The sequence below is a fragment of the Azolla caroliniana genome, unplaced genomic scaffold, assembly GCF_043228905.1.
Source record: "Azolla caroliniana isolate FFs.n. ecotype wild unplaced genomic scaffold, voAzoCaro1.0.p SCAF_1, whole genome shotgun sequence".
NCBI lineage: Eukaryota > Viridiplantae > Streptophyta > Polypodiopsida > Salviniales > Salviniaceae > Azolla > Azolla caroliniana.
Window position 1 is genome coordinate 24,666,213 of NW_028230436.1, and position 72,089 is coordinate 24,738,301.

Consider the following 72,089-nt stretch of genomic DNA (forward strand, 5'->3'; position numbering starts at 1 on the left):
AATTTCCTCCCTCTAGTCTTCTTTTCGGTTTCCCTCATCCTCTTACCCCTTTTTCCAATACTATGGCTACTGTTAGCGTCGAAGAATATCAATCTGTTTTTTCCGAGCTTTAGTGTCTAAAAGAAAAATTTGTTGCATTGGAACAAGAAAACCAATGATTGTTAGGGGATCTTCAACAAATCTCTTTAGAAAAACATCAAACGCAACAACAACATGGGGAGTTAGCGTTACATGTGCAACAACTTGAAGCAACCATCGTAGCGTTGCAACAACAGGGATCAAGTCCCCAATGATTTCATAAAGAGCCCAAGATTGGACTTCCTGTGAAATTCGATGGAACACGATCACAATTCAGAGGATTCCTTAATCAGGTACGTTTAGTCATTCAGATGCATCCTTCCCGATACCCCAATGATGTATCCCAAGTAGGCTTAATAGGCATGTTGCTCAGTGGCTCAACCTTGGCATGGTTCGCTCCGCTTTTAGAAAAACAATCTCCCTTGCTTAATAACTTTGAAGACTTTATTAGCGAGTTTAAAGCTTGCTTTGGAGATATCGACAACATCAGGATGGCGATCAACAAGGTCCGACGATTGCATCAAGGCGATCGTCCAGCCTTTGCCTATGCGGCAAATTTCCATCTACTCGCCTCAGATATCCCCTGGGATGATCAAGCACTAATGGAGCAGTTTCGCTACGGCTTGCGAAACGACGCCAAAGATTTACTTTTAACCTTCCCTGAAGAACCAAAATCTCTCATAGAGGGAACCGCCTTTTTGAATGATGTTCGGAACGACAATTACAAATACCACGGACTAGGCCAGAGCCCACATACACCTCAGTCGCAACTAAACCGTTTGCACGAGATGTATCTTAGGCAAATACTCTGACACCGATGGAAATCGACACCATGCGTCGACGTGGCCCGTTATCGGAAGAAGAAAAGGAACGACGACGTGCAAATCGATTATGTCTTTATTGCGGTGGACCAGGGCATATCGCAATCAACTGTCCCCATAGGCCAAGAAGACAGGTAAATCAAATCGTAGCTTGTACTAAACGTGAGTCAATTCCCTTAGGAGTGTCTGATAGTATTAATAGTACTGATAGCCCAAGTATCCCAAACAAATTTGAAATCCTTAGTCAATTAGAGGAAGAGTTAAACGACTAAGTCCAGCCAAAATAGGAGCCATTTGGTTGGACAACCCTAGATCTGTGCAACCCATTAGTGGTTCCATTCCCTCTAAGAAAGTTAGCAATTTGTTCTTAGCCCAAGTCATGGTTAGTACTAAAAGTACCCCTCCAGTACATGTCTTAGCACTTTTAGATTCCGGAGCCAATTACTGTTTCATGGATTGGAATTTTGCCCAAGCTTCTCAAATATCCTTAAGAAAACTTCCTTGCCCCGCATCTGTAGTAGTGTAATAGACACGATGAAATGTAGAATTTTGCCCAAGCTTCTCAAATATCCTTAAGAAAACTTCCTTGCCCCGCATTTGTAGTAGTGTAATAGACACGATGGAATGTAGGGGGTTGAACCCATGACCTCTTGGTCTTATTGGGCAACCTTACCAATTGAGCTACATTCCATCTATGCATTATTATATTGTATAAGTTTCAACTTATTACATTGTAAGTTAATCACTAGAACTTTCAAGAAACTTCTAGAGAATGCATAGACATGCACTCTCTAGAAGTTTCCATGCATTCTCTAGACCTTTCCTAGCTTACATGCATACCACCACATTCTTGTATAAATACTTCGATGCACCTTGATTACAATCAAGGTGAACAACACTAGTTACGGAAGCATAATTTAGTTCTCGCTCTTTTGTCTACCATCTTTCTCTCTCTCTCTCTCTTGTTCTCTTGTCTATGCTCCTCTCTATCTATATATCTATCTTTCTCTCTTTCTTAATATTGAGCTCGTCTACTTGCCCTTGCCCTCGTCTACGTTCGTGACAAGTAGTCATTGATGGTCGTCCCATTGCTTCTGGGAATATCGTAGAAGAGTTAGAACCCATTCAAGTTGTCCTAGATAGCTTTGTGTGTGTGGTATCATTTAATATAATTAGTAGTCTAGAGCATCCCATTGTCCTGGGATTACCTTGGTTTGAATTGTATAATCCAGACATAGATTGGAGAACAAGAGAAGTCCGGTATCGACAACCCCGAGAATCTACTCATCCAGTTTCAACCATTTCGCTCCATCAATTATGCGAAGAAGGACGCAAAGAGTCAATGTTTCTATTTGCAATATCAGTACATCCTTCCAGCACTATTAAGGAACCCTTAGTTCAACTTCCCGCGAAATATCATCCTTATCCCGATGTATTTGACAAGGTAAAAGCCGGTACTCTTCCTCATCATCGACCCTATGATTGTCCCATCGATTTACAGCCAAGAAAAGAGCCACCATGGGAACCGATTTACAACTTGTCACCAACCGAGTTGGAAGTCCTTCGAGCCTACACAGACGGGAATTTGGCAAGCGGTTTTATTCGTCATTCGAAATCTCCGGCCGGTGCACCCATTTTCTTTGTCAAGAAGATAGATGGATCCCTTCATCTTGTCATTGATTACTGCGGCTTGAATAAGGTCACCATCAGGAATAGGTATGGACTTCCCCTTATATCAAGTCTTTTAGAATGTGTAAATGGTGCCAAGTTTTTTACAAAAATCGACTTACGAGGAACATATAACCTCTTGCGGATCCGATCGAGAGACGAATGGAAGATTTCTTTTCGCACCCGATATGGGCACTTCGAGTATACCGTTATGTCGTTTGGTCTAACCAATGCGCCCGCAGTGTTCCAGCACATGGCAAATGATATATTCAAAGACCTCTTGGTTATCTTTTTGATCATCTATCTAGATGATCTATCGATTTATTCGAAGACCTAGGAAGAGCATGATTCTCATGTACTATTAGTACTAAAACGACTCTGAGAGCATGGTCTTTATGCCAAACTAGAAAAATGTAGCTTTGACTGCAAGCAAGTGGAATTTCTAGGCTACGTCATCTCCTCAAAAGGCATCTCCATGGATCCAGCTAAAGTCAAAATTGTGCTAGAGTGGCAAACTCCACGTTCGTTACGAGATGTGCAATGTTTCCTAGGCTTCGCTAACTTCTTCTACAAGTTTATACAAGATTACTGAAAGATTATTTTGCCTCTCACACAGCTTACCAAGAAGGGACAATCATTTCTTTGGTCCAATGAAGCGAACATGACTTTTATGCATCTTAAGAAAGCCTTTACATTAGCTCCTATTCTAGCTCATGTGAATACAAGCAAACCATTCATCATGGAGGCTGACGCATCGGATTTCGCCCTCGGTAGCAACCTTTCACAACAAGGAGATAAAGAAGAGTTACATCCTATGGCTTTCCACTCACACAAATTTGATGCCGCGGAAATCAACTATGAGATACATGACAAGGAGTTATTAGCCATCGTGGATTCGTTTGTGCAATGGTGGCACTTCTTAGAGGGCTCTCCTCATCAGGTCATCGTCTTCAGTGATCACAAAAATCTTCCTTATTTCTAAAACATGACAGGAACTCAACGCTCCTTATGCACAACGCTCGGCCACAACCGAGCTTAGAATGATACACAAAGAATGGGAAATAAACACGACAAGAAGAAGAAGAGAATACACAGGAGGTTTACGTGGAAAACCCCAAACTAGGGGAAAAACCACGGTAGCCCACAGGCTGCAAACTGTCACTATGTAGGAATATACAACAGTGAGTTCATTGAGGCACCGACCTCGTGCTCACGTATCTTCGCCACAGGCGGCGGTTACAACAGAGGCAACGACCTCTTTCTCTCTCTCTCTCTCTCTCTCTCTCTCTCTGTATAGTTACGCACACTAATCTCGTGCAAAACAGAAAAATGACAACAGCAGCTAAAAGTTTGCCCTAGGTCATATTTATACTAATATGACTTTTCGGCTATTTACAAATATAGCCTTGATGGGCTCTCAGAAACATATTTACGAATATGTCTCTTCATCCGGTTCATACCGGGTCTGCACCATCCGGCTCTCCGTAGCCGGGTACTCCTCATCTGGTTCACACCGGGTCTGCACCATCCGACTCTGTTCTTCTCCCTTCCCATCCGGAGGGACCTGTCTCCTAACAAAACGCTCGCGTACTAAATCGACAGCAAGCTCGGTGGACCCAATTCCTCAAGCGTTTTGACTTCAGAATCACATATCGGTCGGGGAAGCAACAAGGAAAAGCAAATGCACTATCGCGACGCTTATCTTGCACCTCGTCCTGGTGATCCAACATTTGATGATCAAAAGTAGGTAATCTTGGGACCAACACGTTTGCACACAACGCAGATTTTTCACACTCCACTGGATTCCCGGATTATCGATGCCATACGTGCCAATTTGAAGACGGACAGTTTTGCTCAAGCCATTCTAGTGCAAATTGATGCCTCTCAGGCATCCTGTTCCTAGTCTCAACAACCAAGTATGGACTACTGACAATTCAAATATCATGATGGTTTATTATTCTTCATAAAGCTCGTGTATGTTCCCGATTGCTCCTGTCACCTTCAAATCGTCCAAAATTGTCACGACACCCATACAGCTGGACATTTCGGTAGTACTAAGATGTTGGATCTAGTCCGACGATCTTTTTGGTGGCCCCATATGCGACATTTTGTCAACGACTACGTTCAGACTTGTGATGCTTGTTGCTGAGCAAAGATGCCACGACATCATCCATATGACTTCGATGCTATCTTAACCGTTGTTGACCGATATACTAAGCTGGCACATTTTGTGCCTTGTACTAAGGCCATCACTAGTGAGGAAACCGCCGCCCTTGTCATGCGTGAGGTTTTTCGGCATCGTGGCCTCCTAGACAGTATCATCAGTGACCGAGGACCCCAATTTGTCTCCAAATTTTGGAAGCATCTCTTCAAGATGCTCAAGGTCTCTTGCAACCTCTCCTCCGGCTATCATCCCCAAACTGATGGGCAAGCGGAACGAACAAACAAAACGTTGGAACAATATCTTCGGTGTTTTCTGAGTTATCAACAGGATGATTGGGCCAATATTCTCCACTTTGCTGAGATTGCTTATAATAATGTATTCACTCCTCCACTCGGGTCTCCCCATTTTACGCTTATACCGGTTCTCACCCTTGCTGGTTTGTGATCGACACTCCGGAGCTACCTACCAATCCTCGTGCCGAGGATCATTTGGAGAGGCTACACAAGATTCAGATGGATGTATCTACTCATCTTCATCATGCTCAACACACACAAAAAACTTATGCAGATCGTCATCGGCTTCCCTCCTCTTTTGCCATCGGAGATCGAGTATGGTTCTTACATCGTCACATCAAGACTACTCGACCATGCGACAAATTGGATTAATGTGACTCAGTCCTTTCCGTATTACCGGCAAGATTAATGATGTCACGTTCCGCCTTGATCTTCCTCCGCACCTTCAAATACATCCGCTCTTCCATAGTTCTCTTCTCGAACCTTATCAGGCCAACACGATTCCCAATCGTGTTACACCATCGTCGTCCCCGCTTGAGTTGGACGTCGACCCGGAGTATGAAGTTGTTGCAGTCCTCAACTCCAAGTTTGTTCGCAACAAACTCTATTATTTGGTCGATTGGCTCGGCTATAGTCCGAGCGAATGTACTTGGGAACCTGTCAAGTATGTCGCCAATGCTCAAGATCTTCTTGCTAATTTCCACCGACAGTATCCGGACAAACCTAGTCCCCAATCAGCGTCGACTCGTAACACTCATTGGTTTATGGGGGGATAGTGTCATAACATGGCAAAACTCGAACCCATGACCTTATGTTATATGGGTCGAGCTCTTGACCATTACACTATCTATTGTAATACGTAAAATATTATTTTCATTTAAGTTTTACTATAAAAAATTATTCTGGATTTCTCTGGAACATTCTAGAAGCTTCAGGACTACACCTGAGAACACTATAAAAGGAGGCACAAGGCATTATTTTGAACCAAATTGGTTCAATGCCAGTCTTAAGCCTCATAGCTATTTTGTATTTACTCTTCACGTAATATACCATCTGTTATCATCATCATCCTCTCTCTCTCTCTCGCCGTCGTTATCCCTCTCTCTCGTTCCTTTTCTCTCTTCCTCTCTCGTGAGTCTTACGCAGTCAGTCCTCTTAGTACTAATAGTACCTCCCTTCTCTAGTATTGATTCTCTCTCTATTTTAGTACTATTCCTAACACACGTATTCCCGCGGTTGTCACGTAATTGCTTTTCGCCGCTATCTCCTCCTCTAGGACCTTCTTCATGCCACCTTTTCGGAAGTTCGGTCGGAGTGGCTTCCGAGAGTCCATCGAATGAATTCGATTTCCCTCTTAGTAGATAAGATCCCGTCGTAGCGCCTCCTTGTGCTCATCGCAATCCTTCCTATCATGTTCAGTGCTATTGCACCATATGCACCGACGGTCCATATACTTGGAACTTGTGGGACGGTCTTCCGACTTCTTCACCACTGCGATTTTCAGATTCTCCATCTCCTTCAGCAACTGCTCCGTTGTGGTTGCACCGTAGCATCTCCGGCTTGTAGTCCTGTAAATAACGTGACAAATCCTTCCCGTTGAATTGCCCATTCTGTTGCACAAGCTGCTCTACTGCCACCGCAATCTCCGACATCACGTGTTGTTCTTGTAGCATCCGCTCAAACATTGTCATCATATTGTTAGTCTCTTGTTGATTTTCCATCTCCTTGCCACCCGTTTTCACGTCGGGTTCACCAAATGTGTCGTACCTTTCAGCTCTAGATCGTTGCGCGAGTCGGGTGGGAACCGCTGGGGTTTTGGACTAGGAGGTTGGATAATTCAAGGCAAATAAGAATGTGAATAGGTTGTACGTAAAAGATATAAAAACCTCGTGAATCCCACGGGTATAGTGTATTAATGAACACTTAGATAAGAATATGAATTTAGATATAAAGAACGAGATAAAAAAACTTGTGAATCCCACAAGTATAGTTTATTAATTCGTGCCCTTCTAAAAAATATTCAAACCCCATATTTATCTCTCTCTCTTCCTTATATAGTGATGGAAGAGTCTAAGTTTATCACATGCAAGCATCATGCCTTTTCTAACTTTAGTTTTCATGCACACTACATGTGCATGATTAGCTTTCTATCATATCTTTTCATTTAACTCGAGTGTGTATGCATGAATAACTTTTTCTATCATGCTTATCTATGGGATAAAGTTTAGTATAATTTTAAAACTCATAATATGCTAGTACAATGGTAAGACTTAAAATCGTTAACATGGAGGTATAGGGTTCAAATCCTGCCCTATGCATGTAGCATAATTATTGTAGTATTTTCTCTTATTTCTTTATGCTTAGTCAATGCTTATTGTAATATATTGGGCTGAGGCGATGTACATAGTTGTTTATCTAATCAACAGGTCCCCTTAGTACCATTGAAAGGTGATGTCCCACAAAGGGTGTGGACAGGAAAGGATGTCTCCTACTGACATCGGAGGGTGTTCGGATGCCTAGGGTATATGCATGTAGCTAAGGATCAGAGGTCGAAACCAGGCATATTCATGGGATACTCGGAAGATGAGTTTGGCTATAGGCTATGGGACCTAGTCGCCAAGAAGGTAGTGAGGAGTCGGGACGTAGTCTTCTTGGAAGACAATACCATAGAGGACTGGAGGACTTGAAGTCGGAGAGGACGTAAGCTACTCAAATGAGCAAAAGGGGTATAAGTTTTATAACCTCTAAACAAAACAAGTTCGAGTGAGCCAATATGTCGACTTTGAGGAGCCAGCATTATGGTACTCTCTACCGACTCCTACCCGATTCCGGAAGATGAGGCCAGTGAGCCTTAAACAAACTGGACAGAAGCAGAAGAAGACTTCGGTAGTCTAAAAGAGAGTTTGATCTCATTCCGGCTGAGCGGGCCGAATGAGCGATTGAGTCAGAATGACCAATCAGACGATGAGTCGACGAGTAGTGGAGACTACGCGCAAAGAGAAGGGGAAGAAAAAGATGTTGGAATACGACACCGGCAGAGACGAGTCAGATCGGAGCGAATCCAACTACGGAAAGAATGAAGATGGACCTTTGGGAATGAAGTCTGAGTCGGCCAAGAGGGCCTTGAAATCGGATAATGAGAAATTACGCCGATCGACCCACCAAAAGAACCTTGTAAAGAGGTACGGATATAATGAGTACATGGCGCATCACTATGCATACATGAAAAAAGTGGCAGAAGTGCATGAGCCAGAGAACTACGTAGAAGCAGCAAAGCAGCAAAGTGGCGCAATGGAGGAAGAAATACGGGCACTCGATGCCAACGACACATGGGACTTGGTTGACCCTCCCCGATAGTGTATATTGATCAACTGCAAGTGGGTATTCAAGGTCAAGTACAATGCCAATGGTTCGGTCAATCAGTACAAGGCCCATTTAGTGGCCAAAGGATAAGTGCAGACCCATGGAATCGACTACGACGAGACCTTCGCTCTAGTAGCGAAGATGACGACGGGTCGTGTGGTACTAGTGGTTGTTGCAGCAAGGGGGTGGCATCTTCACCAAATGGACGTGAAGAATGTGTTTCTTAAGGCGATCTTGAAGAACAAGTCTACATGATCCAGCCCCCTGGTTTTCAGTTGGAGATGAAGAAGTCGGCGGTGTGTCGACTCAAGAAGTCACTTTATGGCTTGAAGCAAGCCCCCCGAGCTTGGAATTCGAAGATCACACACCGGTTGCATCAGATGGGGTTTGAGGTTTCCAAGTATGACTCATCGTTGATCATCCAGAAAGGTCTGGAAGGTCTGGTATGTATCTTGCTATATGTGGATGATCTAGTCATCACCAGACCCAAACTCATTAAAATTGACAGCGTGAAGTCCCAACTGTCGGATGCTTTCGAAATGAAGGACATGGGGGACCTTCATTACTTCTTCGGGATCAAAGTGATCCATACCCCCGATGGGGATATTTCTATCTCAACAACACTATGTATTGAATATGTTGTACAAGTTTAGCATGACCAATTACCAACCAGTCTCAACACCCCTCGACCGGAACCTGAAGCTTTGTCCCGACTCTGGACCGACCTGCAAATTGTGGGAAGCCTCATCTATCTAACTGTCACCCGACCTGACATCAGCTATCCGGTCAAGGTGATCTATCAGTTTATGTAGAAGCCCACCATGGAGCACCTTCCTTGCACGCACCAAATACTGAGCTATGTTAACGGCACTAAGAATCGGGGGCTGTTATACTGACACGGTATAACCGGAAAGCTAGTCGGATATACAGATGTCGATCGGGTCGGTGATGTGTTTGATCGTCGGTCAACTTCCGAATTTATGTTCGCTCTTGGTAGTGTGGTTGTTTCGTGGAGCGGCAAAAAGCGGCCACTAGTGGCTCTTTCGAGTACTGAGGCTCAGTATCAGGGCGCATCCGTCACCACATGTGAAGCCATTTGGCTTTTGCAATGTCGTGAAGATTTTTGGCAACGGTGTGAAAATCATGAGGAATGGACAAAATCGAGAAGGTGCAATATGCACATGTGAAAGGGGTGATGGTCACACACGTGCACTAGCATTTTGTAAATAGGAACGAAATGAGATTTGGGAAAGAAAGGGAAAATGTAAGGTTAAACATGTGCACGTGGCTCAAACATTTGTAAATATAAGACTAAATCCTAGCAATATTTGAGTGCATACAAAGGGGTACAAACAAGGTTTGAACCTTGCACCCCCAAGATAAGAGACGAATTGACTTACCACTAAACTTACTACTAAGTGATTTTGTATATTTTCTTTTCATATTCAATATTCCATAGGAAACAAATACATAGAAAACCGTGTGCACAAAACCATGGTTTAGCCCATGGTTTTAGCTCGTGGTTTTAGCCCATGGTTTTGCATGGAGAGACCAATAAAAACCTCCAGTTGGGCTTGTGTAAGGGGGGAAGCTATGTATTGAAGGAAGAAACTTCTAATAAAGATATAGTCATCTTATTGGTGATGTATTTTGTCTCTAAAAATTGAAGTCAAGGGTTCAATCTCTCTATCTATCTTAAATACTTTCTCTCTTATGCTAGTACAAACTTCAAATCCTTTTGGTCTAGGACCCTGGTGGTTCCGCTTCATTTCATGAACACACAAGGATTTCCTCGACATCTTTCTTGGTGAATCCAACATGAAGAAGCGGTAGGAAGGATCAAGATGAGGACTGACCGATACTTGGAGAGTTCGAAAGAATGATGGTAATCCTTGAACAAATGATGAGATCTCGAGACAATGATGCGAGCATGGAGAAGGTTGTCGACCGTGTCATGGAGGTCAAGGGTCAATTTGATGGAAGGAACATTACGAAGTTCCTTGATGCATACAAAAGGGAGATGAATCAGAGGGACGTGTCTGAAACACGTCAAATCTCAAGTTTCAAGAGAGTTGTCGCCAACAATGTCCAAAGGCGGGTCATCGAGCTTCAAGAAGGGAAGACAACATGGTCCGAGTTTGAGAAAGCAATATTAGCGAAGTTTGCGACGGAAGATTTGTCGAGGATGACTCGACATGTCTTGATGAAGTGGATAGAGAAGAAAAATAAGACGATGAGCGCCTCGAGGGTATACGACGAGTTCAGCCAGATGTTTAGTCATCTCCCCGCCACAGACCAAGTGGAAGGAACATTACGAAGTTCCTTGATGCATACAAAAGGGAGATGAATTAGAGGGACATTGTCGTGAAGTTATTGCTTCACGATGTCAAAACAATGTCAAAAATCTATAGAAAGAAATTTCCTATATGGAGCTTGTGACGAGAAGCATGTGCAAATTTTCGGTTTGTGAATTGGAGTTTAGGAGCCCAAGATACAAGCCTCGGAAGGATTAATGTTACTCGGGACACAAATATAATTATGTCAAAAGGGGGAGTCAAAATTAAATGAGGTCTATTTCTATAATTTCTCAAATGTACAACTACAAAATCGAATTTGTAGAATCAATAAATAAAATAATATTAAATATAAATAAATAAATAAAAATAAAGATAAAGATAAAAAAATATCAACCGCCTCAAGAGGGTGGTAGGGCGGTTGACCACCCTATATAAGCCACGCCCATGGTGGCTAAAGGGGGAAGAAGGGGGAGAAGGGTAATAAGAAGAGAAAGGAAAAGCGAGTGAAGAAGCTCGCGTGGGTGTGGGATGCAGAGCTCGCCAAGTTAAAGTGGTGTATCTTAGATCCCTCTTTGTAAACAAAAGGTCAAGAGTTTGAATCCTCTTAGAACAACTTCTTTTGGTAATCAAATTTTGTAATATAAATTTAGTATATATAGAGTGAAAGAGAAAGAAAAATAAATAGAAACCAATTGAAGTGCTTTATCTCAAACACTTCTTCTCAAATAGAGTTCATGAGTTCAAGTCTTGCCAAGTAACTTTTGGCAAATAAATATTGTAAGTGGTTGTTTTACAAATAAAATGCTTTTCGCGACAACGTCACATCTATCTTGCCTTCTCGGCTTCTTGTCATCGCACCATCTGCGATTACGCCTTGTCACCCCAATCATCCCCGAGTCACAGAACCCCGGCAGTTGCGACACACAACCACAATCTTCTCGACAACGTGTCTAAAGCACGTAAAATCTCAAGTTTCAAGAGAGTTGCCGCCAACAATGTCCAAAGGCAGGTCATCGAGCTTCAAGAAGGGAAGACAACATGGTCCGAGTTCAAGAAAGCAATATTAGCAGAGTTTGCGACAGAAAATTTGTTGAGGATGACTGGACATGTCTTGATGAAGTGGATAGAGAAGAAAAATAAGACGATGAGCGCCTAGATGTTTAGTCGTCTCCCCGCCACGGACCAAGTGTTGCTTGAGGCGGACAAGACTTTGGACTTCCTGAAAGTTGTGGATATGAAGGATAGACGAGAATTGGGGCTCTCCTCGAAGATGATACCCAAGCGAACGGGCTTGTGGCAGACTCGATTGCGTTGGAGCGAGCGTGCAATAGGCTCGACAAGCGTCATCAATGGGTTGATTACACTGACTTGGCAAGATTGAGCCGGGAGAAAACAAAATAAACAAAAGTGGTTGAGCCACCCAAACAAAGCAACCCGGACGAAAAGAAGATTGATGATGACATCATTGAAGAACTAGCGACGAAGTTCAAGACGGTCACACTAGCGAACATGAATTGTTGGGGACCAAAAGGAAAAGAACCCCTTAGATGTGTGTGGGGCGACAACATGAACCACATGAGAAGGGATTGTGTGAGCCTCCGAGAGGCTATCCGACAAAATATCGTATACATGGATGGCAACATTATCTGCTCAAATGAAACCAGAAGACCCCTACGAGTGAATTTCGGAAGAGGGGGGATGAAGAAATCTATGGAAGATGTCCATGCAACTCATGTGGATGCGATGCACTATGCTGCATCGGCCGGAATAAGAGTCGGGAAAGGTAAAAATGAAGTTGATAGAATGGGAACAAAGTTTTGGTCTTCCATTCTCAAGTGTAAGAAGAAGGGGAAAGTTACTTCGGACGAGGTAAAGCTTGTGGACCAAAATGTGCAAAGTATAACTGGATGGTCGGATCCGGTAGATGACAACACCATACTCGCAGAAGTGATGTGTGACAACCACGAGGTGCTCGTGGATGAAAAGAGAAAAAGAATGGAAGAGCAAGACAACCCATCAAAAAGACATGAAACAAGGAGCACGAAAAAGAAAGAAGATGTGGAAGCAAGTCGAGCTTTACGAATGGAGGATGGAGACTCAAGCCGGAAAGGAGAGTCGAGCAAACGAGTCGAAGAAACGGTTCGGCCCATGAGGATTGATGTTGAAGACCCCACTCGAAAGACAAGAACTATGCCTACCTATAAATAAGCTAAGGTCGGGCATAGAACAAACGACAAAGCTGAAGAAGACTCTCGAGGAACGTGTTCTTGATAGCCATATGACGTTGTCCTTGAGAGAATTGCTCGGCATTACAAAGGAGTTCCATGATACAATCGTGGACCTTGTAAAGAGAGAAAGGCAATAGTCAGACGAGGAAGAAGAGAAGCCACAAAAAGCAAAATCAAATGCCATAATGATGGCACAGGATGAAGTCAATGAAGATATGGTGGGCAGCCATTATACTCGGCCTCATTGGGCACGACCGACGACGGAGACGCCAGTAAAGTTGGGAGAGAGAAAAGACACATTCGTAGCTTTAGTAGACCATGGGTCTTAGATCAACCTTATGTCGACTGAGGTCTACAAAAAGGGAAGATAGACCAAAAATATGAATCATGGGTGGAAGATCCGTGTGGCAACGAAAGCTACTGAAGACTTGTATGGTGCATGTCCTAATATCCCCATCACGATTGGTGATGTCGAGATAGATCAACATTTTTTTGTTCAAGATTCAACATCCCATCCTATCATTCTTGGGCAACCGTACATAACATCATCCCGGTGCGGCATTTGCTCGAGTAAAGAGTCTTGAAGGGAAGAAGGTCGTACAGTTCTTCCTTTCGTGATTAGTTTGCCCTCCATCCCCCAGAGATGCAAGCAAACTCGACCTTTTTCCCCATCCCATGACTGTTACGGGCATGACCATCTAATATCCTATGGAGAGAATTTACCGTAGTTTTCTATACACGTGGATAAGTGTGAGGGTTAAACGAGAGTGTAAAGAAGGGGAGGATTACTTTTAATCCTCGAGATTGAGACAACCCATTAGGTCAAGTGTGAACTTGCCTGGGGGCCTTGGGTATCGCTATAAATAAGAGGCCTAGCTACCCTCATTTGATGATCCTTTGACTACATCGAGACTTTGCTCTTGTGGTGGGTCAACTCTTGTAGCGAGCGCGCCAGCACCAGGTACGACTCGATGCCACGGCGGTGGTATGGGACGCCAATCGAGGCTCGAGTCCGTCTCGATCCCTTCGCTCGGGGGTGGTCGGGTGGATCGGCACCCTTCTTTCTCTTTCTCATTTCTATCTATCATTAGTTTATCCTTATCTTAAGCTTACTTTAGTACCTAGATCTCTAATATTTGGTATCAAAGCTATGTACTAATGTTTCTTTGTTTGTCTTTTGTCTTTTGATTGATGGTGATCGATCGATGTGTGGTCGGCCTTGATCCAGACAACAATCAACAAAGAACTTCGGTAACTCTTTCCGTAATTTTTTTTTCTATTCTCTCTTCTCCCATCTAATCATGTGTTTAGTTTATATGTCATTTTTTTTCATTAAGTCAATGATGTTGTAGTGGTCTTTAATTGATTATCTGAAACGTTTACATATGTGCACGAGGTCAATACCTCGTTTGACATATAAATAATATGTGATGAGTGTCGTATGCGTACGAGTTTAATACCTCAATTACATATTACATTCACGAACATATTGTGAAATGCACATAAAATGAAACCAAACCAGCCTAGCTAGCTTCATACTTATCATTCAATATATAGAAGATACAAAGAACCCATTTTGGGACAGCCTAGCTACACGTGTCCCAAAATGGTGTGCTAAAATGGTGGGCTATAATGGGTGATGTGCTAAACGGGAGTGGCTAAAAGAGTGGTGTGTTCAAATGCATGCTCTTGCATGAAAGGGACACCACATTTCCCCCCTTAGAAAAACAAGGAGTGTTACGCTATGAGAGAAGGAGGGGTGCTAGAAGATAGGCTTGGGGTAGCATATGGCTTGATACGGGCAACATGGGCTGAGGTGAATCGACCGTTGGAATCGCGTCGGAGTAAGTAAGTCGTGGACTTGATGGCACGAATTACGGTGAATGGGCTGATCCACCGGTGCATGAGGGATTCACTGAGACCACGCCGCCGGATCGGGAAGTAAACAAGGACTTTGGTTCCATCAGCATACGTCGGGGTGATTCGACCCACATCGTAGTGTCGCCTTTGACGTTGTTGTGCGACTTGTAGATTTCGGGAGCTAGCTTGTCGAAGGAGGGGGAGCATTTGTTGGAGATAAAGCCCCCAAGTAGCATTATCCATGTTGGCAGGTTTAGAACAGATGTCAATGGACGTTTCTGGTGGGAGCCACGGGTCGCGTCCATAGAGTGCTCGAAAAGGGCTGATCCGTGTCGACGCTTGTACGGATGTATTGTAGGCATGGGTGACAAAAGGCAAGATTTGATCCCAGGTTTTGTGGCATGGATCGATGTAAGCGGCAATTTCTTGCTTGAGGGTCTTGTTGAGGCGTTCAGTGAGGCCATTTGTTTGAGGATGGTAAGGGGATGTAAACACTTGTTGGACACCTAGTTGAGTTGCCACAGCATTGAGGACATCCCCATGGAACTGGCGGCCCTGATCAGATAAGATTTGGATAGGGCAACCATGTTGAAATATTACCTTTTGCAAGAGTTGGGAGGCAATTGTTGGCGCAGTGACGTCGGGGATGGCAACAATTTCAGCCCATCGTGTGAGGTATTCTGTTATGACAAGGATATACTTGTTGCCCCTAGAGGTTTCGGGAAAAGGTCCCATGAAATCCCATCCGACCAACTCGAAAGGTGACGTGACGGTGATGGGTTGGAGTGTTCCAGCTGGCTTGCCCCCAGGTTTGATGTGTTGACACAAAGCGCATGTTTTGATATAGGTAGAGACTGAGTGTCTCATGTTGGGCCAGTAATACTTGAGACATAATTTTTCAAGAACCTTGTGGAAACCCAAGTGGCCCGACAATGGGTGGTCGTGATAAAATTGGAGATACGTTTGTTGTAGGGCATGAGGGATGTAGAGACGAGGCTCGTGATGCGCTTGAATGAAGAATACCAAGTTATCGCGGAGCATGAACCGTCATTGTGAGGGAAACGGTTGGAGGGAGCACAACTGATGGATTATCTGTTGGATGGCGGGGTCGTGTTGTTGAAGCGTAACGAGTTGTGGCAATGGTATCGGAAGATCGGATGTCTCAAGGAATTGGACAGCCTCGTAGTCGGCGCGAGAGAGACTATCAGCGACCAAATTGGTTGCACCTTTCCGATAGGAGAGGGTAAACTGATACTCTTGAAGTGCCAGCGTCCATCGCAACAAGTGGCCTGGGGGGTGAGGTCGATGGATAAGAGAAAGCAAGGGTTGGTGGTCGATCTCAACCGTAACCTGTCCACCATGAAGGTATGGATGAAAACACTGGACAGACTAGACAATCGCAAGTAGCTCCTTCTCAGTGGTTGAGTAGTTGCGTTCAGCCGACGTGAGAGTCCGACTAATGAAGGCGACCGCCTTCTCTTGCCCACAACAATCGGCTTGCAAGAGGACGGCTCCTAACCCCTGGTTTGATGCGTCTGTCTGCAACGTGAACGGTCGATCAAAGTTAGGATGGGCGAGCAACCCCGATTCCTTGACCATGGTTTTAAGGCGACGAAAGCTATCTTCACAAGCAGGATCCCAACTGAATGACACGCCTTTCTTCAAGAGTTGGCGAAGGGGAAAAGTGACTAAGGCAAAGTTTGGGATGAAGCGAAAGGAAAAGGTGATCATGCCCAAAAAATGTTGCAAGGATTTGACTGAAGTGGGGCGAGGGTAGTCGTTGATGGCTGCTACCTTTGCAGGGTCCATACGGATTCCGTCACCAGAGATGATGAAGCCGAGAAAACGGAGCCTGGTGCTTCCCCATCGACACTTCTTCCATTGGAGCTGCAAGTTATGCTTAGTTATGCAAGCGAGGACTTCGGCGAGAGCTTGTAGATGGTCCTCCCAAGTGGCCGTGTGGATAAGGATGTCATCGAGATAAACGAGGAGGACACCTTTGTTGATAAGGGCGGAAAAAATGGAGTTGGCCATGCGTTGGAATGTGCTGCCAGCATCAAACAAGCCGAACAGCATGCGGGTGAATTGGAATAGCCCGCGGCGTGTGCGGAATGCGGTCTTGTGGGCATCAGAAGGTTTTAGGGGAATTTGCCAATATCCCGAGGCTAAGTCCAAGGAGGTAAAATAACGGGAGCCACCGATTTGATCCAAGAGGTCGTCCACGCGAGGGAGCGGGTAGAGGTCATGGATAGTCACTTTGTTAAGAGGCCTGAAGTCGATGCAAAAGCGGAAGGTGCCATCATCCTTCTTGATGAGGTGGGGTTCCGAAACCCAATCGCTGGTGGAAGGAACGATAATACCTTTGGTGAGCATGTCGGTGACGGCCGCATCAATGCGATCGTGGTCGAGAGGGGAACGTCGGCGGGTAGCCATGCGGATCGGAGTGGCCTCCCCAGTACGAATGGCATGTTGTACCGGGAAAGAGACAGTAGGAGCATGTGTGGGTTGGAGGGTTAGTGATGGAAAACGGGCTAATAATTGGCGGATGGAGACCAATCGCTCTTGTGGACTAAGTGCTACCTGAACTTGGCTAAGGTGGGGGCTAGGGGAGCTATCTTGTAGAAGAGGGATAGGGGAAGCATGTGGGACAAGAAGTTTGTGGGCATCAAAATCAATCACAGCACGGCGCTTGAGGAACCAATCACAACCTAGGGTGAGGGGGAAGAGTTGGTGGGGCAAGACATAAAAGTGATGTGAGAAGGTGATAGTGCCTAAGGTGAAGGTGCAATGGGCTTGTGTGTGAGAGTGGTAAAGATGTTGGTGATCGCCAAAAAGGACTTGGATGGAAGGAGCAGTGGATGTGGGGAGACCTAACCGGTGTACTAAGGCGGTGCTAATAGAAGATATACTACTACCAGTGTCTAATAAGATGGTGTGGGTGCAGTGATTAATGGTGGCGAGGGCGGTGCATACCCTCGAACTAGAAGAGGCGGACGCTTGGATGTGGAGGGTTGGCTCTTCCATCAGCACCCCAGACGTCAGTTTCCTGGAAGCTCAGCCAACGATGCCGCGTCAGCCATAGTTATCTAGACTTGTTGCTTGTGAGATTGTTGTTGCAATTTCCGGCACTGACGTCGGACATGTCCATAATTGTGGCAGTAGAAACACCTCGGGCGCCCTTGGCTATCGTGATCGGGACAGTTGCGGCGAGCTTGCAATTGCATGTTTTAGACATCAATGTCCATGGGGGCCGCGCCTTGGTATTGGGCGCGTGAGTCGGTGGCTAATGGATGGGACCAACGAGGTTGGGTGCCAGATAATGTACAAACTTCGATTCATTGGGTGATGAGGATGGCGTCTTTGAATGTCTGCGAACCTTGGTCCCGAGCGCGGCGAGTGATGTCGTGGCGCAGACGAGGCCATAAGAAGAAAAGCTTCATATGCTCGGGCATGGTAGGGTCAGCGCGAATGAGAAGTTGATTGAGGCGAACACCAAATTGGCCCACGGGTTCGTGTGCTTGTTGTTGCAATGTTTCGAGTTGTTGTAATGCCGTTTGGGCTGAATTTTGATGGGCGAAGTTTTGTACGAGGAGATCCCGAAGGATCACCCAATTCTCGGTCACGTCGCTTGATTGTTGGACGTACCAGGTGGCGGCGACGTTTTCGAGCAGGGTACGAACTTCCAAAGTTTTGCGCTCGTTGGACCATCGATGGTAACTAGAGATCATCTCAAAATGATCCAACCAAGCTAAGACATCCTCGGAAGGCAATCCGGAGAAGGACTTCGGGCGCACCTTGGAATCTGGAGAGGAAGGAGAGCATAGCTTGATTCGTATGGCTGATTTGAAGCATGACGTTGGAGACGAGTTCCAAGAGCTGCTCCATTTGGAAAGGGGGAGGTCGTGCGTGAGGTTGCGAGAACTCAGGCTCCATCAGGGTATCGACGTTGGAGGCAGCGGAAGGGAATTGGGATGCCATGAACAATGTAGTAGTGGCTAAAATTTGAGCCCGCTTCTCCACCAATTATGTGAAATGCACATAAAAGGAAACCAAACCAGCCTAGCTAGCTTCATACTTATCATTCAATATATAAAAGATAGAAAGAACCCATTTTGGGACGGCCTAGCTACACGTGTCCCAAAATGGTGTGCTAAAAGGGTGGGCTAAAATGGGTGATGTGCTAAACGGGAGTGGCTAAAAGAGTGGTGTGTTCAAATGCATGCTCTTGCATGAAAGGGACACCACAATATGTTACGTTTGCGTATGAGTTTAATACCTTGATTTGTTGTAAAGGATATGTGTTTGGTCTCGTATGCGTAAGAGGTCAATACCTCAATTGCGTATTACGATGATCTCTTATTTGTGGATGTTTTGTGTGCGTAGAGGTATATACCTCGATTATGTATCTCAATCACATCATTTGTGTCTATTTAATATAATGATATGTTTAATATAGGCATATGTGGTCAGGTATATACGTATTTGATCGTATATATGTGATAAGTAAACATATGTGTATATTCGTTATTACGTGATTATATCGAAAGTTGTCCTTGTCGGGAAAAGGATGTTGGTAGCCGTCCTCACATTTTTGTGAGAATGGCGTTGTCACCATCCCTTTTTCAACAATTTTTTATTGTTGATGACCTCGATTTCGTTACATAAAGAAACGATTATAGCCATAATGATGTTGAGTACGTAGGGCTTGACCCACTTCAAGTGAGGTCGCTCCAATGACACACGTATCCAACATCCCTCCCTCGTTACATGGATACGATGCCACCATGAGCTCGTTCTTACGAGAGGCATTCGTAATGACGTGACCATGTGATGGGCCACGTGGGCCTACTACGAAACGAGGGCTCATTTGGCTTGACCATTAGGTTGCCCTTTGGCATATGCCATCGTAATTACGAGACTTGAGGTTAGGTAACGTACCAACATAGTTTTGGTAAATGAGGGTGAAATAAGGACCCTTGACATATATGTTCTTTTAAAAAAAACATATATGATCAAATGCCTCGCATATCTCTTATACGCATCAAACATTAAGAATTTGAGAAGACCTACTTACTTGGTTGGCTCAAGTGTCTAATGTATTTGTTCTCGAGGTCTCGAGTTCAAATATGACCAAGACCATACAATATCCTTGATACATATGACTATTAACACATGTTTAGACTTAAGGTCTAAGTGCACCTCGGGGTCCTCATAATAGGACTTAAAGAGCCGAAACCACATATGTGGGCAAAGAAACATAGTTTATTCTTAACATTTTTTTCGTGTATAAACTACTCATGACGCGAACATACATGGTTGAGCCTCGGGGAGCCGCCATGAAAAAATCGATATAGAGATCAAGGAAAGACATTAAATTGTCACCCCCATGGTTTTTAAAACACCTTTGTGTTACCATAGTAACCTGATCTTGAACCTCATCTCATACGTCTAGAGGGGTATAGACGTGAGATCATGATATCGATTAATGTTTGCCCATGATATGTTTACATCACGACATGATGTTATGACTATCTCTCTAACCTTATCCTATTTCTTTTCCAGAAATAATCTTTAATGGCTAAAATTAACGACCCGATGTCATCCGCTCAAGCGGAAGGAACTCAAGGGAATCCTCCTAGACAAATATCCACTGAGATGTATTTGGCACAAATAAGCCAATACCTTAGTTTCACCGCTCAACAAATGACCGAACTTCGGCAATCTCAGAGTGCTCTTGAGGCACGTGTCATTAGTCTACAACGTGAGACTAATAGACCTTATGAGCGACAAGGTGAACCATCATTTGTCGTTAAGCCATTTACGGGAGACAAAAAGGAAAGAACCGAAGAAGCAATCTGCACATGGCTGGGACGATGTGAGTCTCATTTTGAGCTCTATCCCACGCCAGATAGTACGAAGATTGCATATGTCGACCGAGAACTCGGGGGTAAGGCCGCCGCCTGGTGGCGTGGGCTCCGTACTATGGGGAAATTGCCCGATACCTGGACAGATTTTGTCACGGTGTCGCGAAAATACGACGAGGATACGCGAACTTGAGGCAGGACCCCGGGGCCTCCGACCGAAGGATAATCACATGTGTGCGTTTATATTTTTAACAATTAACAGAAAGAAGAAATTTAATCATTTTCATTAACAAAGGAAAAAGAAATTACAATATGTCCCAAGATTGGGATTTAGAAGTTTTAGGTTTACTAAGATTAATAGAAAAGAAAAAAATTAGGGGTTTTGAGAGATATCGCTTCCGTAGGGAAGATTAGGATTAGGTTATATGAGTATTATGGCTTCCGTAGGGAATGTTTTTTCTTTTCTATTAATCTTAGTAAACCTAAAACTTCTAAATCCCAATCTTGGGACATATTGTAATTTCTTTTTCCTTTGTTAATGAAAATTATTAAATTTCTTCTTTCTGTTAATTGTTAAAAATATAAACGCACACATGTGATTATCCTTCGGTCGGAGGCCCCGGGGTCCTGCCTCAAGTTCGCGTATCCTCGTCGTATTTTCGCGACAACGGTTTTTAAGGGCCAATTTTTGCAACCTCCCTCTCGAACCGAGGCAGCACAAGCTTTAATGAACCTCTCTAGCAAGAAATTTTCCTCGCTAGAAGACTATGTTCACCATGCTAGAACCCAAATCCAAAAATCAGGTCTAGAAGGGGACAATTGGTTGATAGCTTGTTTTGTCAATGGCATCCCCAATTCGGACTATCACTGGATATTGCATGATAAGGATCCAAAATCCTTCGAAGAGGCCATTAAAATAGTTCTTCACTATCAACGCACTTCAAAGAAGGACCACAACAAACCCAACGAAGCGCCCGGGACTAAGCAGTCGCAATTTGTTGGGAAACGCAAGACACCCAACGAATTCCTAGATCACGATTGTAAGCGACAACATCCTTTTTGCGTATTCTGGAAAAAGAAGGGTCACACAAAAGAGCAATGTTGAAAGCTCCAACGAAAAGAGCACGATAGCAAACCTAAAGCTTCAGACCATAAAGGTCAGATTCCTAATGTCCTTCTGGTCTATACACATCATTTAAGTAATTGTCAATGTTCTTTCCCTCACTATGTATTGGGTCCCAATGATTTACTACATGCAAACGAGTATATCAATGGATCTCCTGTACAATTTTTATTTGATTCGGGAAGCTCACACAATTTTGTGAATGATCGTTTGGTTCAGATATGGGGAATCCAACCCACCGTAAGTGATCACACCTACACGGTGCACTTGGCTGATGGAAGAGTACAATACATCAACAGGGCGATTCATTCATTAGGAATTTCTATTGATACTTATATAGAGGAAGTAGACTTCCATGTAATGAATCTTTGTACCACCGATGTAATACTGGGTTATCCTTGGTTTTATAATAAAAACTCTTCTTTATTTATTTATTGGGTTCGCCATTCCATTTCTTTTGTACTGAACGATTGTACACATTTTATTCAATGTATCAAAAAACAATCCCTCTCGATTGTTTCCTTGTGTTCATCAAAATCCGAGTTGTCTTGTTCTACGTTATTTTATTGTGTACTTGATCCGGACATTCACGTTTACAATATCAATAACGTCCCGGTTCAATTAACATATTTTGAACAACAACTTGATGAAATCTTAAATTATTTTCATGATGTTTTTCCAAGTGAACTACCTAATGGGTTACCTCCTAAACGTAATATAGACCATCGTATAGATATTGTACCTGGTGTTGCACCAATAAGTATACCTCCATATCGCTTAAGTCGATCCGAAGAAGATAAGGTATCTAAGCAACTCAAGGACTATTTACGAATGGGTTATATACGTTATAGTAAATCTCCATGGGGTGCACCAGTTCTCTTGGTAAAAAAGAAAGAGGGCACATGGTGTATGTGTATTAATTACCGACGCTTGAATAAAGTGACAATCAAGAATTCGTACCCATTGCCCCGGGCTGACGATCTAATTGACCGTCTCCAGGGAGCTCGGTATTTTACGAAACTTGAATTCCGTATTGGCTACCATCAAATACGAATAAGTGAGGACGATGTTCCTAAAACGGCATTTCGTACGCGTTATGGCCATTACGAGTTTTTGGTTATGCCTTTTGGTTTGACCAATGCTCCAGCTACTTTTCAACAAGAAATGAATGACATTTTCCGAGAACAACTTGGAAAATTTGTCGTTATTTTCTTGGATGATATTTTAGTTTATAGCCATACATTAAAAGAACATGCTAGACATGTCCGCTTCATTTTACAAACATTGCGTGACAAACAGTTTTATGCGAAGATCTCAAAATGTGAGTTCTTCAAGAAATCAATTACTTATCTAGGACATCTCATAACCAAACGAGGAGTTGAAATTGATCCTTCTCGCATTGAGAAAATCAAGTTTTGGCCCACTCTTCGGAATATTCGAGAAGTTCGATCATTCCTTGGTTTTGTCGGGTTTTTGCAAAAGTCTCTTCGTAATTACTCCCAATTGACGACGCCATTTACTGATCTTTTAAAAGGTCAAACGTGTAAGTCTACAAAACCTATTGTGTGGAATGCTACACTAGACCTCGCCTTTAAGGAACTCAAGGACCTGGTTTGCAAGGCTCCTTCACTTCTTTTACCTGATCCTTCAAAACCTTTTGAGGTTGAAACCGATGCAAGCAATTATGCTATAGGTGTTGTCTTGTATCAAGATGGTAAACCAATAGCATTCGAGAGTAAGAAACTTGATTCTGCTCAATGTCGGTATACCGTTCAAGAAAAGGAATTATTTTCAGTTATACATGCGCTCAAAACATGGCACCATTATCTTTATGGAAATCTCTTTGTGGTAACTACGGACCACGAGTCCTTGAAATATTTTTGTGACCAACAAGACCTGAAAGGTCGTAAGGCACGATGGGTTGATCTCATCAAGGACTTTGATTTTTCCATACGATATCGTAAAGATTCCATGAACACTGTCGTTGATGCACTAAGTCGCATCCGTGAAGTTAACATGCTTAGCTTCACAGAAATAACATCAGATCTTTATGATCACCTTCGAGGAAAGTATCATGATGACAGTTATTTTGCAAAATACTGGGCAAGAGTTGAGTCTGGAACAGACACCACCACATCCTCGAAGGAATACTTCCACATTGCTAACGGTTTGCTCTACCGTAATGGGAGGGTTTGTGTTCCAGATTTACCCGAGGTCAAAAAGAGGATTCTTTTTTAATGACATGATGCACCCTCAACCGGGCACCCTAGAATACATCGTACACTCGTTCTCATCTCCACTCAATTTTATTGGCCTAAGATGCGTCTTGACATACATAGCTATGTGATTAAATGTCACCAGTGTCAAGTTAACAAAGCCGAGCGACTTAAAGCCGTAGGACTTTTACATCCCTTGGACATTCCCAATAATAAGTGGGAAAGTATATCCATGGATTTTATTGTTAGCCTTCCTCGCACCCAAAAAGGTCATGATGCCATCTGGGTTGTCGTTGATCGACTAACTAAAATGGCCAGATTTATTGCTACTAAAACCACAGTTACATCTCCTGAATTGGCTTACCAATTCGTTGACAAATTATTTCATTTTTATGGGTTACCGATGGATATCGTGAGTGATCGAGATCCAAAGTTTACTAGTGACTTCTAGATGCAAGTCTTTAAGAAGTTAGAAACTACGTTGAGCATGAGCTCCACGGATCATCCTCAATCCGATGGACAGACAGAACGAGTAAATCAAATTATTGAGGACATGCTTCGAGCATACGTTGGTGCAAAATCAACAAAATGGGAACGTTATCTCCCAATTTTGGAGTTTGCTTATAACAGCTCCAAGCATACGTCGACGGGATATAGTCCTTTTATGTTGATGTATGGTTTTCAGCCACGAGCTCCGATTGATGTTAATATACATCATGATGAGTTACGAAGTGCGCAAAACTTTCTTCGGGATATGCAAGATATGTTGCATATTGCACGAGATAATATAAAAACAGCTCAAGATAGAACGCGTTTTATGTCGATCATCATAGGCAACCTCGTGTATTCAACCCTGGACAGAAGGTATTTTTACGTGTACCTCACAATTCTAAGACATTGTCTACGGGGTAAGTGCGCTAAGTTAGCCCCACGGTTTTGTGAACCTTTTACAGTCCTCAAATGCATTGGGTCATCAGCCTATTGTCTCGCTCTTCCCGATGGTTTTGGAATTCATCCAGTCTTCCATGTGAGTCATCTAAAAGAACTTCTAGGTTTTGGTGACAACATAGTTACAACTGAAACTCTGGTTACTTCTGAAGATTTATCTTCGAAACCACATGTACCAGAAAGAATTCTCGATGTTAAAACAAAAAAGTTACGTACTAAAGAAATCCGAGAATTTAAAATTAAATGGATGGACAAATCTATCAAAGATGCCACATGGGAACGCGAGAATACTCTAAGAACAAACTTCCCTAACTTTCCATTGCAAGAGTGCAATGTTTTAAAGAAGGGGAGTATGTTACGGGCATGACCATCTAATATCCCGTGGTGAGAATTTACCGTAGTTTTCTATACACGTGGATAAGTGTGAGGGTTAAACGAGAGTGTAAAGAAGGGGAGGATTACTTTTAATCCTCGGGATTGAGACAACCCATTAGGTCAAGTGTGAACTTGCCTGGGGGCTTGGGTATCGCTATAAATAAGAGGCCTACCTACCCTCATTTGATGATCTTTTGACTACATCGAGACTCTGCTCTTGTGGTGGGTCAACTCTTGTAGTGAGCGCGCCAGCACCAGGTACGACTCGACGCCACGGCGGTAGTATGGGACGCCGATCGAGGCTCGAGTCCATCTCGATCCCTTCGCTCGAGGGTGGTCGGGTGGATCGGCACCCTTCTTTCTCTTTCTCCTTTCTATTTATCATTAGTTTATCCTTATCTTAAGCTTACTTTAGTACCTAGATCTCTAATAATGACATTGGTCGTGGCACAAATTTCGGCAGCTCAAACACAATTACCCAACCTCCAATTGAACTGGCGTCTGTTTCCACGGCCTTTAACAACCTCCCCAACAAAAGTTGGGATGATCCGCGTCATGCGATGTTTCCTACATACATACTTAGACATCCCTTACCCAGACATCCAAGCCAACATTCGTTTTGAGCAACTCCTATTGGTGCTCCTTGACTCCCCCCTTACAAGTCCCCAACATTCAAACAGTGTCGCCACCTGTCGTAGGGTCTCACATTTGATTTGAATAAAGACCCAACGTGCCATCAGGTGGTCAGCCTTTAGACCTGTGTCAACATACTCCCTGCCCATCCCAGTTTACATTAGTTCTGGTAGGACCCCCCCTCTTCCTTCGTCGGCTAAAACACATCCACATGGCTCATTGGTCCCAATAAGGACTTCTTCAAAACAACCGATCAAATGCAAGAAATTCGCGTACTTCCCCTCAACATCTGACGTCTTCGCCACCACCTTCACCATCGACCACCCCCCGATGAACCCGCAACTTTGGCCGCCGACAAACCCGCTGACGCCCCGAGCTCACCACCCACGGTGCACCCAAGAGTGTGTACTCATTAGGTTGGGGGGGATCTTAAGCTCTTGGATTTTACCACGATCAGTCATGAAGAATGGTGTATCAACAAGGACATAGTACGGCTAAATGAACTATGAAGAGCAAATGGCAAGAGGAAAAGGAGCTAATTGTCATCCAAGTGTGAAAGAGTCAAACCCTAAATGTAAATACTATATAAACCACATTGTGGTGTCTTTGTAAGGGTTCTTCCATTTGTAAAGTTCTTTGTAGTGATTAAGAGTTTAAGCTTCAGGACTCTCTTCTCTCCTTGTAAACCTTTGAGCTTAAGAGAGATTGGTGATAGTGTTTAATAGAGAAAACATTAAGCTCTCTTCCTTGTTGGTGCTAGACTTCTTAGCAAGAGGGTAATAAAGAATATCTTTACTTCCATTATCTATGAGAGTGAACGAGAGAGAGAGTGTGAGAGAGATATAATATATTCTTAATCATTGTTTAATCGTTAACTGTGACTTGTGAGGTTCAAATGTGAGTGACGATCATCTTCGCCCGATTCGCCATCGAAAGGGTATACACCAGTCCGAGTTCCGCACGACATCAAGGAGGGTTTAACTCCATCAATACATAGATCTTACACAGTACCGTTGTCGTGTCGTTCGGCTCCGAATCGTTGCGTGAGTCGGGCGGGAACCACTAAGGTTTTGGACTAGGACTCAGGAGAAAAGAAATTTCTAAGGCAATGAAGAGTATGAAATATGTTGTAAGAAAGAAAGATATGAAAAACTCGTGAATCCCACGAGTATAGTGTTTTAGTGAGTACTCAGATTAAGAGAGAAAAATAGTTAGCAAATTCGTGAATCCCACGATTATATTATATTAATCCACCCTTGTAAAATAAGCAACAACCCCCCCATACATCTTTCTCTCCTCCTTATATAAGGATGGAAGAGGCTAAGCATAGCTTCATGCTTTTTCTAAAGTGTTCATGCACACTAAATGTGCATGAGTTGCCTTTTTACACTATGCTTTTATTTCCTAAATATAGTGCTCATGCTTGCTAGATGTGCACGAGTCATTTTTTATTGGTGTACATTTTTCTTATAAATAAAGTATTCACGCATTCAAAAAAATGCATGACTTACCTTTTAATAAAGGTAGGCGTAAATAAAGGTCTTATATATATTAAATCTATATTTAGAACACCTAGGATAAGTTAGTATAATGGTAAGGTTGGGGTTTGTTTATGTGAATGTATAAGGTTTGAATCTTGCCCTATGCATGTAATAAAAAAATTTAATATTTTATTTTATTTATTATACTGTACTTTAAATCGGATATAGTATTTTACATATTTCACATAGTGTGTGATTCACACTACGACACCATGGAAACCAATTGTTGTTTCAAGGACACATCCCAAATTTGATAGATATATTGAAGGAGAAAGTAAAGATAGGAATTTTAGAACTATCCAACGCACCTTGATTCAAAATTTCGAAGAAGAATGAGACCACAAGGGAAGGGAGTAGCAATGTCGCATAAATGTGTGTCTATGTCCTGGGGGACCACAAGGGACTTGAACCAAGGAGGGCATGATGTTGTGAGAAGACTTCTAAACCCCTTAGTGGGTTTCGTTGTGTAATTTCCCCTTTTGGTGAATTGCATTCTAGACTCGAGGAAACAATAGAATTGATGAAAACCTAGACCCAAGTTGAGTAAACTCTAGATTTGAGGAAACCTCAAAGTCAAGGAAAACCAAGACTCAATTCAAGGAAAGTTGAAACTCATGGAACCCTTAGAGTCAAGGAAACTTTAGATTCAAGGAAAGCTTAGACTCGATTCAAGAAAATCTTTCGACTTGAGGAAACCTCAAAGTTGAGGAATTCCCTCACCTTTTATCAATGTCGCAATTCAAACACGTTGCCTCTTTCACATTCTCTCCCTTTTACCACGATAGCGCTCAAGTGGCTAAGCACATGATTAGGGCTTAGTACACTTTTTTAGTACAATGAAAGTATATTAAGGTAACGTCCACTAATTTGTTCACAAATTATATTCCCCTTTCCGAAAGCAGGGTTTACAATGAGCAATTACAAATGAGGAATACAAAGAGATACTTTCAAGGAAAATAGCTACAAAGAAATAGAATAAACTAGGAGAAAGGATTCTTAACTTTTGGTGGCCCAAGCTCACAAGCATCAGTTGTTGCACCCTTTGTTATAGCTTTCATGCCCTCTTGAATATCCTCCTTCATTAGTCACTTTCATCTTCATCCATCGCTTGAATATCCCAAGAAAGATTTTTTTCTCAAAGAGTCACTTGTGCATTGTGGGTTTTGTTGCATAGTTGAAGTAAATGTTCTCTACAAAATGCATCAAGATGGTTCATCTTGCCTACTCTAGAAACTCCCTAGCTTTTTTTGCCATGGTTGGTAGTTTTGTGGTCTTTCCAAACATTTTGATCAGTTTTCAAATGCTCCTTCCATAGGGCAAAGTTTTTTATCTCAAATTGTGTGTATATTGCTGGAAAATGTCCTTACAAATCCCAATTATCAATTTAATTGAAATTGGTTTCATCATAAGAATAGCTCCCTCAAACTAACTAGTTCTAATACCATTTTATTAGAGTAACGACTTGTAGGAGGGAAAGGAAGAAATGTGCACTGAGAGTAGTCAAGAGAACTAGCTTTGCATCAACCCTTTATATAGCCAATATACAATGTAATTTGGGACTTTTTAGTGTATAATGGACATTTTGGGTGTAGAGTTTTTATGTCTGGCAACACTCTATATTTAACGCGATAGAAAATGGAAATTTTGTACTCAATTGTTTCTAAATCCGTGTCTATGGTTTTTCTTGTTGAAGTGACATTTATTGAGAAATCTCAAAAGGAAGTTAAGGGATTCTACATTTGAGTGGTCAATGGTTTGGATATGCCATCAAACACCATAGGTGCAACTTCATGCCAACTTCCCTCCATTTTATAAACCTTGCACCGGCCATATGATCATAAAGAGGTTTTATCCTTTGAGTAACAACTTTGACTTCTCGAACTCCACCATCCATAACTCAACAACTAATTTACGATCCTCCAAGTTTGTTATACTAGTCTCATTCCACTACATTACCTAAGCATTTGTTGTCATGGACATGTGTAAAGTCAAGCCTAATACGCAATCAATTGTATCATCACAATTGCATGCATCATGTCCCCTACATTGAGGGGATTAAAACCATGGATTCAAAACTTCCACTAACTTTACATCCACCAAGTCTATAGCAGCAAAAAGCTTACAAGAATCCAAAATGGTGATCATCTTGAATGTCAACATAGTTCATTCTATCGAGCTTGCCCTTCAAAAGCATTGTTTGTCATGGCCTTGTCTCATCAACAAGTCCAACTTGTTCATACCATTTAATTCTCTTGATAGAGTGCGCATCATCCTTCTTCACATGTTTCTTAAATCTCTTCCTCTAACTCTTGTCATCCAACTTGTCCATAAGCATTATATCTCTTATACCATATAAATTTCAAGTGGATAGGACCAACACAATCAAATTGAAAGACAAAGAGACATAATAGAAGAAATAGAGATAATAATATATAGCAAAGCATTTAAGCATGACTATGAATAGATGGGTAACACAATGAATGTGTAAGCATTTGTGCTTCTAAGCAAACATATGCAAATGCAATAAGTTTAACAATCTAGTTTACTCAACTATGGTTGCTTTTATAGGAGTAGGCTTCCTAGCCTAATGATTATGTTAGGCTAGTTCATTACCTCCTCAACCACCCACTCTTCCGGATCATGATCAAAAGTTCTAATAGGTCTTGTGCCAACAACATCTTCAACATGTAAAAGATGTTACAATAACTCAAAACTAGAGCACATATCTAATAATATGTGTGGAACCATAAACATGTCCCTTAGATGGTTGTGGCCATCTTTATTGTTAGTTATTTATAAACTTACTTTGGGAGGATATTTCTATTAGTTAGATGTACGTGTTGTTTCTTTTCATTGGATGAGATGATATATGTAGCCTTGTGCCCATCTATCCATGAAGATTTAATATGTAACTTCTTCTAAGGTTGCACATCCTCTCCCTAGACAAACTTCTACATATTATTTTCTAGCATTAAGGCACTTCTTTATCTGTGCCAATAAATTAGCATACTTTGTGGGTTTTTACCTCACTTTGAAGTTTCAACCACTTGCTTATAAATTGGTACTATCAAAATATGTTTTTAAGAGGAATGTACATCTACAATGAAATTATGACATATAAGAGTTATGGGATTTCTCTGGAGGTAAAGTTTTAAGGAAACACGCAATATTAGCCCAATTGTATTAAGATTCAATAGATGTGCAACACATGACAAGTAGAAAGGGTTTCTAAGTTACCATAAGTAACTAGAGTGCTCATATATAAAGTTCATTTAGGAACTTTATAGATACAAGAAAATACTTTAAACTTGGAATTTCAATGAGCCTAAACTAAATGCGAATGGAGCGGAGAAAGATGAGATGGATAAGAAAAGTTATAGGGTTTTAAAGTTATTAGGGTTATAGAGTTGAGGAAGAGGATTTGGGGTTGGGGTTTATGATTAGGATTTGAAATTAGGGTTGGGGTTTGGCATTTAGGGTTAAGGGACATTGGCTTAATCCCTAATCACTAGACCGTAAAAGGAATTGAAAAATATACTCATCTACACCTTCTATCCTTTACTATGTTAAATAGTTATTTTTCCATTCATCCACTTATTCTCATAGTTAATTAAACAAAAAAAAATTAATTAACACAACAAAGGAAGAGGATTTGGGGTTGGGGTTTATGATTAGGATTTGAAATTAGGGTTGGGGTTTGGCATTTAGGGTTAAGGGACATTGGCTTAATCCCTAATCACTAGACCGTAAAAGGAATTGAAAAATATACTCATCTACACCTTCTATCCTTTACTATGTTAAATAGTTATTTTTCCATTCATCCACTTATTCTCATAGTTAATTAAACAAAAAAAAATTAATTAACACAACAAAGGAAGAGGATTTGGGGTTGGGGTTTATGATTAGGATTTGAAATTAGGGTTGGGGTTTGGCATTTAGGGTTAAGGGACATTGGCTTAATCCCTAATCACTAGACCGTAAAAGGAATTGAAAAATATACTCATCTACACCTTCTATCCTTTACTATGTTAAATAGTTATTTTTCCATTCATCCACTTATTCTCATAGTTAATTAAACAAAAAAAAATTAATTAACACAACAAAGGAAGAGGATTTGGGGTTGGGGTTTATGATTAGGATTTGAAATTAGGGTTGGGGTTTGGCATTTAGGGTTAAGGGACATTGGCTTAATCCCTAATCACTAGACCGTAAAAGGAATTGAAAAATATACTCATCTACACCTTCTATCCTTTACTATGTTAAATAGTTATTTTTCCATTCATCCACTTATTCTCATAGTTAATTAAACAAAAAAAAATTAATTAACACAACAAAATATAGAAAGTTAGGATTCATGATTTTCTTGGAAAGTATCTAACAAGTTGGATTTGGATCAACTACGAACAATGGGTTTTAAAACCTAGTTAATTAACATAGCATTTAAAAAAAGCTAAAAATTGAGAGAAGAAAGAGAGGAAGAACAAGACAAATTGCCAAATTTGTTGGTAACTTTATAAGGACAAATGCATTTCACCTCATAGAGAGGCTCCTCGATGCCAAGTTAACTAAGAACCAAGTTATTATATATGTATTTAAAAAGTATAAAATGGAGAAAAATGAGAGCATTGAGTATTAAAAATGAGAGCATTGAAGGGTAGTTTTATCCATTAGTTTGGTAAAATCAAATCTTTAGTAACTAGTTGATAACTATCATGTTCACACCATTGGAGCATATGTAATTATTCATAAGAAGAAGAGTGAGTGCAATTTGAGGATTCCTCCGAAGATTTTTGGTGTCCAGAAGGTTAAGGATGAAGTGATTAACATCTGGCCAGCATCTCCATCATCCAACGACCCGTTACAGGTATTAGAGGATAAGATTATTAATTCTTCACATGCTCTTCAAAAAGTGGCTAGAGAGGAGCTGGTAAGGTGTCATTCCCAACTACAACGCCTGAGGAAGGTAGTCATCTCAGGTCAAAAGCTTACGCACGGTCTTTCAATCCCTAACCCAAGGCAGTCCTTGCTCGACTCGGAGTTCGCGGACGATACGATGTTATACCTCCAAGGTAATGAAGCGAATCTGGGGAGGGCACAAATTGCTATCGATCTCTTTTGCAAAGCATTGGGAGCCTCCATCAATCGGAATAAGTCCAAGGGTTTTTGGATTAGCTCGGAGGTCGAGCCGGTATGGAAACCAAATGTTGATTTCAAATGGATTGCAAAAGGGAAGGCCCCAGATATTTGAGAATGTGGATTGGTGTAGATATCGACAAACAAATATAGTTGCAACAAATTCAAAGTAAAATTTGCAACAAAATCCGTATCTGATCAGGGATGAATTTATCATTAGCTGGCAAGATCATAGTAGCTAACCATGTGCTCTTGTCTACTATGTGGCATGCGGTCTCAGTGTGGATGTTTGACAGTCATGCTATTCATATTGTTAAAGCATGTATCAGGGGCTTTCTATGGGCTGGGAATAGGAAAGACAACTCGACAGCTAAAGTATCATGGGCTACGTTGATTCTTCCCAAAAGTAAGGGGGGCTTATGATTGATCGACCCTGGAGTACAAAGTCAATCATTGCTATGTAAGGTATTGGTAAGGAGCTTGCTGCCCAGAAATGAGTTATGGAAAACATTGATTTTTAATAGGAGCATCCTTTGGAGTCCACGACTTGGTGGGCATTGGAAGCCACATAAATCATGGCTATTTTGTATGGACTTAAAGCTTAGGAGGTCTAATCGGTTGGCTGATTGCACATGTATGTCAATGATGAAGGCGTGGGATATGCTCTGTGGGCATCTTAGCCGTATAGGTCCAAGTACTAATGTTGAATGGATGCACCAACCCCTATTTTGGAACGAGACCTTAAAGTCGAACGAGGGGAAGATGCTTGGCCAGAGCAAGGGTATGTCGTGGGCTATATTGCATGGTGTTGGGATTCAGTCAATGGCAAATTGGATGCAGTTGTCCCCTAGTAATAGGGATAAATTATATGAAGATGCGAGAAAGTTCAGAAATGGTAGGAAGATGCTTGACCTAGTCGATAAAGTTGTTTACTCTATTCCTATTAGTAATCGGGAAGAGGGTGAATGGTTCAAACAATGTGTTGATGCCGGAAAAGTTATCAATGCCAAGGGTATAGGAAAGAATGGGAAGATCATCCTGTTGGGATCTGTAGTTGCAGGTGCTCATTGGTCCCCAATTAGAATTGTGGCACGACACAGTAAGAAATGGAAGGTGAATCCATCAGTCGATGAGGTTGAGGAGGATTGGAACTTGTATGTAGTTGAAGACAAGCCACTCGAGTGTTTAGAATGGGATCCTGCAGAATATACGTGGAGGGATGAACAAGGTAAATCACGTGGTTTCTTTGACTAATCAACTCGCTTTGGGAGACATTTATGGTTGCATCGTGAGAAGTGTGCCAACAAATGGACCCATGTAGTTGTCGATTCAATCTTTCTGGATAAAACCAGGAGCAGGATATGGAACTCATCCCTCCCCGAGAGGGTCAAGGTGTTTTTTTGGCTAATCACCCATCGGGTTGTTCCAACCGGAGAGTGGTTGGGGAAAAGGGGTGGCATGAGTAATTGCAAGGCCTGTAGAGCGAGTTTGGAGGACACCACCCATTGTTTATGGAGTTGCCCGCGAGCCCAAGAAGTTTGGATGAGGAGCTTAAGAATTCTAGCTCAATGCGGGGTTGAAGTTCAGGTATCAAGTGCAACAGTTGTTTGGTTAGCTACTGAATCGGCTGCATGGTTTCATGGGTGGAATGGAAATAGGCCTTCTTTAAAGGTGGTGAATGGAACAGTTCAACCTGCGGCTCAAGGAGATTCATTCTACATACAGGAACGGTACATAGATGTTTGGTTTTTAGTGGTTGGCCTTACTGTTTGGCAAGTGTGGGTATCTAGGTGCAAGGAGTCGTTTACCGGGAAGCAAACCCCATTGGCTGGGAGTTTAATGACAATTTGGTTTAATCTGATTTCTACGCTACAAGGAAAGTTTGACAGCCTTCAGGGGCCCTCTGATGCGAGTGAAGAAGCTAGATACCGCTTCCTTCTTAAATGGAGAGGTTCTCCGATGTTATAGATGGTGGATGGCAATGCAAAGTGGATTTATCAGCCACCCCGGTGGCTGTTTCCTCCAAGGGTACCAAACATAGAGGTAGGTGCTGAATTGTGAAGAGATTGGAGGGTGTCTTTGCTGAATGTGGATTGTGTGAGGCTCATGTTGAGGGGAGTCTGTCGAGTAATTATGTGACGAGGCTTTGTTGCTTCATTTATAAATGATGTTTTCTTGTAGCCATTGCAAAGTGGCTTGTAACATATGAGTTATATATTATCACATAATGTTAGCACATTATAGTAACTTCATGGTAGTTTCATCGATGGTAATGTTCTTACAAGCGGTAATGTACTTTAACACATAATAATTTCAATCTTCTCGTTTTTGTTATGAGCCGTAAATAACTCTCAAATATTACTTGGCAAATGGTAATCATTTGCCAAGTAATCATTTAAGAGCAAAACATTACTAATAAAATTTGTGAAAATGACATTAATGATTATTCAAGCATATTTTATTAGATAATCCATGTGATAAATATCAACAAATACCTAGTGTCACATAACAATCGGCAACAATTTGGTTTGAATCGAACCAAACCACAAAATCGTGGCTTAATGGTTTAAACAGTTCAGTTCAATTTAGGTTCAAGTATTTTTAACAATTCGGTTTCGGTTTGGTTCGATTTGGGGTTGAATTGTTCAGTTTAGGGGTGAACAGTTCGGTTCGATTCGATTTAAATGGATTGAAAGTTGAAATTGTGAACATTTTGATGGTTTAGGGGTTACCAGTTGATTTTTTTACTATTTTTTTAAACAACCTCTTTAGTTTTGAGCCTAATTCTCACATTTTAGGAAAAATCTTTAAATTTTGAAAACCTAAATTTTGAAATAATGAAAAAAAAAAAAAATTAATTTGAATTTGGACCTAACTTTAAAACCAAAACCGAACAGCAAAACCGTGGTTTCAACGGTTTGAATTTTTTGTAACAATTTGTTTTAAATTGTTTCGGTTTAAATGGTTTTGTGGTTCAAGTTTCAATTTTCAATTTTTTTAAACACTTCAATTTTAAACCGCTTTGGTTTTGATACTCTCGAACTGAACCATTGTCGATTGTTAGTGTCACAACACAAATACTGATAATACTAATGCTAAGGCATCCTCCAATACCAATGTTAGATACGATCATACATAACATTTCTCAAGCATACTATTCACAACAACAAAAATGCTCTTCATTGTATAATTTTCTAATGAGCATTGATTCAAGATTCGCATTAATTGGCTAGCATCTAATTCCTTTCTGGCTCATGTTGCATAGCCTCTTGTGCCATTGTACTTTTTAAATGTCTAGAATGTCATTGCAAATTGGTATACTCCTTTAATTTGAGCTAGTTTGAAAGATACCCCAAAGAACTACAAAAAATGTTGAGTTCCCAAACACCCAAATGCATACACACAATTTCATAGAGAGAGAGAGAGAGAGAGAGAGAGAGAGAGAGAGAGAGAGAGAGAGAGAGAGAGGTAAACATATATAATTATGAATTTGGAAACATTAATTAACATATAATCCAATCTCTCCATGTTGTGATTCTCCCTTTTCAAGAATTTTTGTAAACTACATAATATTTTAGGAAAAAGGCAAGTATCATGACCCATTGCTTCGTTGTCCATCATGTTGTTCATTATAAGTATAAAAGGAAAGGCCTTCTACAAATTCATTAATCATGTACGACTTTTTGTTTGTTATATGATTCTTATCAAGAGCATAAGTAGAGAAATGGATATGGAAATCAAGGACAAACATCTTGAGAACTTAAGACTAAGACATGCAAATGTATGCATTGAGCTTGCACATTATTTCTACTCCCACCAACTCGTCCATCCATCTCAAAATGCATACCTTAAAACTATAATCTTATTGTGCATGAAAAGATGGAGGGTAAGATAATAATATAATGTACTAAATGAGCTAATCAAATCCTTATTAGCTTCCCGCGCAATAAATGCTCCCCACAAATTTAACATGAGAGCAAAAGCACTACGGAAAGAAAACAAAAACTAATATCATAAGCTAAAAGAAGGGAAAAGCATCATACCACTCGTAGCTTTGTAACAACATACCCTACTTTCCCTTAAATTGGTTGACATGTCACATGTCCAATGTTTTCTAAGGCCAAAGTTTCTTTAAGGGCTCTTTGTTATTGGCATAACCGTAAGGACCGATTCTAAAACTATTTTTAATTAAGGGTAGGATTGCTAGGAAACCAATTATCTTCGAAAGTAGGAAAAATCCATAAGAACCTATGTTATGTGGGAATGCATGGTTTTTTGGGAGCCTTGGGTATTTGATTATATAAAGGGAACTAGTACATTTGAGATGTTGTCGAGATTCATTTATGAGGCTAATCCAACTTCTTCGGATCTATTATTCAACTACTAAGGTGAAACATAAGGTAATATTTGATGGTATGGGACACTGCTGGTATTTTATGTTAGCTTAAAGATGTCGTAATGAAGGGTTTACCTGGTCCCCATTATATAATACAACACCTAAATCTCCACGAAGACCACCACATGTTACACGTGTCATATTGTAGGCATAACCTTAAGGACCAGTTCTAATGCGAATTTTAACCACATACGGCTTATGCCATTGAAGTTAGCATTAGAACTGGCCCAACATCCAAACCCTTTTGCCATTAAAACTAGCATTAGAGTTGGTCCTTATAGTTATAACTTATGCCTATAACACTCTCATAACAATTAGGTCGTGCTTTGATTAAATCAATTTAACAACTAATAATTTGTTTTATTTTGAGGGCTATTTATAGATTCTTATCATGAACCGCAATTAACACTCATCCACTGTATTTGTAAGTGTGAATGTGATAAACTAAAGCATAATTGGACATTGAATATAATGAGAGCATATAAGTAAAACTTGTAAGTTGTAATATAGCTATAATTTGAGCCCATAGTAATTGGTGGTTCATGATAATTTGTTTTTATAAGAAAATAATGCTATCTTAGTGATTTTAATCAACAATACATTTAAGAAAACTTCATTGTGAGTAAAAACAGTTGTATGTACAAGAAATTAAATGAGATCACTAAGTCGACAATATATAGTATCAACATATGTGCATGTAGTGATTTAGATTATAATCTTGCTACTTTTCATCATAGGACTACGGCCAAGCATCTTTGCACATGTTTCTCAAATTTTGAAATGTCGTAAATAAAAGGGAAACGACATTATAACTTATAGTACTCCCATTATATTATTAGTTATAGTTCAAAAAGTACGAACGCATAGGAATGGTTCTTGCTATCCTACTTGACAAACAAAAATTAGAAAAGTGGCAAGTGAGGTAAAGATAATGGCCATTAAAAGACAAAGTATGTTCTTCCAAAGCCTTCTTCAAAAGATTGGATCTAGTACGCCATAAGCAATTCAATAACTTCCAACAAACCAACTTGAATTGGCCAATAAATATGTGTTCCATGTCTTCTCTTGTAGCTTAGACATCAACGTAATTGTTACATATGAAATCAAGCAGGCAAGAGTTACATTTCTACACTTTTTCAATCCATCATTGCTTTTGATAAAGTTATTGATTTGGATGCAACATTCACAGTGGATGAGCTTTTGAAGGCTATAAAAGGTTTTGGAAAAGGCAAAGCTCCTAGTTGGGATGGTATTACTTTAGAATTCCTCATAGAAATTTGGGACGTCCTCAAGGATGCCATGTTGTGCATGGCAAGTAAAGTTTGGCAAAAATGGGATACATCTGTCTCATGGAAAGAAGGTTTATTTATATTAATAACCAAAACGAAATTGCGTTAATCTTATTTCATATTGACAACCAATAACTCTTGTGTGAGTTATCTATAAACTCATTAAAAGAGTAATTGTAAACCATATTAAAGATAGTTTGTTGACATGCATACATGCACAAAGACAAATTTATAGTCAACATTCCTAATGCTTATATCAAAATGAGGTCTTCTTAATACACAAAACAAGATAACATTGGTCATGGGGATTGACATTGAGAAGGCATTTGACACAATCCAATGGTATTTTATAGAAGCCACGATGTTATGATTTGGCCCAAAAAAGTCTTTGCACATCTTCTTGCATCATTCATAGTGAATCTACAAACTTGTGGATTTCAACCAAATAATTCATACAAGGTTGGCCATAAGTGCATCAATATATGCAATTGCAACCTATCCACTATCATTATACATGGATAACTAGTGTCAACAAATCAAATTCATGGTTTGAAAATGCATGATGGGCAAGATTTTGCAGCACAAGCATGTGCAAATGATGCCTCATTCATTTCATTAAGTAAATCAAATGATATGAGAGTGATAATACATGCCCTCAAATGGTATTAACTAATTATTGGAAGTCGTGCTAACTTTAACAAGTCCAAACTCTTACATTTGATAATATATCATTGATATCGACTTTTGACAGCAAGTCAAAATGTTAGTTACAAGTACACCTATTTGTTTATCCGGTACCCATTCAAAGGAATGAATCAGGAAACCAAAGTTTGAAAGTGTTTTATATCAAGTGCAGTCAAAGTTGAGTTATTGGCAAATTGCAACATGGCGCTAATAAAGCTTTCATTGGAATGCTACATCTCTATAATCTTTAGTTGGAAAAGTTTTTTCCTTTGCAAAGAAAGGTTTGATATCAAATGTGGACATGGTAAATGTTTTAGACCACATACTAAGCTTTAATCGCATAGCATGTCATTGTAGTTTTGGGCCACATCAATAAGTTGTATGGAATAAAGCAACAAATTAGTGTTCTCGTCGACAAATACTATAGAGTTTCTGATTATATTTTGAAAACATGGAATATTGTTTACAATGGATTAGATTAGCACGCATTCAATGTATAAGATCGTTACATCCTCTTTGTGGCCAATTTTTCAACAAACAAGATATTGAGCACTTTGGACCATCTCGATGTCTATCGATTGTAAAGTCTTTGGTCAAAACCTATGTAAAAATTTTGGCTTCTATTCGATTGTCTACGGACTACAACTTATGAATATCCCACCTCAACGATACATTTTTTTACTTTGAGTGACTCTAAGAACTTTAATGTCTTTTTAGCCCTTGTATATTTCTCATTCTTATTTTGTGGGTTTCCACAACATTGATGTTTCCACCTAACCAGTATATCCTCGAGCAATGTATACATGGTCAGCAGTATTATTGGCGGTCGTAGAAGATAAACCAATGGTATACGAGCAAGAGGATGTTGCAAATGCTCTTACTATGAGGAATGGTCTGATGCAAAAAACAATTATACATATGAATCCACAAATAGAGATTGATAAACTTGAAATATGGTAATTGGTAGGTAGCATCACAATTTAGTATATTGGAAAGCTTGATGTTTGAAGGTATTCCAAAATGTGATCGAAAGATATGCCCATATAATTTATAGGATTTGGATAAAGATTGTGGATAATTTCAAATGTAATACACAATGGGCACGAGTTACACCGATTGGAGTTTAATGTCATATGGAACAAAAGAATATTTTATAGATAGATTCCTGGTAAGGTGGAGTGGTTCTACTCTACACATAAGTATTTATTTAAGCCGACAATTAGAACTTAGCATGTCATTATCCAAAATGTACATATTTCATGTATAGCCTTAGGGCATTTTCTTAATTCTAATGTAGTATCTTTATTAATACAAGTCTCACTAAATGGAGAACATTCTCCTTCATCCCATTTATAATGGATATTTATAATTATTCATGAAGTTGTGTCATACTTATAAACTTATAATTCATAATATATATATATATATATATGACACAACTTCATGCGCATTTAATTTATCGTTGGATGAATGAATCTATGAGCAACGAATAAAAGTGACAATAACAACATGGCTTGAGAATTGATTATTATCAACAACTTTGTCGTTAATTTATGTGAGATACATGGTCATAGACCAAACAAATTCACATTAGCTTCAAAGTACTAATATTGTCAACTACGCAGAAACATGCAACCCTAGAATCTTCAATACTAAACTTCCATGTTGAAATAGATTTGTGCTTCCAAGATGTAGTTACTTTACCCCAGTAGATGTTTTCAAGTATTTTAATAAGTTTTTTTTTGCACAAATATGCATAATGAGTAGGGATGCCTATGTCCTTTTGACTCATAAGGATAATCCCACGGATGACCACTCTTGGCTCACATGTTATAATATGTTTATAAGATCAACATTTTTTTAAAGACAATTATGAACAAGTCAAGTGTACTCATCATTGTTTAGCAATGCCACCTAAAAAACAATCTCCACACTTAGTGTTTTTGTACTCACAAACTAACAATTGTAGCATGAAGGAAGATTTGTGAAATCGTGGGTTAGCATGCAAATGTAGACAAGATTTGGGGGTCAGTAACCTCTTAGCAGGGAAGTTTCCCTTGAAAACTAGTCCAAACTGAGATTTCGAACATTCGTTGCACAAACACATGCCTTAGCTTTTGTGTCATGCTATTACTTGGCCAATGTCTAAGCCATACTAAGAGTTGGGGGGTCTCTAATGGAACTCCTTCTTGAACAATGAAAGTCATTGACGAATGTTGTTGAAATTGCAAAGGAGAAAGATAAGTCAATACATTGAGATTCGATCTAGGTGGTGAGGCAACTGACGGGGGGTCGAAATAACGTATGTCCGAGGGGATCCGAATGAAAAGCCATAAACACAACGCACATATACCATAAAACAAAAAACGGTGTGTGCACGAACCCTAAAACAAAAGGAGTTTCTGGACCACACAAAAGAATGAGATAATTTATTCGCACAAAAAGAAAAGAAAGAAGAAGATAATGTTGGTGGGGTAGGGTGAGGGAGGGGCGGCGATGAAACCGGCGGTTTTAATGGCAGCTTGTTTTGTTTGGGAGAGAAAGAAAGCGGTTTCTGGAAATCCGGTAAAACAAATCAAAACCAGTTAGGTAGGGCAAATAAATAAATAAAAATCTTTAAATTATTTGTTTTTGGGTGAAGGTGAGTGGGGCCCAATAGACAGCTGTCGGTCACTTTCAGGAATTACGTGGCATGCGCTGCGCCCACCACGTAGATTGACAGCGCATAGGCCGGGCGCGCCGCATCCTTTCCTATCTCATCATACCCATCCATACATACATACATGCATGAGGTGCATGTATATGCATACATTATACATACATACATACATACACATATGCATGTATGGATGTATACCATGCGTATGCGCATACGTGGCTTGTGACGTGAATAAATATAATCCTGACACACAGCTTTGTACGTTCTTAACCCAACCAGGGTTAAGGTCAGTTAACCATACCTACCCACCCCCCCCCCGTCTATCGGCGTGCGTGCCAGCTAGCACCACTTTTTCCTGTTTACAGAAATTTACAAAATTGCCCACTGAAACACAGAGAGAGAGAGAGATATGGAGATTCTCCTGGTTCACGATTTTCTTAAATTAAAACCTAACCCTAAATTACTAACCTTAACCCTACCCTAATCCACTAAGCGACCCCAAGTATCGTTACGCTTGATCTGTCCCTTAGTCACCAACCTACCCATACCCCCGATCCACTAACGCTAACCCTAACCCTAACCCTAACGACTGATGTTACTGATCTTAACCTCATCCCTCCTCCCAAGTCAATAACCTCAAACCATCAATCACTGACTAATCTTGACCGTGATTCGGATTCGCTGAACTGCTCGCTAACTAATCCTAACGTGACCCTGAGTTTTTAGCGCGGACCCTGGAAGAAATCGAGTTTGATTATTTCCGAGCAGTTCTTAACTGCTCAGCCTCGGAGGCTAATGGGAGATCGGAGAGGTTTTGTTGGGTTCCAAGTCAAATTAGGGTTTGATTTTACGATGATGTAGATGAAGGAATGAAGGACAGAGATTTGGCAAATTGCCAAAAGTGCCTCCGGCCCTTGTTTCGCTACCATTTATCATCTTTTCTTAATTCCGTTTTCTTTCTTTAGTAGTCCTCGATATAATGTAAAAAAGATACTCAATTTTTAATGGAATTGGTACATGATTTGTGTGCTTCATTCGCCCCCTTGATAAACGTCTCCCAACCGAGAAGTTCAATCAATAGTTTGATTGGTGTTCTACTTAATGAAGGCACCTTCTTCTTGGACATTCAAATAGAAACATAACAGATGAAATTAAGATTAATGTAAAGGGAATTGTTAAGCAATGGTTTCTAGGTAATGGAACGGGGCCAAACACAGTCAAATTTGATAAGTTGCACCCCAATAGTGGGCGTTTGTTAGATGGGCTTAAACCAACTAAGTTGTAAAGGAAACCCGAATATGAGATGAATGAGTGAGTGAGTGAGTGTGTGTGTGTCTCAAAAATGGCATTAGAACCATGCATGTTCGACTCCAATACAACCCTAAGTGCAATGCATTTGGTCCACATACTCCGATATTCGTGTATTGAAATTCATGGATGTAATATTCAACTTTGTAGCATGAAATTCATTTGTCCAATTTGAAATGTTCCCATTCACTGTGGTTTTGGGCCATTCGTTGGGTTGGGTTGGTGGATACTCTTCCAAAAGTTTTGAGTGATAACTTAGGTGAGTGAAATTGTATTTTTGGTATTTCCTTTAGTGCTGATTATATGAGCTCTTTAATATAACACAAGCGTTGATATAAAATACTTCATTCACCATGGCATCAAAATAGTTACCCACCTTGGCAAGCTAAACTTTCTTGTATTATTGTGCGGATGCTAATTATTGAAGTTCAAGACCAATTGAAATTTTTAAACCTAGCGCTAATCATTTGAATTGTGATTGCTTGTGAACTCATGGGTATTATTGCACCCTCCAAATCCAAGCAATTTGGTGGGAGGTATATTTTCTCATTAAAGACAAACCATAGAAAATTGGACTATTTACTACTGCCTAAACTTTGGCTTATTATAGATGTCTAGTTTCTATGCCTCAAAAAGTATCATGTACCAAGATTGACTGTTGTCATGTGGGATTGTAGTTTTTGCACGAAACATTGTGTTGTCCAAAAAGAAGCATGAATATGTATGTGATTTTTGGCACAAAGAACTAAATTTGTTATACATGAGATGTGGACCTCTATGATCTCATTATTATGAAAAAGATAGTTGTGAACTAAACTATAAAAAATAGTTTAGTTGGATATTAAATAAACTCGTCCAATGCTCAATTTTGCCTTCAGGATTGGAAAATATATATAAGTACAAAATGATTTCAACTAGTTGCTTGAGTGTTATTATGCATTGTGTGGGTCTTGGTATTACTTTCCATAGAAAATAGAATAGTTAGATGAGGTTAACTAGCTTCTTGAATTTCATTACACGTTGTGCTTATGTCAAGATTAGTTATTGTATGTTATCATCAAAAACCATATTTTGCATTGGTCATTCAAAACAAATACCACCAAGTTCATTTTGATAAATTCAACAATTGTAAAAATGTTTGAGTCTCTTAATGAAATGGGTTGTAATAGGAGTAATAACTTGATAGTGCTATAGTAATGTAAACTAAAATCATGTGTATGCATGTATTGAGGTTTAAGTTTAGAAATTATGTCTCACAAACAACTTGAGTATCTTGCTACATGTGAGATATGCCTCCCATGAGAAAGAAATATACATACATAGGGTTTTGACTTTCTTAATTTTCTTTAGTTTGTTGCAAATTCCATCATGCTTTTAAGACAAAATAGCCTTGTATTTCTTTTTCTCTATTTGGCACAATTCATGTTTTTTTTTTACCAAAAAAAAAACATTGCTTTACATTAGTTAGCAAACAAAGTACATCAAAGACCAAAAAATTCTAGCAAAACTCACTCTAATCTTCTCACCAAAGTGATCATAGTCCCCATCCCCTCATTTACAACATAAGTATCCCATCAACTCTTTTAACATGGTAACTAACTTGTAACACAACTATACATATTTACGGCGCCTAGTCCCTAATGGAAGCCATTGGCGGAAACAACCATCTAGGGTGCTTGATAGTTCCATTTAGGCCATGATGATGATCTGACTACCATAGGAGAATTGCCCCATTTCAGCAGAAACTTTGACCAAGCTCTTTTGCTTCATCTGATTCCCCCCGAATCGAGTCGTACCGTCCCCCTAGCCAAGATACCAACTTCAACCAAATGTTTACCAACACCTTACCGCTTGGGAGCTTGTGTTGTTGAAAAACAAACTTACAACGCCTGGTCTAAATGTGCCAGACTGTTAAGCCAACCACCATCATCCACGTCTCCTCAAAAAATTCAGAGTTTGTGCACAATTCATGTTAAGACGATAAACTTTTCCAAATTGGTTAATACAAGTAGAGGAATAACTAAGATTGACCTGCAATAAAGAAGCACATAATTGTTCAAGACAATGAGCTAATTATACCTAAACACTTAAGGGATGGTCGATCTCCCCCTTTATTGAGTCGGTGGGCATCCACATAAGATGGACCTATCGTGTCCCTACATGTATTTGTATATATTAATCTCATATGTAAAATTTTATAACTAATGGAAGGAGTTTTTTTGGGAAAAAAAAACACTTAAGGGATGAAATGAATCAAGGACATGTTACATCTTGCTAATATGATATATTAGTGTGGATGTTTAATAGAAACAATTGGCAAAGGTTATGCCTACCTTCACAAGGCAAATTTTTTCGTTCCTATAAAAGTTTACACCATATAAGAAACCTCTTCATCCATTCTAGTAATAAACAAAAGCTACTATTGAAGAAGGTACCCAAGTAATTTGTAGTCTTATTAGTAAGATAATCATGCCCATCCTAATTGGAAGTAGGTAAAATACTATTGAAAAAAAAAAGCTCCCTCAAGCTTAAGGACTAAGTGCTACATTTATCACGTGCTAGAAATAAAAGATAATTACATTGAAATAGATAATCAATTAAACTAAATTACTTTATTTATATCACAAGGTAGCTTAAGCATAACCATCGTAGAAGGCATACAGTCCTTTATATCAGTATTTATACAACATTTTGTTTCAAATTGATGAAGGGTGAGTGTGCCACAATTAGTGCGAAGTACATGTCTTTCATTTTATATTACATTTCTTTTGCATAATCGAGTGAAAGGTTCCACAAAATGGAAAAAATTGTTGGAAGTAACCAAATTGGAAACAAATGTATAGCATATTGTTAATAGATTACAAAACATCATTTGCGCTTATACCACTACAAGGATGCACAAACTTAACACAATTTGGGCTTAATAATAAGTTTCTTTTGTCACATCGTTGTTTTTGTTTCAATCCCATAGACATAATTTAATGTATTCGGTATTAGAAATTTGTGAGTCACTTTAGGGGCAAAATTAGTGTTTGCTAAGCCATCCCCTTCTTTTGTAAAATTTGTGAGCGTTGTAAACTACAAGATCATGCATCCAATCATATCAAATTGTTGCCATGAGTTGGATACAACATACCTTCATGAATGTGCTCTTGGAAAGGTTTAGGATTTTGTAATTGTTCTTATGGATTTCGAGGCTCTTTCCCCATATCAATTCGTTGCCATGAGTTGGATATAACATACCTCAACTAATGTGCCCTTGAAAAGGTTTATGATTTTGTAATTGTTCTTGTGGAGTTATAGGTTCTTTTATGCCAGCCAACCAACAAAGAGGGCTTATAAACAAAATTGGAAAATGGTGCAAATAGTTGTTTTTTATAACATAAGCTAGAGAGAGTCTCTCAATTTATGATGCAACACTTTCTGAATGAGCAAGATTATGAATTAAGTAACATCATTACTCTATCATAATGACTATAACCTTGCTCATCCTTCCTCGCCATGTCATTTACCATCATCTTCCTCTTTCACTCGTGATAGAAAACATGACGGTAAAGAACTTCAATTTATATACGAGAGGCTTGGAATTTGAGATCCATTTCTATTATGGGCGAATGACAAAGTGCTTGGTACGTGGGCCATGGAATGAGTGCTACTTACTATAGACAAGCTCAAGGGGAACATCACTCACCGGACCCATCGTGTCCTTTGAGAGGGATACAGGAAAAAAACCATTCACTTCACACAATCAAATGTCCGAGGCTCTCTATACAAGGAACAACTGAAAGGGAAGGGAGGGGGGGGGGGTGGTAATGAGTCGCAAGAAGCCTGTATTTCAGGCTATAGGAACCTTCCAATGCGTGGTAGGTGACCCTGACCGACCATATGAGCGCAACTAACCAACAATGTGTCTGGACAACATATGAGCGTGGGCTTTCAAGAGGTCCCCAAACTCTCGAAAAATAATGCTATGGACCTTCGTAGAGTTCCAGGGTTGGTTCTTCTTATGTGTGTTGGTATTCCTTTCTATCATGGGTATGTACATTGTATACTGTATACATACATTATACATATATGCTATATGTATGTAAACAGAAGAGAAGACAAGGAAGGAGGAGGTATCTCTCTCTCTCTCTCTCTCTCTCTCTCTGTTTCTCTTTCCTTCATAACGTCCTCCTCTGTTTCCTCAGCCATGGTTTCTGTTCTGCCGTGCGTTTTACTCTCTCTCTCTCTCTCTCTCTCTCTCTCTCTCAGATTAGAAGCAGCAAAACCTGCCTTTTAGTCAAACCTAACCGCTTGTCTCTGTCTCTGTCTCTGTCTCTGTCTCCTTCTCTTTCTCTCCCCCCTCCTTCTATCCTTTAACAGACATCTTATGCTCTGATCCGCTCCGCTCCCCTTCACCCTCATCTGTTCAAACCCTAACCCTACTTTTCTTTTCGCTCTTCTGCACAGTAATTCTTTAGAACCCTAACTCCGAAGTAAATCCTAACCCTTACTTCCATTCACCTCTGCAATACCTGTATTTCGAATCTTCACCCCCACCAAACAAAACCCTAACCCTAAACAGAAGGAAAAGTCGAACCCTTACCCTTACTTTGAGTAGAGACATGCGATAACCCTAAACCTAGTCCTAACCTTATCTAACACGTAGCCCTGCTATCCTATTTCTCTCTCAGTATGCCCCCACCCACTTATCCCTATGCCTTCTGTTTTTTACAGAGAACCTTCTGGTAAGATAGTGAAACAGATGTATAGCAGCAACGGCGGGGATGCCCACCGATCTACTCCTTCGTCCTCATCATTCTCTTCTTCGTCTTCTTCTTCTTCTGCATGGTCGAAACATGTTTCTGCTAATTCTGCTTGGGAAAACAACAGACAGAGCGGTGGCTATGGAAGCAGAGAGAAGTTTGACAGAAGTGACAATAGGGACAGGTTCTTTCTAAAGAAAGATTGGAATTTCAGTGTAGACAACAGATCTTCTACTACCACTTTGTCCACTACGTCTTCTTCTTCTTCTTCTTCTTCTTCTTCTTCTTCTATTTCTGCTTCTGGTTCATACAGGTCGAGTAATGGCTTACCAGGACCGGCAACTAAAAGGAGAGCCATAGGTACCCATCATCTCGACTTATATTTAATTGGGATTTAGGGTAAGGTTTACCGTTCAGGATTACGGTGATGGTTGAGGGGTAAGATTATGTTCACTAAATGTTAGGGTGGGACTTTGTTCATAGAAAAGGTAGGGCTATATTTTTTGTTTATGAAATGCAAGGGTTTTGGCTATGCTTACGGAGGGGCAGTGTTATGGTACTGGTTGTGGAAGTGCAGGGTTGTGTTCGTGCTTCCTGTAGGCCAGGCTAGGCTAGGCATAGACTAGTCTTATACTTAAAGTTACATGAATCTAGAGTTAGGTTTATGTTATGGAAGGTTAAGTTTAGGGTTGATGTAATGTTAAATTATGTGAAGGTCAGGAGTCTGTTTATGTTTGTGGAAGGGTAGGGTTATGGTTATGGTTCGGGGAAGGCTATGTTTGTGCTTGTGGAAGGGTAGGATTATGGTTTTGTGCGTGGAAGGGTGGGGGTATGTGGAAAGGGTTAACGTTGTGCTCGCCGAAAGCCTGGGGCATGGGAAAGGCCTGGGTTACGGCTGTGCTCGCCAAAGGCCTGGCGTATGGGTCTGCTCTCTGAAGGCCAGGGTTATGGCTGTGCTTGCTGAAGGGTAGGTCTATGGTTGTGCTTGTGGAAGGGTTGGGTTATGGTCGTGCTTGTGGAAGGCCAGGGTTATGACTGTATGCATGGAAGACCAGTGTTATTATTGTATTTATGGAATGCTCGATTAGGCTTATGGTTGTGGTTATAGAAGGCTAGGCTAGGCTTCTGCTTATGAATAGGGACAGCTAGGGTTGGGTTTATGGTATGGAAAATTAAATTTAGGGTTATGGTAATGTTTAAGAAAGGAGAAGATTAGATCACTTACGATATGACTAGCTTTAGGCAACTTATTGTTAGGAGTTTAGGAATATTAAGATAGGGTTAGGATTATGGAATTCAGTATCCTTACCCTCCCTTTGATTTTTTACTACAGGTAGGCATGGACCTATAGTTGAAAATGGTCGATATGTAACCACTGCTGCCTGCCGATCTACCCTCGATTCATCTTTCTCAGCTCTGCGCACACCTCTGGAGAGCAAAGTGGAGAGCGATGGTTATGGTAGCCCTGTCACTGAGAGAGCCAATAACAAAGACATAGTTTTAGATGGGCAGCATCACCATTTCCTCTCACCTTCTGATATGCGACCACCTCCACCACCTTATAATAATACCCAGAGATTTGATCCTAACTCGAGGTATGATTCTTCTCACTCTTCTCACCGACTGAACTATGTGAACAACAACTCAAACAATGATTCTTATCACCGAGGGAGCTATGTGAACAACTCTAATGGTGTCGATGGTAGGGAAAGATCGAAGATTAATGGATTTCCTTATGCTTGGGATCCTCCACATCGAGATAGGGATAGAGAAAATAGAGCATGGAACCGGCCTGACTATTATCACCGAAGAACGTGCTCTCTTCCTAAACTCGATTCCCCATTGAGAGAATGGGGTGTTTTGGATCGAGACTTAGGCGAGTCCAGAATCGATAGATATGGGAGAGAACCCACATTCTTGGATGACCGAGATCATTCTTATGGGGATTGGGAAGTTAGGGAAAGGAGTCATCAGCCCAAGAGTTTCCCGTCATTTGCTGACAGTCTCCCTATCAATAGCACTTCACACCTTAGAGACGACTTTGCAGCTCTCAATACCACTTCACACCCCAGGGACCAAGTTGTTGCAACTTTTAATAACATTTCACTCCCTAGGGAGGAGGTTGTTGCAACTATGAACAAGGCTTCCCACCTTAGAGAGGAAATTGCAACTATCAATAACACTTCGCACCTTAGGGAGGAGGTCGCAGCTGTCAGTAATACTCCATACCTTAGAGAGGAGGTTGCAAAAACTATTCCTTCTGATCCCAAAGCAGTGAGTACAAGTATTGCCTCTCCACTTAGATTACCATTATCCCCTCTGAAGAGCCCTTTCATGCATGATTCTAGCAATAAGAGGGGCAATAACAGTGAGATTGATTCACCAAAGAAACGACCCCGCCTTACATGGGGGCAAGGTCTTGCCAAGTACGAAAAGGAGAAGACCGAAGAAGAGCCATTGGTCTCTAGGAAGCAACAAGAAGGAATTCAACAGGAGTGCTCTATTAACGACATTGAGATTCTCCCAGTAGATGCGTCTGATTGTTTGCCTATGAGCAGAGATCTTACATGTGAAGGTGAATGCCAAACACAGAAGAGGAATATAGATCATAACTGCCATCTAATTCAAGAAGAGCAGATTAATGCAGGTGAGTCTTTTTATGTGTTTATGATCTGCAAGTATTTAAAATGAAAATTGCCAATGAAATTCCTTAACATTTTTCATTATAGGCCTCAGTCAAAGAGATTCCAAAAACAATCTATTGGATGATGTAATTATACCTTCCATCAAGAGGGAGTCTATAGAGAGATTTTTAACAGATCAGCTTGAAAGCAGCACTGCTAGTGTCCCTTTTGGATGTGAAATCTCTGTTGCCCCAACAAATGTGCAGCCTTCGGTTTTACATGATGTTAAAGTGTTTCTGGAGAACTATCAAAGAGAGAGGCCTAATGTATCCAAGGAATTTCTTACACAACATGTGGAGATTGTGGAGTTTGAGATTGACCTTATTGAGAAGGAGATTTCCAAGCTGGATTATGAAGAGGCTACCCAACATTCTAGGATAATAAATACTGACCAAGGTGTGTCATCAAGTCCACTAGTTGAGGCTGATAGAAATGTTTCAGTGAATCAAACAGAAGGCATGAAACAAAAGTATGATCAAGAATCAGAAAAAAACTTTGGAGAGTCTATCCCAATGTGTGAACGAGAACTACCAATCGAAGCTGTAGATCTGGTTATGGATGAAATAATCAATCAAGTTGTATCATTATCTCATATGCAGATTGTTGATAAAAAAGTTGGCAATTCTGAACATGGAATGCCTATTAGTATGGATGGGCATGGAGATCTTATCTATTCACTCTTGTCATCAAATCAAGAAATAGCAAAAGGGTGCTGGAGTGCTCTAACTCATCTTAAGTCTCCTCTCATGGAGGTTATCTTGCAAGATGGAAGATTGTATGACTGTCCCCAAAAAGCAAGTATGTGGAGAATGAATGCTGAGAGTCATGCGAGGAAAAAGCTTTTTCTGCAGTCTAAGATTTGTGAAGAGAAGAGAAGCACCATATTCGTGGAGAAAGTGCTAGCTATAAAATATAGAACATGGAGAGAGGCATGGAAGCAAGAACAAGTATCCAAATCTTTAAGGAAAGATGATGGAGACAAGACAAGACACTCTTCTATTCTATCTGTATTGAACCAACAATCTGTTGCAAGGCCATATGGTGCAATAGGCAAGTCATGTACATCCATATACATATGCATATGCATTATGCATATCCATTATGCACATACATATCCATATACATATGCATATATATATATATATATATATATATATCCATATGCATATACATGTACATGTATATTTCTAGCTGAGTAAAGTTTCAGTTTTCACTTACATTCTCTGTTTAATTAATGCAGTTTCGTCCTTGCCAAACCCTTGGATCGAGTCTGAACGGGAGTTTTTGAGGATGCCGTCGATGCTCTTGGGAAAGAAAGTGAGGTCTCTTCACAGTTTTGAGACAAAAAATGCTCTGGTGGAAGATCCAATCACTGCTGAGAAAGAAAGGAAGGTTATGAACCCATGGTCAGCTGAGGAAAGAAAAACATTCCTGGAAAAATATGCTCTGCTTGGTAAAGATTTCCGGAAGATCGCATCTTTCCTCAAGTACAAGGCTGTAGCCGATTGTATTGAATTTTACTATAGGAACCAAAAGGTGGAAGAATTTCAGAAGATCCATAGAAGGCATCAACTGAAGAAAAGGAGAGACTCTAGAGCTAGTGGGTTATATCTTGCTACCACAACTTCAGCTAGCACTAGGCATCGTGAGGCGAACCGAGCTTGTATGGAAGGGCTGACGTTAGTGGCGGCTGCTGCGGCTGCGATTTCTGCCCCTAAGAGTACAGGTAAAGAATGTTTATTCTACCATTTCTGTGGTGTAGTTCTCCTGATTTTGTAGAGATTGAGTAAAGTATCTAATGAAGAAAAAAATTGGGCATAATGCCGAAATACCCTTAAAAGTTCCTCTTTATATCCTGAAGGCCCCTACGTTTTTGATATTTCTTCAGATGCCCATCAACCCTGAAACAACATTTATATGTTTTGTCGTATGGTCAATTCACTACATTTTCCTTATTTAAGCAATTACATGGTCAATTCATCCCCTTTTCTCTCTCATAGGCGTTTTGAGAATTATGAAAATCAGGAGCATTTGGGAAGAAGAGAAAACTCTGAAATACTATTTTTTGTAAATTATGAAGTGGTTTTCTTGCTTTTTATGGATTAGGATTCCTTTTTTTCATAAAGGTTCAGTGACTGTATGATTCTGAAAAAAGTTGATCTTGTGTTATCATTTTTATTGCTATATCTACAGCATTACGAAAGTGTCCTAATCATGAAGATAATGTTGTATTCCATGCAGCTATGAATTCTTCTACTATTAGCACAAAGGGGTGTCGAGATAGGTATTCCGGAAGGCCCAGAAACTCTACCACTACGCCGCCGGTGAAAGTTAGCAATAAAGAGCAGGGAGTGAAGGGATCTCACTTGTATGGCCGACAGCAGCAGCCACCACTATCTCAAGACGAGTCAGATTCACACTGGACTGATGGGGAAAGGTTGTTGTTCATGGAAGCTCTAGCTATGTTCGGAAAGGACTTCAACAGTATCTGTCTCCATGTTGGCACAAAGAATACACGGCAGTGTAAATCCTTTTTCAGCAAAGCCCGTAGCCGCCTTGGTCTAGATCAAGTAGTTGAAAGACATAAGACAGTTACACAGAGTGCAAGGGAAAATTGCGAGGCTTTCACCCATATGACAGTGGATATGAAACCTCAAATATTTGAGGATATGAAACCTCAACACCCTGGCCTAGATCAAGCAGTTGAAAGCCATAAGATGGTTATACAGAACACGAGGGAAAATTGCAAAGTTTCCATGAACATTGCAGTGGATATGAAGCCTCAAGTATTTGAGGATATAAAAATTAAAACATTCAAAAATGCAAAGCGTCACAATTCTGAGGATGTGAAATGTCAAGTAATGGAGAATGTGAAATTTCAAATGATTGAGGATATCAAAGTTGAATCGTCTGTTGAGAGTCGTAAATATGATTTTTTGAAACAAAATATGATTAACACTACTGTAGTGGGTGCAAGTTCTTCTGGATTTATAACAGAGGTACAAAGTAAAATATCTGATGAAGCTCATTCAGATCCTCAAGCTGCCGGTATTGTAAATGCCCTTACTTCTCCTGAAGATGTGGGTGATGCCAATGATGCGCACATGACTTCAAATCCTGTCTTTGGGGCTATGTCTGAAAATCTAAATGAAGTGGCAAGCTCAGATGGTGGTGGCGAAGACAGTTTAACAACTGGATCCTTACATCACGGCGAGGTGATTGAGAAGGTGGTGGTGGATAGGGTGGAAAATAATCTCATGGCAACAGGTTTAACTGGTGACAAAACACAACAGCTTGTACATGAGAATGTGGAAGATATTTCAATGTTGAATGTTGATAATGAGGGGTCTCATTCAACACCCTTTGGGTGCAATCTAAAGGCTATGCGACTGTTGCAGAAGGAAACAGTGCCTGTTTTAAAGAACCCCAATCCAAAAGAAGTTAAAATCCGTAGGGAGCCTACATCGTGGACTCAAGAGGAGAAAGCAAAGTTTAATGATGTTCTCAAGGTGCATGGTAGGAACTGGGATCGGCTCCATGAGAGTCTTCCATCCAAATCTCTGACACAGATCAAAACATATTTTCAGAATTCAAAAGCTAAATTGGGCTTAGGTCCAGGGTCGGAAGGATCTTTGAATGGAAGTGGAAAGGTTGCAATGCCAAGGAAAAGGAAGATTGATGATTCAGATTCTAGTAATAATCAAGGGTCAGGAGGGCAAAGTCCTCTATCAAAGGCATCTGGGCAGTCTGATGGCTCAAGTTTAATCGCCACACCAAACATTTTGCCTGCTTCTGGAGGTGTAACAGTGAGCAATATGTTAAATACTGAATCTATGGCCTATGTAAGCTTCATTGCTAGAAGCGCACAGAAAGAAGATTCTCCAAATAATCAGAACATGGCTTTTAATCCGGTAGTAGCACTGAATTCTTTGTTCAATACTGGCGTTTTTGCATCACCCAACGCTCAGCAATCTCAGCCAACAGATTTAGTTCCCCCTCCACAAGTAATCATAGCTCCAGCTGCAATTAAGCAGGAACAGGGGATTGTTAGCAGGATGAATCAAGGTGTCTCTCTACCCATGGTTCAGCTCTTGCATACACCAACAGTAGTACACACAACAAAGCAGAAGCAGATGATACTGCAGCCCCAAGTAGCAGAGCCTGAGAAGATGCAGCCTCAGCTTGTCCAGAGACCGCAGCAGCTTCAATTACAACAACCACTTAGGAATCATCAACAGTCATCAAATCCTGTACTTGTAAACTCCTCCATCCATCAGGCCATTGGGTCCTCTCAGCATGCTGATCTACCACTTGGAAAGCCTCAGGTTAACCCTAAGCTTCAACAATCTGCCCAAATTCAGCAGTTACAGCAACTTCAGTGTTATCAACAGCGGCAACAACAGCAGCCGCTGCAGTCACAAATGTATGAAGTGCAGAACCTTACTCAACATGGGAGTGTTCCTCTTGCTAACGAGCAGCAGCAGCATATTGTGGCAGGGCTTTCCCAACTCTCCTCTTCTAGTGGTAGCAGGGTCGAAACCCCACCGATAAAGCAGTGTGATGCAGGTGGTTTTCATGCGATTGCAAGGATTCAGAAATCCGAACCTGCGGAGGACCTGCATAATGAGTTAAATGTCTATTCTACAGGCAAATCACAAGCTAATGGTGATGTGAAGCTGTTTGGCCAGTCACTTCTTTCGCAACCTGCTATAAACAACCAGCAAAGTTGTCAACAGCTGAATAGCAAGATATGCGCTGTGCCATATACAGAAGGAGCTCGCCCCACTTGTCCTATCAGCTTTATCACAGCTAATGGAGTTATGGACAATAATGTAGCTTCACACTTATCAGCTTCTGGGGATGTTTGCAAGCAAGGATTATTGCCGTTGAAACAGCAGATTGTATGCCCAAAAGTTTCTTCAGTGAAACATACAAATGCTGTATTGCAAAGACCTAATTTATGTAATGAAGCAGACCATTGTGCCTTCCAAGCAGTTGCTCCAATAAATGATAACCTCATTGGAGCTGCACAGATTAATGACAATAGTCAGCCTACTGAGAGTGTCTCAGTTTCTCAATTTATGTTAAGTGCCATATCACACCAAAACAGTTCAGCCAACATACTCCCTAAACTTTCTGCACAACCATCTGATACAAAAGCTTTCTCATGTGACTTGGAAATTTCTGAGCATGGAATCAAGAGATGTGATCAAATTCTGGGTTGTGAAAGGCAGGGAATAGAGATGAAGAAAACCAGAGCACAAGATTTGTGTTTAACAGATGGTGTTGAGGGAGTGCCATCCCATGGACTGCCTCGTGTATTGAGTGCCTTAGTGGCTTTAGCTGAATGGCGTTTGCAGAATGCAAATGGTGGTAATAGTGAGAGGTTGACAGATGAATTCCTTAATCAATCTTGGGAGGCTCTTCAAAGAGATCCCGGTGCTTTAGTTGAGGCAGGAAAGGCGAGGGGAGTGTTTTCACACTTGAACTCTGTTAAGTTAGAAGATTCAGGCATAGTTGATGCTCTAAAAAATGTGGATGGAAACATGGGAGGAGGTGCTGGTGTATAGTTTATATGTTGGAATGGCGTGGAGATACATATCTGGACAATGGTTATGGTTGGACTTTCATACCATTGGTTCAGTCCCTTGCTTTGTAAGCTACAGATCAGAGGTCAGTTCCCTCAAATGACAATTGGCTCCCTTTTTTAGTGAAAGAAGAAGAAGAAATATGTATTTTGAGCCTGAAGGAATGTATCTTTTTGTAAAATGTGTTTTTCAACACAAATTTCTCGTTGGTGAAACTTGATCTTTTCTGTTTTGGAATTCATCACAGCTGGATTAAAATGATCTCTTCTGTCCGGTTGGGGAATGTATGCCGATGGGGCTCATGCTTTCTAGCTTTATTTTCTTCATCCGCGCAGTACCTCATGTGCGTGGTTTTTGCAGAAGGTAGTGCAGGTAAATCTCCATCTTTCAAGTAAATTGTATAATCTTGTATTGACATTCTTTTAGGCTAAAGTGCACTCCAAATTTTGGATATTTAATGTGAATATCCCTGGGTTCTCAGAAATCGTTAGGATACCCCCTACGAAGTTAATCTTATACTCTAGAGAAATATTCTAGTATTTTTGAAAAACTTTGCGAGGTATTTACCTGAACATGGATGTTTTGGTGTTTCCAAGTTTTTTGTCAATGCTTTCGATTACAATAGTTCAGTTTGATGATGTGGAATGTGATGTCTAACAGGTTCTTGCTTGTGAGGTCGATCCTCCGCCTCCACCTCTGCTGTCACACATTGAGTACATAAATATATACATATATCATCATATAAGAAAAATTTGCAAGCTTTAAGCAAAAGCCTTTAGTTTACATGGATGTGTTCATTTGGAGTTTCAAGATACCTTTCTAAAGAAGAAAAGAAACAGGTGATGGCACTCATAATCTTGCCATCACTTCTTTCTTCCCTCATTGTGGGGGGTGGGGAAGAGAATTTTTTTGTAAGAGAACATCGACTTCTTGACTCTGACCCTCTTAGATCAGATCATAGCTTGTAAATAGATAGAAAAAGGGAGCTTTCTCATTCCTAACTTTGTATTGCCAACCTGATCCTCATTTTGGGATTTATACGATGCTAGTGATTCCAAGTGCTATTTCCAAAAGCTGTGGGTTGACACATTCCTTTGTGATGAAAAATGTTCTTTGATCTGTTTACTCATTTTCATTTTGCTTTTTTGACTAGCAATGTGTTTTCTTTCTCCTTTACATGCTCAGGCCACTTATTCATCATTATGTTGATTTTTTATAGACAAGTCTCTATGCTGCTTAAACTGAACTATTATTTTATCCACTCAATTTGTTTTGTTCTTTTTTGAGTATTTGTCACATATGTGTAAGAATCATGTAATGATATATGAACTTCGATGACATGGATAGCAGGAATTGAAGTAAACTTGGGAGGCTTTGGCATTGCACATTATTGTTTACAAAAAATCCCTTTTGGTATGGCTGTTGTGTACCAACTTATATGTAGTCTGTATATCTGTATATGGAGCTTGCCCACTTACTGTTACTTTTTTAATACAAAAATTTGTTCGCTTGAGGTGCGATACAAATAAACATTGCAGCACATTGCAAAGCTCTGAAGCTATCTATTTGAGTTCCACTCACTTGGTAATGTTCCACTCACTTGGTTTTTTGCGGATTCAGAATCCATTAGATTTGTCAGTTTCCTGTAATAACTTGTGCTGGCATGATCCTTTTTATGTTTGCGTTTTTGTGTGCATGTAAGTGAAACATGATAGACAGTTTTTGAAGACTATTTTTTGGTTTTCTGTGAATACGATGTTGGTTAGCTATACAAATTTCCTCTTTTTTGTTGCTCACCATTGGCTTGCTTTTGCTGATTCAAACTCAATTATCTTTTTCTTTAAAACTTGCTTTATGGCTTGAACTTGCTACTAGCATGTATCATTTTCATCCCCATGGAAGCGTTGGTTAAACACCAAGCCATTAAGGCTCTCATTATTATGTATGTTGCTTCTAAGCTTTCCACTTTTAGGTCTATGTGACAAAAAGTAGAACTTATTCATTGGGTAAATTATTGTGACAATTGTTGGGGCGCATGATGGTTTTGGATTACTATACAATTGGAAATTTGTAGTAATGATTGTGAAAAATGAGTGTTTAAGAATAAAATAATCTTTGCAAATGTGTACTTGTATTGTCACCTCATGGATAATGCTTGTTACAACTTTTGATGATAAGGTGTCTCAAGCGTATAAAATAAAACATATTTGTACTTCAATTGTTTATAATATGTTTTATGGTAGATATAAAACAATAGATCTGTTGAATAATTGCACTTATTTGTAGGGAGTACTATGTGGGTGTTTCGTGATACAAGGTGCTTTCTCCTCTCACCTTGTTAGTGTGATAACACACCTATTGCCCTACATTCTTGGTGGTTCAAGATACAATTAATGCTAGACTATGTCGAGAATATCAAACCATAAATTTATTTCCATAATTCATGATATCTATCATGGCACATGAGATTGGTATTTAATAAGGAGGTGAGGATAAGGGTAATCATGTAGAGAGCCTAACCCATTTTCACCCCATCATCTACAAAAGAGGTCAACTTAATGAAAATGATCAATGCTAGCTCCCAAGAAGATAGAGAGATTTTGTTATTGCCATTGGTGTTTTATTATAGTAATACAATTTGTCTAGTGTCAAATACACGAGGTTTCCTATTATAGTTGGCATAAAAATGTGCTCTATCTTGAATTGTTTATATATTGTCTCGTGCAATATGCAACATATGTTCCATATCCCTTCAAAAGTTTTGTGTACTTCTCATGATGTATATTAACATCAACCAGGCTTGGTGGTGGAAAGCCATATATCAACATAAAGGGACTATATCCTTGGAACTATTATAAGCAAACTCCAAAATTGGGATATAATGTTTCCATTTTGGTGGCTTCGCAGTAAGGTAAATTCTAACTTCTTAAGACTTGCTTCCAAAAGTCACTAGCAAACTTTGAATCTTGATCACTCACTATATCTATTGGTAACCCATAAAAAGGAAATAACTCATCGATGAATTGGTAAGCCCATTTAGAAGTGGTACTATGGTTTTTGTGGCAACCTGGCCATTTTAGTTAGTTTGACAACTACAAGCCAAATGACATTATGGATTTTGGGTGTGGAACGCTTCCATAGCTATACTTTCCCATTTATTGTTGGGAATGTCCAAGGGATGTAAAAGTCCAACGGGTCGCTCGACTTTGTTAACTTGACATTGATGACATTTAGTCACATAATTATGTATGTCATGACATAACTTAGACCAATAGAAGTGAGTGGAGATGAGAACGAGTGTGCGATGTATTCCAGGGTGCTGTACGGAGGATGCATCGTGGCATTAAAAAAGGATTCTCTTTTTGACCTCAGGAAAATCTGGAATACAAACCTTCTCATTACAATTGAGGAGACCGTTAGTAATGTGGAAGGATTCCTTCGAGGGTGTGGTGATATATGTTCAACACTCAACTCTTGCCTAGTGTTTTGCAAAATAATTGTCATCTGGATACTTACCTCGAAGGGCGATCATAAAGATATGATGTTATTTTAGTGAAGCTAAGCATGTTAAATTCACGCCTCCTTACCGGTTCGTCCTTCATCCGGTTCTCACCGGTTCTCCTTACCCCATCCGGAGGGACCAAAATGCAATTTTCACGTAGTGTGCGAATTACACTACGACAACTTAAGCATTGGCGGGAGTCGGTATTTCGTCTCTTTCATCGATGATTTCAGTCAACATACTTGGATCTATTTGATCGAGAAGAAGAGCAAAGTCTTCTCATGCTTCCGGAACTTAAAGAATCATGTAGAGCGAGAACTGGAAGGAAGATTAAGTGTTTGAGATCGGATGGTGGAAAACAATACTTTTCCGGCCAGTTCACTAGTTATTTGCAGACCAAGGGAATTCGTCGAGAGTTCTCATGCAGATACACGTCGAAGCAGAACGGTGTGGCCGAACATCAGAATCGGACGTTGGTAGAAGCAGCAAGGGCGATGCTAGAAGAGAAGCAATTCAGCCAGCCGTCTACATACAGAATCGGATATCTGCCCTCAGGGACCAAGGTGTCGCCGCACGCGCTGTATTTCGAGTGAAAGCCGAATTTGGTGCACCTTCGGGTATTCGACAACATTGCGTATGTGCATGTGCCAGATGAAAAGCGGAAGAAATTGATATACTTTGGAGCACAACAGTGTGGCCAAACATCAGAATCAGACGTTGGTAGAAGCAACATGGGCGATGCTAGAAGAGAAGCAAAATTGGCTAGTCGTCTACATATAGAATCATATATCTACCCTCAAGGGCGAAGGTGTCACCGCACGAACTGTATTTCGAGTGGAAGCCGAATTTGGCGCACCTTCAGGTATTTGGCAGCATTGCATATGTGCATGTTCCAGATGAAAAGCGGAAGAAACTGGATGCAAAATCCGAGAATTGCATCCTGGTTGGCTACTCTAACGAGTAGAAGGTGTATAAGTGCTACAACCCCAATTTGAAGCATGTCCGAGTTAGCCGTGATGTCTTCTTCGACGAATCAACATCTTGGTACCTCGCATCACCCAAATCCGAGCCGATTACTGCGGATGGGATGATAGGATAATCCGACTTCCCTCTGGATCAGTGGACCGAATCCGGATTGGTAGAGCCGGAGCGGTCAACCAGAGGACGAGCCGACGAGTGGCGAAGACTCGACTGTGCTCTCCCCGCGCAAGGAACCAAGGAGAGGATTCCCAAGCAAAGAGAATGGGAAGAACAAGATGCCAGAATATGACACCGGTAGGGAAGAGTCGGATCGGAGCAACTTCGGAAAGTAAGAAGACGGACCTCCGAAGAAGAGGTCGGAGTCAGCCAAGAGGGGCAGAGCAGAAATTGCGCCGATCTACCCGCCAGAAACACCCCATAGTTAGGTACAGATATAACGAGTATGGTGCATCATTATGCGTACATGGCAAAGGTGGCAACCGTGCGTGAGCCGGAGAGGTATGTAGAAGTAGCTAAGGATCTGAAATGGTAGAAGGCCATAGAGGAAGAGATGCGCACGCTCATGGAAAATGAGACATGGGACTTGGTGGACATACCAAAAGGAGTGGAGCGGATTGGTTGTCCGTGAGTATACAAAGTCAAATACAACACCGACTGCTCCGTCAACCGGTACAAGACCTGGTTAGTGGCAAAGGGCTATGCGGAGGAGCACGACATCGACTACGATGAGACGTTTGCACTGGTCGCAAAGATGACGACCGACCGCGTCTTGCTTGTGGTGGCAACGACAAAGGGGTGGTTGTCCGCACTTGGTGTGTCCGTGACAATTTGTTCACCTTCCAACTAGAAGCATCACCCGTCTCCGTCAATAGCCTTGCGTCTAGAGTTACCATCATCACTGTACCATCATCAACATCGCTTCATTTCCTATCTACCTCGCCATTTCTATCTCCTAGTTTCTGCTCATAAATTTCATTCGCTTTTAGTTCTCCTCATCATTGTCTCTATTTTTTAGTTTCTTTCTCATTCGTGTTTGTGTTCTAGTTCCTGGTGAGGACCGCACAAGGCCGCTCACTCCCGTTGGTGTTTGTGTTCCAGTTCCCGGTGAGGGCTGCACAAGGCCACTCACTCCCGTTGGTGTTCGTGTTCGTGTTCCAGGTGAGGGCCGCACAAGGTCGCTCACTCCTGTTGGTGTTCGTGTTCCAGTTCCCGGTGAGGGCCGCACAAGGCCGCTCACTCCCTTTGGTGTTCGTGTTCTAGTTCCCAGTGAGGTCCACACAAGGCCGCTCACTCCCGTTGGTGTTCGTGTTCCAGTTCCCGGTGAGGGCCTCATGGTCGCTCACGCCTGTTCCCGGTGAGGGCCGCATGGTCGCTCACACCCATTCGTGTTCCTGTTCCCGGTGAGGGCCGCACATGGCCGCTCACTCCCGTTCGTGTTCCTGTTTCCGGTGAGGGCCGCATGGTCGCTCACTCCCATTCGTGTTGCAGTCTTCGGTGAGGACCGCACATGGTCGCTCACTCCAGTTATTTTTCATGTTCCACATCCTGACGAGGACCGACATGGTCTCTCATGCCCATTGCGATTCATGTTCTAGTTCTCGGTGAGGACCACACATGGTCTCTCACACACGTTGGTGTTCGTGTTCCAACTCTTGGCGAGGACCGACATGGTCTCTCATGCCCGTTGGTGTTCGTGTTCCAGTCTCCGGTGAGGACCACACATGGTCGCTCACTCCAACTATTGTTCGTGTTCGAGATCCCGGTGAGGACCGACATGGTCGCTCATGCCCGTTGTTGTTCATGTTCCAGTTCCCGGTGAGGACCACACATCGTCGATTATTCCCGTTCGTGTTCTTGTTCTTGGTGAGGGCCACATGGTCACTCACTCGTTCGTGTTCCAATTCTCGGTGAGGACAACATGGTTGCTCACGCCCATTGGTGTTCGTGTTCCAACTCTCAGCGAGGACCATTCCAGTTCCCGGCAAGGACCACACATGGTCACTCATGCCCCTTGGTGTTTATTAGAGATTAGGTACTAAAGTAAGCATAAAATAAGGATATATCAATGATAGATCTAGAAAGAATAGAGAGAAAAGAGAGAAAGAAGGGTGCCGATCCACCCGACCACCCCCGAGCGAAGGGATCGAGACGGACTCGAGCCTCGATCGGCGTCCCATACCACCGCCTTGGCGTCGAGTCGTACCTGGACGATAGCGCGCTTGCTACAAGAGTCGTTCCACTCACGGACAGAGTCTCGACGTAGTCAATGCATGCCCAAATGAGGGTAGCTAGGCCTCTTATTTATAGTAATTCTCAAGGCCCCCAGCCATGTTCACACTTGGCCTCATGGGTTGTCTCAATCCCGAGGATTAAAAGTAATCCTCCCCTTCTTTACACTCTTTGTTTAACCCTCACACTTATCCACGTGTATAGAATACTACGACAATTCTCACCACGGGATATTATATGGTCATGCCCGTAACATACTCCCCCTCTTTAAAACATTGCACTCTTGCAATGGAAAGTTAGGGAAGTTAGTTCTTAGAGTCGTTTCGCGTTCCCATGTGGCATCTTTGATTGATTTATCCATCCATTTTATTTTAAATTCTCGGATTTCCTTAGCACGTAATTTTTTTGTTTTAACATCGAGAATTCTTTGTGGTACATGTGGTTTAGAAGATAAATCTTCAGAAGTAACCAGAGTTTCAGTTGTAACTGTATTGTCGCCAGAACCTAGAAGTTCTTTTAGACGACTTACATGAAAGACTGGATGGATTCCAACACCATCGGGAAGAGCGAGACGATAGGCTGATGATCCAATGCGTTTGAGGACTGTAAAAGGTCCACAAAACCGTGGGGCTAACTTAGCGCACTTACCCGTAGACAATGTCTTAGAATTGTGAGGTACACGTAAAAATACCTTCTGTCCAGGGCTGAATACACGAGGTTGCCTGTGATGATCGGCATAAAAACGCTCTCTATCTTGAGCTGTTTTTATATTATCCCGTGCAATATGCAACATATCTTGCATATCCCGAAGAAAGTTTTGCGTACTTCGCAACTCATCATGATGTATATTAACATCAATCGGGGCTCGTGGCTGAAATCCATACATCAACATAAAAGGACTATATCCCGTCGACGTATGCTTGGAGCTGTTATAAACAAACTCCAAAATTGGGAGATAACGTTCCCATTTTGTTGGTTTTGCACCAACGTATGCTCGAAGCATGTCCTCAATAATTTGATTTACTCGTTCTGTCTGTCCATCGGATTGAGGATGATCCGTGGAGCTCATGCTCAACGTAGTTTCTAACTTCTTAAAGACTTGCGTCCAGAAGTCACTAGTAAACTTCGGATCTCGGTCACTCACGATATCCATCGGTAACCCGTAAAAACGAAATAACTCATCAACGAATTGGTAAGCCAATTCAGGAGCTGTTACCGTGGTTTTAGTAGCAATAAATCTGGCCATTTTAGTTAGTCTGTCAACCACAACCCATATGGCATCATGACCTTTTTGGGTGCGAGGAAGGCTAACAATAAAATCCATGGATATACTTTCCCACTTATTATTGGGAATGTCCAAGGGATGTAAAAGTCCTGCGGCTTTAAGTCGCTCGGCTTTGTTAACCTGACATTGGTGACATTTAGTCACATAGCTATGTATGTCAGGACGCATCTTAGGCCAATAAAATTGAGTGGAGATGAGAACGAGTGTACGATGTATTCCAGGGTGCCCTGCTGAGGGTGCATCATGGCATTCAAAAAGAATTCTCTTTTTGACCTCAGGTAAATCTGGAACACAAACCTTCCCATTACGGTAGAGCAGACCGTTAGCAATGTGGAAGTATTCCTTCGAGGGTGTGGTGGTGTCTGTTCCAGACTCGACTCTTGCCCAGTATTTTGCAAAATAATTGTCATCAGGATACTTTCCTCGAAGGTGATCATAAAGATCTGATGTTATTTCAGTGAAGCTAAGCATGTTAACTTCACGGATGCGACTTAGTGCATCAGCGACAGTATTCATGGAACCTTTACGATATCGTATGGAAAAATCAAAGTCCTGGATGAGATCAGCCCATCGTGCCTTACGACCTTTCAGGTCTTGTTGGTCACAAAAATATTTCAAGGACTCGTGGTCCGTAGTTACCACAAAGCGATTTCCATAAAGATAATGGCGCCATGTTTTGAGCGCATGTATAACCGCAAATAATTCCTTTTCTTGAACGGTATACCGACATTGAGCAGAATCAAGTTTCTTACTCTCGAATGCTATTGGTTTACCATCTTGATACAAGACAACACCTATAGCATAATCGCTTGCGTCGGTTTCAACCTCAAAAGGTTTTGAAGGATCAGGTAAAAGAAGTGAAGGAGCCTTGCATACCAAGTCCTTGAGTTCCTTAAAGGCGAGGTCTAGTGTAGCATTCCACACAATAGGTTTTGTAGACTTACGCGTTTGACCTTTTAGAAGATCAGTAAACGGCGTCGTCAATTGTGAGTAATTACGAAGAGATTTTCGCAAAAATCCGACAAAACCAAGGAATGATCGAACTTCTCGAATATTCCGAAGAGTGGGCCAAAGCTTGATTTTCTCGATGCGAGAAGGATCAATTTCAACTCCTCGTTCGGTTATGAGATGTCCAAGATAAGTAATTGATTTCTTGAAGAACTCACATTTTGAGATCTTCGCGTAAAATTGTTTGTCACGCAATATTTGTAAAACAAAGCGGACATGTCTAGCATGTTCTTGTAATGTACGGCTATAAACTAAAATATCATCTAAGAAGATAACGACAAATTTTCCAAGTTGTTCTCGGAAAATGTCATTCATTTCTTGTTGAAATGTAGCCGGAGCATTGGTCAAACCAAAAGGCATAACCAAAAACTCATAATGGCCGTAGCGCGTACGAAATGCTGTTTTAGGAACATCGTCCTCACTTATTCGTATTTGATGGTAGCCAGTACGGAGATCAAGTTTCGTAAAATACCGAGCTCCCTGGAGACGGTCAATTAGATCGTCAGCCCGGGGCAATGGGTACGAATTCTTGATCGTCACTTTATTCAAGCGTCGGTAATTAATACACATACGCCATGTGCCCTCTTTCTTTTTAACCAAGAGAACTGGTGCACCCCATGGAGATTTACTATAACGTATATAACCCATTCGTAAATAGTCCTTAAGTTGCTTAGCTACCTCATCCTCTTCAGATCGACTTAGGCGATACGGAGGTATACTAATGGGTGCAATGCCAGGTACAATATCTATACGATGGTCTATATTACGTTTAGGAGGTAAACCATCGGGTAGTTCACTCGGAAAAACATCACGAAAATCGTTTACGATTTCATCAAGTTGTTTTTGTTCAAAATATGTTAATTGACCCGAGACATTATCGATATTGTAAACGTGAATGTCCGGATCAAGTACACAATAAAATAACGTAGAACAAGACAACTCGGATATTGATGGACACGAGGTAACAATCGAGAGGGATTGTTTTGTTACACATTGAATAAAATGCGTACAATCGTTGAGTACAAAAGAAATGGAATGGCGAACCCAATCAATAAATAAAGAAGAGCTTTTATTATAAAACCAGGGATAACCCAGTATTACATCGGTGGTACTAAGATTCATTACATGGAAGTCTACTTCCTCTATATAGGTATCAATAGAAATTCCTAAAGAATGAATCGCCCCGTTGATGTGTTGTACTCTTCCATCAGCCAAGTGCACCGTGTAGGTGTGATCACTTACGGTGGGTTGGATTCCCCATATCTGTACCAAACGATCATTAACAAAATTGTGTGAGCTTCCCGAATCAAATAAAAATTGTACGGGAGATCCATTGATATACCCGTTTGCACGTAGTAAATCATTGGGACCCAATACATAATGAGGGAAAGAACATTGACAATTACTCAAATGATGTGTATAGACCTGAAGGACATTAGGAATCTGACCTTTATGGTCTGTAGCTTTAGGTTTGGCGTCGTGCTCTTTTCGTTGGAGCTTACGACATTGCTCTTTTGTATGACCCTTCTTTTTGCAGAATACGCAAAAAGGATGTTGTCGCTTATAATCGCGATCCATGAATTCGTTGGGTGTCTTGCGTTTCCCAACGAATTGCGACTGCTTAGTCTCGGGCGCTTCGTTGGGTTTGTTATGGTCCTTCTTCGAAGTGCGTTGATAGCGAAGAACTATCTCAACGGCCTCTTCGAAGGATTTTGGATCCTTATCGTGCACTATCCAGTGATAGTCCGAATTGGGGATGCCATTGACAAAACAAGCTATTAACCAATTGTCCCCTTCTAGACCCGATTTTTGGATTTGGGTTCTAGCATGGTGGACATAGTCTTCTAGCGAGGAAAATTTCCTGCTAGAGAGGTTCATTAAAGCTTGTGCTGCCTCGGTTCGAGAGGGAGGTTGTAGAAATTGACCCTTGAAAACTGTGACAAAGTCTGTCCAAGTCTCGGGCAATCTCCCCAAAGTTCGGAGCCCACGCCACCAAGCGGCGGCCTTACCCCCTAGTTCTTGGCCGACATATGCAATCTTCGTACTATCTGGCGTGGGATAGAGCTCAAAATGAGACTCCCATCGGCCCAGCCACGTGCAGATTGCTTCTTCGGTTCTTTCCTTTTTATCTCCCGTAAATGGCTTTACGACAAATGATGGTTCACCCTGACGCTCATCAGGTATATTAATCTCATTTTGGAGACTAATGACTCGTGCCTCGAGAGCACTTTGAGATTGCCGAAATTCGGTCAACTGCTGCGCGGTTGAACTAAGGAAATGTTGTACTTGTAAAATATACGCCTCAATGGACATTGTCCCAGGAGGATTTCCTTGAGGTCTTTCCGCTTGAGCGGAGGGCATCGGGTCGTTATTCTGAGCCATTGAATGATTATTTCTGGCAAAGAAATAAGATAAGGTCAGACAAATAGTCATAACATCTTGTCGTGGTGTAAACATATCATGGGCAAACATTAATCGATATCATGATCTCACGTCAATACCCCTCTAGACGTATGAGATGAGGTTCAAGATCAGGTTACTATGGTAACACAGAGGTGTTTTAAAAACCATGGGGGTGACAAATGAATGCCTTTCCCTGATCTCTATATCGATTTTTTTCATGGCGGCTCCCCGAGGCTCAACCATGTATGTTCGCGTCATGAATAGTTTATACACGAAAAAAATGTTAACAATAACTATGTTTCTGTGCCCACATATGTGGTTTCGGCTCTTTAAGTCCTATTACGAGGACCCCGAAGTGCACTTAGACCTAAAGTCTAAACATGTATTATAGTCATATGTATCAACGATGTTGTATGGTGTTGGTCATATTTGAACTCGAGACCTCGAGGACAAATACATTAAACACTTGAGCCAACCAAGTAGATTGCGCGTCTTGAATGTTTAATGTTTGAGGCGTATTCGAGATATGCGAGGCATTTGCCCCTATATGTTTTTTTTAAAAGAAACATATAGGTCAAGTGGCCTTATTTCTCCCTCATTTATTACCCACTATGGTTGTACGCTACCTACCCTCAAGCCTCGTAAGTACAATGGCATATGCCAAAGTGTAACCTAATGGTCAAGCCGAATGAGCCCTTGTGTCTTCGTAGGCTCATGTGGCCCATCACATGGTCACGTCATTACGAATGGCGCTCGTAAGAACGAGCTCATGGTGGCATCGTATCCATGTAACGAGGGGAGATGTTGGATACGTGTGTCATTAGAGCGACCCTACTTGATGTGGATCAAGCCCGACGTATTCAACATCATTTTGGCTATACGAGGTTCGTTATGTAACGAAAGATCAAAGTGACCAACGGGAATTTCAACAATAAAAATTGTTGATAAAAGGGATGGTGACAACGCCATTCTCACAAAAATGTGAGGATGGCCACCAAAATCCTCTCCCCAATTAGGAAAACATTTGATATAAATCACGTAATCTAAAATATACACATATGTCAATATATCACATATATACGATCAGAGACGTATATAAGTGACCACATATGCGTATACTAAATGAATCGTTTTTTTTATATAGCCAACAATGATGTATTCGGGATACGTAATCGAGGCATATACCTCTACGCACACGAAACATCCGAAAATAAGGTTAAGCGTAATTCGCAATTGAGGTATTGACCTCTTACGCATAGTAAATCCAACGCATATCATTTCGAACGAAGCGAGGTATTGACCTCGTACGCGAACGTAACATATGTTCGTGAACGTAATACGCAATTGAGGTAGTAACCTCGTACGCATACGACACTCATCACATATGATTTATATGTCAAACGAGGTATTGACCTCGTGGACATATGTAAACGTTTAAGATAACCAATTAAATACCACGTCAACATCATTGAATATATGAAAAAAAAACTACATATTAAGTATACACATGTATAGAAGGGAGAAGAAAAATTAGATAAAAAATTAAGGAAAATTTACCGAAGTTCTTTCGCTAATCCTTGTTTGCATGAAGGCGACCGCACAACGATCAATCGCCATCCCACGCGAAGACAAAAAGAAAACCAAAAGAAACATTAGTACATAGGCTCTGATACCAAATATTAGAGATTAGGTACTAAAGTAAGCATAAAATAAGGATATATCAATGATAGATCTAGAAAGAATAGAGAGAAAAGAGAGAAAGAAGGGTGCCGATCCACCCGACCACCCCCGAGCGAAGGGATCGAGACGGACTCGAGCCTCGATCGGCGTCCCATACCACCGCCTTGGCGTCGAGTCGTACCTGGACGATAGCGTGCTTGCTACAAGAGTCGTTCCACTCACGGACAGAGTCTCGACGTAGTCAATGCATGCCCAAATGAGGGTAGCTAGGCCTCTTATTTATAGTAATTCTCAAGGCCCCCAGCCATGTTCACACTTGGCCTCATGGGTTGTCTCAATCCCGAGGATTAAAAGTAATCCTCCCCTTCTTTACACTCTTTGTTTAACCCTCACACTTATCCACGTGTATAGAATACTACGACAATTCTCACCACGGGATATTATATGGTCATGCCCGTAACAGTGTTTATGCTCCCCGTGAGGACCGCACATGATCACTCACACCCGTTGATATTTGTGTTCTAGTCCTAGGTGAGGACCACACATGGTCGCTCATGCCCGTTGGTGTTGAATACCTCGTCTTGTGGAAGGGTTCCTCCTTGTCTATGATTTACAAAATACTTTGGAGGTGATCTAAGATTTTCATCAACAAGATCCCCTTAAGCCGACAAACGATTTGGGAGGGCATCATTGGAGGGGGGATAATGTCAAGATTCGAACTCTTGAATTAATGTCAAGATTCGAACTCTTGACATGACGATGTTATAATCGAGTGTTATGTGTTAACCACACATCTAGCATATAATCATGTGTATACTTCCTCATTGTAGGTTTTAGCTAGCATCTTGTGCATAATTTCTCCCTTGTATTATTTACACTTGGCACATGCATGCGTACCTACTGCCTACATGCTGTATTGTATCACATGCATGCAACAGGTATGCATGCCACTTAGTATAAATAGTTGAGTTCACCTTGAAGGAATTCAAGGTGAACAACGCCAGTCATGGACATATCAATCTAGTATTCTCGTTTCGCCCATCTTCTCTCCTTAATCTTCATCTCTATCTTTATGCTCTTGTGTCATTCCGTCATCGCTCCGTCGTAGTCTCATCATCCGTGCTCCGTCTCATTCCACACTTGGTGTGTCCGTGACAGTGGCGTCTACATCAAATGGATGTGAAAAATGCGTTCCTACAAGGTGATCTTGAGGAACAAGTATACATGGTTCAGCCCCCCGGATTTCAGTCCGGAATGAACACGTCGGTCATTTGCTGATTGAAGATGTCCCTTTACGGACTCAAGCAAGCCCTGCGCACCTGGAACGCGAAAATCACGCAGCAACTGCGTCAAATGGGGTTTGGCGCGTCATGGTCAGACTCTTCCCTATTCATCTGGCGAGGTTGGAACGGGCCAGTAAGGATTTTGTTTTATGTTGATGATTTAGTCATCGCCGTCGACGACCTGGCCAAAATCGATTGCGTCAAGTCTGAACTCGCGACATCATTTGACATGAAGGATCTTGGGGACCTTCATTACTTCCTCGGGATTGAAGTGATCCACACCTCGAAAGGCATACTTATCAATCAACGCCAGTATGTGTTGAGTATAATCTTCAAATTCAGTATGATGGAATGCAAGTCCGTCTCCACTCCTCTGGATAGGAATGTGAAGCTCTGCCCCGACTCCGGAATGGCATGCGACCCCGAAAGGTTCCAACAAATAGTTGTCAGCCTCATCTATCTGACCATCACCCGGCCGAACCTCAACTATTCGGACAGACTGATTAGTCAATTTATGCTGCATCCAACCGGGGAGTACCTTCCGACAAATACTCATGTACGTTAGCGGAACTAAGGACAGGGGGTTCTTGTATCAGACCAGTGTAGCCGAATAGCTTGTCGGCTACACGGATGCCGATTGGGCCGGAAATGTTGGCGACCGTAGGTCTACATCTGGATATGCGTTTTCACTGGGAAGTGTCGTTGTCGCCTAGAACAGTAAGAAGCAGCCGACTGTGGCATTATCGAGCACCGAGGTGGAGTACTAAGGAGTGGCTATCGCAAGGTGCGAAGCCATTTGGCTCAAACAGTTATTGAAGGATCTGCAAGTGAAGGTGTTCGATCCGATGACAATCTACTACGACAACCTCACAGGGGGTTCTTGTATCAGACCAGTGTATCCGGATAGCTTGTCGGCTACACGGATGTCGATTGGGCCGGAAATGCTGGTTACCGTAGGTCTACATCCGGATATGCGTTTTCACTGGGAAGCGTCGTTGTCGCGTGGAACAGTAAGAAGCAGCCGACTGTGGCATTGTCAAGCACCGAGGCGGAGTACTAAGGAGTGGCTATCGCAAGGTGCGAAGCCATTTGGCTCAAACAGTTATTGAAGGATCTGCAAGTGAAGGTGTCCGATCCGACGACAATCTACTATGACAACCTCACAGGGGGTTCTTGTATTAGACCAATGTAGTCGGATAGCTTGTCGACTACACGGATGCCGATTGGGCCGGAAATGTTGGTGACCGTAGGTCTACATCTGGATATGCGTTTTCACTGGGAAGCGTCGTTGTCGCCTAGAACAGTAAGAAGCGACTGACTGTGGCATTGTCGAGCACTGAGGCGGAGTACTAAGGAGTGGCTATCGCAAGGTGCGAAGCCATTTGGCTCAAACAGTTATTGAAGGATCTGCAAGTGAAGGTGTCCCATCCGACGACAATCTACTACGACAACCTCACAGGGGGTTCTTGTATTAGAACAATGTAGCCGGATAGCTTGTCGGCTACACGGATGCCGATTGGGCCGGAAATGCTGGTGACCGTAGGTCTACATCTGGATATGCGTTTTCATTGGGAAGCGTCGTTGTCGCCTAGAACAGTAAGAAGCATCTGATTGTGGCATTGTCGAGCACCGAGGCGGAGTACTAAGGAGTGGCTATTGCAAGGTGCAAAGCCATTTGGCTCAAACAGTTATTGAAGGATCTGCAAGTGAAGGTGTCCGATCCGACGTCAATCTACTACGACAACCTCAACAACATC

The 72,089-nt window shown here is 41.2% G+C and overlaps 1 protein-coding gene and 1 pseudogene across 1 annotated transcript; one reads left to right on the top strand and one right to left on the bottom strand.

The window, feature by feature from the left end:
- Positions 1 to 17,858: 17,858 nt before the first annotated feature.
- LOC147869231 (uncharacterized) lies at positions 17,859 to 18,705 on the bottom strand (annotated as a pseudogene).
- A 28,790-nt stretch (positions 18,706 to 47,495) lies between these two features.
- Positions 47,496 to 57,017, top strand: LOC147869232 (uncharacterized). The gene is made up of 8 exons (XM_087327599.1): positions 47,496 to 48,049; positions 49,023 to 50,336; positions 50,419 to 51,432; positions 51,614 to 52,099; positions 52,615 to 56,046; positions 56,209 to 56,333; positions 56,622 to 56,715; positions 56,801 to 57,017. Exons 1-5 carry the CDS (start codon positions 47,641 to 47,643, stop codon positions 55,941 to 55,943), a joined length of 6,552 nt encoding a protein of 2,183 aa, XP_087183725.1. The 5' UTR covers positions 47,496 to 47,640; the 3' UTR covers positions 55,944 to 56,046; positions 56,209 to 56,333; positions 56,622 to 56,715; positions 56,801 to 57,017.
- The last annotated feature ends 15,072 nt before the right edge of the window (positions 57,018 to 72,089 follow it).

Bases quoted from the DNA above. Each gene is read 5' to 3' on its own strand.
- LOC147869232 (XM_087327599.1), top strand. From the start codon at position 47,641: ATGCCTTCTGTTTTTTACAGAGAACCTTCTGGTAAGATAGTGAAACAG. The intron at 48,050-49,022 runs GTACCCATCATC...TTTTTACTACAG, and splicing joins AACTAAAAGGAGAGCCATAG to GTAGGCATGGACCTATAGTT. The intron at 52,100-52,614 runs GTAAAGAATGTT...TATTCCATGCAG, and splicing joins TTCTGCCCCTAAGAGTACAG to CTATGAATTCTTCTACTATT.